This window comes from Jaculus jaculus, chromosome 21 (genome assembly GCF_020740685.1).
Source record: "Jaculus jaculus isolate mJacJac1 chromosome 21, mJacJac1.mat.Y.cur, whole genome shotgun sequence".
NCBI classification, from domain to species: Eukaryota; Metazoa; Chordata; class Mammalia; order Rodentia; family Dipodidae; genus Jaculus; species Jaculus jaculus.
In genome coordinates, this window is record NC_059122.1 from 5,225,952 (window position 1) to 5,283,449 (window position 57,498).

Sequence of the window (57,498 nt, forward strand, 5' to 3'; positions counted from 1 at the left end):
TGACTCCACCTGGGTCCTTAGGCTTTGCAGGCAGGTGCCTTAACAGCTAAGCCATGTCTCCAGACCAGGAGTGAAGTTTTGTCTGAACAGAGAAAGGAGAGAAAGGCTGAAGAAAGGCAGATGCATAGGTGGGAATTGTTTTCATCACCAACAGTAGTAAAATCTAAGCTCCTTAAGGAGGTGTTATGCACAGTTCTTGGCGCCCCCAGTGACCACCAAGGAGAACCAAACAGGTATGCAAAGGCAAGTTTATTTTGGGCTTAAGCTCGGACTCTTGTCTTCACCAACGCAGTGGATCCGTACAAGAGCCCCGAGCAGCAGGGGGCAGGTTTTTTACAGGGATTTGAACAAAGAAGTAGGGGAACGGTTCCATGATTGGTAGATTTAAGCAGTAACTGCACTTGTATTTTTCTGATAGGCTTAGGATGCTGGGGGGCAGAGTTGGTGGGCAGGGGGTAGGGGGATTTCAAGCAGATTAGGTAACCTTTATTGTGATTGGCTATGTGTGTTTGAGGAACTTAAACAACTTGTCTTATGACTATAGAAATGTATGGCATAAGCAATTTGTGATCTTTTTTCAGTAGCTGTTAAATTCTTATTTAATCCTTGCTGGGAAAACAGAAATTTAGGCCTACTGGTGACTCTGAAGCCTGTCATGGCATCCCTCTGGTTCCTGAGTCCTTCAGAAGTTAGGATAGAAAGTCAGTATGAGAACAGTGAAATGCAGTGCAGTTGCTTTTAGGTCCTGGGGGAGTTGAAGAGCTGGTACCAAATATTGAAGGGAGTAAACTAATAAGGTAGGATGCTGCTGGGCATGGTGACTCACGCCTTTAATCCCAGCCCTCTGGAGGCAGAGGTAGGAGGATCGCTGTGAGTTTGAGGCTACCCTGAGACTACCTAGTGAATTTCAAGTCAGCCTGGACTAGAGTGAAACCCTACCTCAAAAAAAAATAAATAAAAAATAAAAAAAATAAAAAAGAAAGGCATGTGCCACCACGGCTGGCTTAGAAAACAAACAAAAAGAAGTAAGTAAATAAATTTAGTGAATTCCAGGTCAGCCTGGGCAATACCCTATCTTGAAAAACCCAAATAAATAAATAAGTAAGTAAAAATACATGGAATGATCTGAGATTAGAAACTGAGATTAGAGCTGGATAGATAGCTCAGCCATTAAGGCACTCGCCTAGGAAGCCTAAAGATCCAGGTTTGATTACACAGGACCCATGTAAGCCAAATGCACAAGGTGACGCATGCATCTACAGTCTGTTTGCAGCGGCTAGAGACCCTGGTGCACCCATTCTCTTTCTCTGGTAAATAAAAACAATTAAGCCGGGTGTGGTGGTGCACACCTTCGATTCCAGCACTCGGGAGGCCGAGGTAGGAGGACTGCTGTGAGTTTGAGGGCACTCTGAGACTCCATAGTGAATTCCAGGTCAGCCTGGGCTAGAGTGAGACCCCTACCTCAACCCCCCCCCAAAAAAAAGCAATTAAAAAATAAAGCTGAGATTAAAGGGCTGTGGCACAGTGGCCGAGCAGTAGCCTAGCTTTTCCAATGCCCTGTGTTCCATCTCCAGGACCCTAGCAAGCCAGATGCAGAGGTGGCACATGTGTCTGGAGTTTGTTTGCCGTGTGTAGAGGCCCTGGCGCGCCTATTCTCTCTCTCTCATAAATAAATAAAAACAAATCTTTAAAAATACAACTTAAGGGCTGGAGAGATGGCTTAGCCGTTAAGCACTTGCCTGTGAAGCCTAAGGACCCCGGTTCGAGGCTCGATTCCCCAGGACCCACGTTAGCCAGATGCACCAGGGGGCGCATGCATCTGTAGTTCGTTTGCAGTGGCTGGAAGCCCTGGCGCGCCCATTCTCTCTCTCTGTCTCTCTCTCTCTCACTCTCAAATAAGTAAATAAAAAAAATTAAAAAAAATAAATAAAACTTAAGTTAACAATGAAAAAAATGTTTACAAATTGTGTGGTGGTGCACGCCTTTAATCCTAGCACTCAGGAGGCGGAGGTAGAGGTTCAAGGCCACCCTGAGACTTCATAGTAAATTCCAGGTCAACTTGGGTTAGGAGAAAAAAAAGAAAAAAACGAAATTTACAAACAGCAAAACATATGAGAGCCAGAGGCTGAAACAAAGGCGATCTCTCTAGAAGGGAGAAGCCAGAGAGAGCACACTGACATCACCGCCAGATCTATGACAATGAGGACCTGAATGACTAAAACCCTAAAAATGGCCAGGGTTTGGTGGCGCAAGCCTTTAATCCCAGCACTCGGGAGGCAGAGGTGGGTGGATCACCGAGAGTTCCAGGCCACCCTGCGACTCCATAGTGAATTCCAGGTCAGCCTGGGCTAGAGGGAGACCCTACCTCGAAAAACCAAAAAAAAAAAAAAAAATCAAAAACTCTAAAAAGAACGATGGTATGCTAGATGGCTTCGCGGGACCCAAGTTCGATTCCCCAGGACCCACATAAGCCAGATGCACAAGGAGGCGCATGCATCTGCAGTTCATTTGCAGCGGCTGCAGGCCCAGGAGCGCCCATTCTGTCTAGCTCTCCTCCTCTCCCTGTCTGTCAAACGACGGTGAGTGACAGGGCGGGACGGAACGATCTGCGCATGACCAGTCCGTTTCGGAGTGACGTAAGGCCGAAAGCTCCTCTGGTTAAAGGATCTAGGCGGATGTGAGCCGGGCGCTGCCCCTTTAAGGACCCCGCCTGGGTGGGGGCGGCCAGCGAGCAGTCGGAGGTCACGCTGGGTGGTTGGGCCGCGCCGGCGAAGACGGCAGCGAAGGGGGCGTGGCCAGCGCTACGGAGTAGGCGTGGCTTTTGCCCGGAGGGGGCGTGGCTATCGGGGAGGAGTGGGCGGAGCCTACGCTCTGGGGTCCCGCTGCGGCTGCGGCTCGGGCGCTGCGCTCCTCCCGGCTTGGGGGGGGGAAGGGGGTGGGAGGGGAGGGTGCGAGAAGGAGCTTTTGAGGCCTGCGGAGCCGCTGCTCCACGGAGCCTTGCTGGAGCCTCGGAGGCCGGCTGAGCCTGGGCGAGCGGGCTCAGGCCCGGCCCGCCGCCCTCACTCCAGACCGAGGCTGCAAACCCGAGGACCAGGCCGGAGCAGCCATGGTGAGCGAGCGAGGCCTGCCAGAGCCGCGTGTCGGGGTGGGGGTGGGAGTAGGGGGGCTTAGCCTTCTCCTGTTCCCTTCGGATGCCCAGCTCCTCCTCCTTCCCCGGGGGAAGCTCCCATCCCCGGGCTGGTTCGAGTCTCACCGTCTCCCCTTTCCCCTGTCCCTGGTGACAATCCTTTTGTCAGCTCTCCCGTGACATTCTCTCTGCGACCCCCCCCTCCACACTCGCTTGTCTTAACCTCCCTTTTCTTTCTCCCCATCTCTCTCTTTTGCACCCCATTCAGCATCTCGATCTCCAGCATCCCCTTCCCCTTCGCCCACCACCACCACTGCCACCACCATCCCTCCCATCTCCTCCACCTCTGGTCGTGATGTCCCCCCCCCCACCGTCGCTGTCCCTCCCCTCCTCCCCCATTTCCTTCTGGGAGCTGCTGGGGTTGTGGGGAAACGGGGAGGGGGTACGGGAAGAGGAGGGTCTGAGCAGGGTCAATGTGAAGGCGATTGCTGTTGGGGGGAGATCCCCTAGGCTTTCTTTCCTGTTCCCTGTTCTTCTTGGTTTGGAGGGCGAGGGGAGGAGGAAGGAGATTGGAGGTGTGGAAGTCTTTCGGCTGCCTAATGTCATTGCAAAACCTGAGTGATTTGGGGGGGGGAGATATTACGGAGTGCTTGGGCAGATGGCTGAGCGGTCAAAGGTGCTTGCTTGCTTGCAGAGTGGTGGGCCAGCATGCATGCATGCATACACACACACACACACACACACACACACACACACACGCTATACATACATATAGTTTGTATATGTGGACCACACACACGTTATACTTACGTACATACATACATATATATAGTGTTTTTGTATGTGTATACACACACATATATATTACATACATACCCACACACACACTATATATAGTGACCTTATGAGGTAACGGTGGCAGATACCTAACAATGTTTTGGAATTAAATCTTTTTTTAAAATTTTTTTAAAATTTTGAGTACATTTTAACGGTTTGGGAAATTAAAGCGCGCGCGCGCACACACACACACACACACACACACACAGATTTAATTTGCAGGTTTGACTGTGAATACTCAGAAACGAATGATTTGTTTTTTGCTGGGAGGCAGAGAGAGACTTAAGGGCATTTAAGGACTGAAAATCAGCTTGGCAGCCAGGCCTCACTGACAATGTTCTGAACAGCTTCCCTCCAAAGGGTTCATTTGGTTTTTTGCCCTTTCTCTCCTTTCTTTGGGGGGAGGGGGAGCGCAGAGGGGGAACGATGTCTATTTGCAAATTTTCTCCCTGCTTCTAAATAGGCTGCAACTATGGCTGCTTTTTTTTTTTTCTTCCAGTAATTAGGTTACATGTAATTTGCAGTAGAGTTATTGAAAACATTGTTCTATCATACCCAGTAAGGTAAAATGTTGATATCTGGAAAGTCAGGCTTTCTAGTCAAAACTAAGTCCTGATGATTGCATTCTAAGCTCTGACTTCCGTCCACGGATTTTCAGGAAAGAGTTTGCTGTCACATCATTGAATCTGTCAACGTCCCCTGACTCTGTGACTCCTGCACTCAGAGGTTGACATTCTCCCGTGTTGGACACTTTTTCATTTATCACACGGGCCAGTGTGTGCTGATCTGTCCCCCCCCCCCAGGAATGTGAGTTTCTAGAAGCAACTGTTCTTTACTTATGTCTGTGCCCAGTGTCCAGATCAAGTAGTTACTTTGAGACTTTATGGTTTCATTTCCCACCTTAACAAATAAGCGTCATCCTAAACTGAAATTTAGGCAACTTGTAGACTACTCTGGAAGAGTGAGTTTCAGCATCTTAATTTTTTTATTTTTTATATTTATTTATTTATTTTGCTTTTTCGACGTAGGGGCTCACTCTAGCCCAGGCTGACCTGGAATTCACTATGGAGTCTCAGGGTGGCCTTGAACTCACGGCGATCCTCCTACCTCTGCCTCCCGAATGCTGGGATGAAAGGTGTGCGCCACCACACCTGGCTTCATCTTAACTTTAAAAAAAAAAAAATCTATCTTTATTTATTTATTACAGAGAGAGGGAGAGAGAAGGAAAGAATGGGCACATGTGGGCCTCTAGCCACTGCAAACAAAATCCAGATGCATGTGCATCTGGCTTAGTTGGGACCTAGGGAATTGAACCTGGTTCCTTAGGCTTCAAAGGCAAGTGTCTTACTGCTAAGCCATCTCTCCAGCCCTAAGTATCTTAATTTTGATGCAAAAAGGAATATAGTGAGATGATGTCCTTTTCAGAATAAAGAGCGGTCTTACTGAAGATTCCAGACTGCTAGGATTCTGGAAGTGTAAGGTCCTTGCACTAGGGATGAATATATTTTAAAAATATTTTATTTTTTATTTTTTTGAGTTAGAGTCTTACTCTAGTCCAGGTTGACCTGGAATTCACTTTGTAGTCTCAGGGTGGCTTTGAACTCAGCAATCCTCCTACCTCTGCCTCCCGAGTGCTGGGATTAAAGGCTCGAGTGCTGGGATTAAAGGCTCACACCACCACACCTGGCTCAAATATTTTATTTTTATTTATTTATTTGAGAGAAGGAGAGAACAAAGAGGCAGATAAGGGAATGGGTACATCAGGGCTTCCAGCCACTGCAAAGAAACTCCAGACACATGGGCCACTGTGTGTATCTGGCTTACATGGGTCCTGGGGAATTGAACCTGGGACCTTTGGCTTTGCAGGCAAGTGCCTGAACCACTAAGCCATCTCTTCAGCCCTTGTTTTTTTTTTTATGATCTTTTTTGTTTGACAGAGAGAGAAAGAGGCAGATAGAGAGAGAGAGAATGGGGGCAACAGGGCCTCCAACCATTGCAAACGCACGCCAGACATGGGCGCCCCCTTGTGCATCTGGCTAATGTGGGTCCTTGGGAATCGAGTTTGAACCACGGTCCTTAGGCTTCACAGACAAGTGCTTAGCTGCTAAGCCATCTCTCCAGCCTTTTTTTTTTTTTTTTTTTTTTTTTAAGACAGTCTTGCTATGTAGCTCTGGCTGGGCTGGTAGTCACCAGACAATCCTCCTCAGCTTCCCAAGTGCTGGTGTGTACCACCGTGCCTAGTTTCTAGTGAGGGCTTGTCCCCTGACTCATAGAATGTCACTTTCTTCTTGTATCCTTGCGTGGTGGAAGGGGAAGACAGCTTCCTGGAGCGGCCTATGCAAGGCCACGCCTCCCATTCTTGAAAGGTCTGCCTAGGTTATTTAATCACCTTCTAAAGGCCCTGCCTTGCCTCCTAACACCACCTGGTGAGCTAGGAATTCAACATGTGAATTTGAGGCGAACACAGACATTCAGATTACAGTAGATATATTAGGCACTAGTGTGTTTAGATTTTATACCCAACTAACTTGACTTTTCTTTACTTGCTGAAACATGTACTCATAACAAAAGAGTGTGTATATGGGAGAAGGGAAGAGAGGGAAAAATATTTGCTTAAGAGCTGGACATTATTTGTAGAGACTTTTTTCTTTTTTGAATTAGGGTCTCTAGCCCAGGTTGACCTGGTTCTCCCTCTCCTACTTCTGCTTCCTGAGTGCTAGGATTTAAAGTGTGTGCCACCACCCCCAGCTATTTTACTTTTCTTTCTTTTTTAAATATTATATCTTATTTATTTATTTATTTATTTGAGAGAGAGAGCGACAGAGGAAGAGGCAGAGAGAGAATGGGATGCCAGGGCCTCTAGCCACTGCATACCAACTCCAGATGTATGTGCCTCCTTGTGGGTCTTGGGGAATCGAACCTGTGTCCTTAGGCTTCTCAGGCAAACACCTTAACCACTAAGCCATGTCCCAAGCCTACTTTTTTTTTTATTGCACAGTATGTTTAGTCCGCATTTGATGCATAGTTAAATGAATTTCATAAAGCTTTGTATCTTATATTTTTCAAGTGGTATTTTGTGTTTTGAATAGTTGAGATATGTAAGTCAGGGGTTCTCAAAGTTACTGTTGGTCAGAACTACCTGGAGGGCTTGCTGGACATCTTGCACCTAGAGTTTGATTTGGAGCTGGACTAAAAGTTTGCACTTCTTATAAGAACCCATGTAATAAAAGAAACAAACAAAACAACAACTGTACTGGAGTGATGGCTTAGTGGTTAAGGTGCTTGCCTGAGAAATGTAAGGACCAAGGTTCAATTCCCCAGGACCCACGTAAGCCAGACACGCATGGTGGCGCATGTGTCTGGAGTTCATTTGCAGTGACTAGGGGCCCTGGTGAGCCCATTCTGTCTTATTCTCTCAAATAAATAAGTTAATTAAATTAATGAATACAAAAAAAATAAAAAAAAGCCAAACCCGAACAGAGAGAGAGAATGAACGAGAAAGTATGCTCAAGGTCTAAGATACAGCTCTGCCTTTTCATATACCTAACAGTGTTTTAGGGAGTGCTGTTCACAGCGTTGGCATTGGAGGTAACGTAGTAGATATATGTGGTCTCTGTCTTTTATTATCTCTCCCCCCCACCCCCAGGTAAGGTCCCACTTTAGCCCAGGCTGAGTCTCAGGCTGGCCTGGAACTCAGAGTGTCCTCCTACCTCTGTCTCCCTAGTGCTGGGATTAAAGCCACTATGCTCAGCTGCCTTTTAATATCATCATGTATAAACACTTAATTTTATTTTATTTATTAGTATTGTTTTGTTTGGTCAGGTCTCACTCTAGCTCAGGCTGATCTGGAATTCACTTTGTAGTCTCAGGGTGGCCTCGAGCTCTCGGCGATCCTCCTACCTCTGCCTCCCGAGTGCTGGGATTAAAGGCGTGTGCCACCATGCCCAGCGGGAACAGTAATTTTATTTTATTTATTTATTTATTTTTAAAATTTTTTATTTATCTATTTGAGAGCGACAGACACAGAGAGAAAGACAGATAGAGGGAGAGAGAGAGAATGGGCGCGCCAGGGCTTCCAGCCTCTGCAAACGAACTCCAGATACATGTGCCCCCTTGTGCATCTGGCTAACGTGGGACCTGGGGAACCGAGCCTCAAACCAGGGTCCTTAGGCTTCACAGGCAAGCACTTAACTGCTAAGCCATCTCTCCAGCCCGGGAACAGTAATTTTAAATGTGAAGTGTTTTAGTATACTTCAGATGTGCTGAGGAAGATGTTGCGGCATTATGGAATGAAATTGCGGTGGCTTTGGAGAGGTTCCATCTTTAAAATAGAAAATTGCGGGACTGGAGAGATAGCTTAGTAATTAAGTCGTTTGCCTGCAAAACCAAAGGACCCAGGTTCAACTCCCCAGGACCCATGTAAGCCAGATGTACAAGGGGGCACATGCATCTGGAGTTTGTTTGCAGTGGCTGGAGGCCCTGGCACATCCATATTCGCTCTTTCCTCCTCTCTCTGTCTCTTTTTTTGTCTCAAATAAGTAAGTAAATAACATATTTAAAATAGAGGATTGGTCATACCTATCTCTAGTACATTTTTATTTTGATTTATTTATTTGAGAGAGGGAAAGAGGCAGAGAGAAAGAGAGAGAGAGAATGGGTGCACCAGGGCTTCCAGACACTGCAAATGAACTCCAGATGCATGCGTCACCTTGTGCATCTGGCTTACATGGGTCCTGGGGAATCGAACCTGGGTTCTTTGGGTTTTGCAAGGCTGATGCCTTAACTGCTAAGCCATCCCTCTAGTTCTCCTTTTCTTTCTTTCTTTTTTTTTTTTAGTTTTTCAAGGTAGGGTCTCACTCTAGCTTAGACTGACCTGGAATTCACTCTGTAAAAAAAAAAAAACATTCAAGAAGTTAAGAGTATTTTTACCTGGCCCATTGTCATGGCATGCACTTGTAGCCCTGGCACTTAGCACCAGCCTTGTCTGCTTAGTGTGTTCCAAGCCATCCAGGGTGATATATATATATATATATATATATATTATATATGATATATATATATATATATATATATTATATAGCAAGATCCTGTCTCAAACAAAATGGGGGCTGAAGAGATGGTTTAGCGGTTAAGGCGCTTGCCTGCAAAGCCAAAGGACCTAGGTTCAATTCCCCAGGACCCACATAAACCACATGCACAAGGGGTGCATGCATCTGGACTTCATTTGCAATGGCTAGAGTCCCTGACACGCCTCTCTCTCTCTCTCTCTCTCTCAAATAAATTTAAAAATATATGCATATTTTTTTTTTAAGAAAGCAAAGTGGGCTAGGGATAGAGCTCCATGGATAGAGTGCTTACCTAGCATAAATGAAGTTCTGTGTTTAATGGCCTGCATAAAACTGGAAGCATGCCGGCCGTTGTGGCACATCACCTTTAATCCCAGCACTTGGGAGGCAGAGTTAGGAGTTCGAGGCCACCCTGAGACCACAGAGTGAATTCCAGGTTAGCCTTGGCTAGAGCGAGACACTACCTTGAAAAAACTAAAAACCAAAACAAAACAAAACAAAAAATAGATGCATAAAACTGCACTGCATAAAACTGGGTGGAGTGGTGCCTGCCTGTACTCCCTGCACTTGGAAGGTAGATGTAAGAATATCAGGTGTTTTTTTTGTTTGTTTGTTTTTTTTGTTTTTTCGAGGTAGGGTCTGACTCTGGTCCAGGCTGACCTGGAATTCACTATGGAGTCTCAGGGTGGACTCTCGGCGATCCTCCTACCTCTGCCTCCTGAGTGCTGGGATTAAAGGCGTGCGCTACCACACCCGGCTGGAACATCAGGGGTTTTAAGGTCATCCTCAGCCACATAGTAAGTTTGAGTCCAGGCTAGATTACATGGAACCCTGTTTCAAAGAAATATTGTTTCCATTATAAAAGTGATGTTTGGGGCTGGTGAGATGGCTCAGTGGTTAAGGCGCTTGCCTGTGAAGCCTAACGACCCATGTTCGACTCTCCAAATCCCATGTAAGCCAGACACAGAAAGGTGAGGCAAGCGTAAGGTCGCACATACCCACTAGGTGGTGCAAGCTTCTGGAACTTGATTGCAGTTCTTTCTCTCTGAAATAAAATAAAAAAAAAAAATTAAATACAAATGATATTTTGGGCCGGGTATGGTGGTGCACATCTTTAATCCCAGCACTTGAGAGGCAGAGGTAGGAGGACCGCTTTGAGTTCAAGGCCACCCTAAGACTCCATAGTGAATTCCAGGTCAGCCTGGGCTAGAGCAAGACCCTACCTCAAAAAACCAAAGGGGGGGGGAAATATATATATATATGTGTGTGTGTGTGTGTGTGTGTGTGTGTGTTTTCATTATGAGAAAATTCCCTTCTCTCTCTCAGCTTTTCTTCTTCTTCTTCTTCTTTTTTTTTTTTGGCAGGGCCTCATGTAGTCCAGACTCTACTCAAACTTCTTTGTGTAGCTGAGGATGACCTTGAATTTCTGATTTCTCCTACCTGCATTGTGATTACAGGCATGCAGAACCACACTTAACAGGCTCTCAGTTTATCCTTTCCTCCCTCCCTCCCTCTTTTCTTTTGAGAAATAAGCTGTTACGTATTCTGGCTTTCACTTCCCTATATACACAAGGATGACCTTGAACTTCTGATCCCTCTGCCTCGGATTTCTAGGATTGCTGACATGTGCTACCTACCATGCCCGTTCCTGTACTCCTTCCCCACCCCCTCAACAAATGTGTTATTATTTATTTATTTACTTACTTTTGGCCCAGCAAGAGAGTAAGCCACAAAATAGGAGATAGGTGACAACATATTTGGGTCAAAAGAACTTTGAGTAAATATCCTATTTTGGACAAAATGAAGTAAGGAACTCCCAATGGATGTTATTTCCTCGCCCATGTGAGAATGTCTGATTACCCCAGTCAGCACCCTGTAATCTTAGCCATCGACCAGTTAAGGCAAGTGGGTCACTGAGAAGAGAAGTCTAGGCCAGCCTGGGCTAGTTAGAAAGGCCTTGTTTCAGAAAGTGGAGGTGACGGACTTCCACGGCCTAACACCGGTGAGCTGATAGCTGGCCTAGGGACTGCATCAGAGGTTGGATCTGAAGCTGCTGCCTGGGCTTGTTCTGTGATGCATCTGTGTGTGTCTCCAGGGCAGGGCTGGGGGCTCCTCTGCTGCACCTGGCACATGCTCATCCAGGATGCTCTGCTCATGGGTCATAGCTTTGTCCATTCCAGTCCTGACCCAGGGCTACAGAAGCTGACCCACAGTAGTGGGATGACCTCCGAAGGGGTCCATTGAGGGTCGAGAACAGAGGGACCTGGGCACAGCTCAGGCCACATCCGGTAAGAAGGTTGTGCTGTCCGAAGCAGCAGGGCCCAGCACTGGCCCCATGGCTAGCAGGATCACTGTGGGCTCCCCTGCAGCACATTCAGGATGATGATTCTAGATGAATCTCTTTTTATTTATTTATTTATTTTTATTTTAGAGACACGAGAGAGGCTAAGAGAATTGGTACACCAGGGCCTCAGCCACTGCAGCTGAACTCCAGACGCTAGCGCCATCTAGTGGGCAGGTGCGACCTTGCGCTTGCCTCACCTCTGTGTGGCTGCCTTAACATGGAATCTGGAGAATCAAATATCCGTCCTTAGGCTTCGCAGGCAAGTGCCTTAACCACTAGGTCATCTCTCCAGCCCGCCTTTTGAAAAAATTTATTTATTTTTCAAGGTAGAGTTTTACTCTGTCCCAGGCTGACCTGGAGCTCTGTAGTCTCGGTCTAGCCTCAAATTCACAGCAAACCTCTGCGTCCGGAATATTGGGATTAAAGGTGTGTGCCAACACACCCAGTTTTGGCCCTTATACTCTTTTTAAAAAAAAAATTAGTTAATTAGAGAATGCGTGTACTATACATATGTGCGTGTGTGTGTGTGTGTGTGTGTGAGAGAGAGAGAGAGAGAGAGAGAGAGAGAGAGAGAGGGAGAGGGGCAGACAGACAAAAAGATAAAGAGAAGCCGGGCATGGTGGCACACGCCTTTAATCCCAGCACTCGGGAGGCAGAGGTAGGAGGATCGCCATGAGTTCGAGGCCACCCTGAGACTCCATAGTGAATTCTAGGTCAGCCTGGGCTAGAGTGAGACCCTACCTCGGAAAAATCAAAAAACCAAAAAAAAAAAAGAAAGATAAAGAGAGAATGGGTGCAATTGAGAGTGACCCCATCATTGACCTCAAGTCTTTCTTTTTTAAAAATATTTATTTATTTGAGAGAGAGGAAGACGCAGAGAGAGAATGGGTGCATCATGGCCTCCAGCCACTGCAAATGAACTCCAGACGCGTGTGCCCCCTTGTGCATCTGGCTAACATGGGACCTGGGGAACCGAGCCTCGAACCGGGGTCCTTAGGCTTCACAGGCAAGCACTTAACCACTAAGCCATCTCTGCAGCCCAGCTCAAGTACTTTTGCTTGCCAACCCACTAGTACTTTGATGGAGGGCAAATGTTCTGGTTTAGAGGAAGAATTGGGGAGAACGCCAAGTGATTTTAGGATGAAATGCAAAGCAATATACCTTGTATAAATAATTGCAAACCTCTCGTGTATAATTTGTTGAGCTACCGGTACAGAAAAAATAAATAAAAACTTTAAAGTCTGATAGTAAAAAATCAATTTCCACTATATCTAGTGGATTAGTTACTTAATTTTTTTTTTTTTTTTTCAGTTAGCTCCATGTTAAGAGATACTGACTTTTTGTTTGTTTTTTTGAGGTAGGGTCTCACTCTAGCTCAAGCTGACCTGGAATTCACTCTGTAGTCTCAGGGTGGCTTTGAACTCATGGTGATTCTCCTACCTCTGCCTCCTGAGTGCTGGGATTAAAGGCGTGTACTACCATGCCCAGCCTTCGATTTTCTTTTTTTTTAAATGTTTATTATTATTATTATTAACAAGATGTTTTGTATGGATACTTCATGTGTTGATACTCTTTTCCCTCGTCCCTGCCCCCATTCTGCCCTCCTCAGTGGGGTTGCAGGTGTTCCCCATGGAGTTGTGGTTTATGCATTGTAGGAATAGCAGTCAGTTATTTTGTGGGGGACGGAATGCCTTTGGGCATGATGTCTCAACCTGTGGCTCTTAAAATCTTTCCACCCCTTCTTCTGCAAAATCCCCTGAGCCGTGGAGGGTGAGTTTTCAGTCTCCTTCAGTGATGAGCTCTTAGGAGCCTCTGGATCTCTGCTTTGGTGGGTGTTGAGTGTCCTCAGGGTCTGTCCCCTTCACCCTAAAAATACGGAACACTAAACATATTTGCAAGTCATCCTTGCACAGGGGCCATGCTAATCTCTGTATCATTTCCAATTTTTTTGTATATATGCTGCCTAAGTGAGCGCTCTTTTTTTATTTTTTCAAAAAGTTTTTATTGACAACTTCGTAATGATAGACAATAAACCATGGTAATTCCCGCCCTTCCCCCAGTTTCCCCTTCACAAATCCACCCTGTATCAACTCTCTCCCCCTCTCCATTACTCTCTCTTTTATTTTGATGTCATCATCTTTTCCTTCCTCTTATAATGGACCTGTGTAGGTAGTACGAGGCACTGGGAGAGGGTGACTTCATGGATATCTGGGCCACTTTGTGTCTGGAGGACTACATTGTGAGCAGTCCTCCCTCCTGTGGCTGTCACATTCTCTCTGCCACCTATTCTGCAGTGGATTCTGAGCCTTGGAAAGTGTGATAGAGACGTTTCAGTGCTGAGTGCTCCTGTCATATCTTCTCAGCACCATGGTGCCTTTCGAGTCATCCCAGAGGTCACCACCATCTGAAAAGAGAGGCTTCTCTAACCAGAAGTGAGAGTAGCACTAATACATGGGTACGAATGTGAAGAGAAGTGTTTACAGGGCTGTTTGGTGAGCACCATATATGCATTCAGCCAGACAGCAGCAGGTGTTCCATCCATAGGGCTCGTGACCTCCCTCATCATAGGCTTTTGTCTAGATTTTAAGTACCAGGCTTGTATTCCCTCCCATGGAGTGGGCCTCCAGTCCCATTAGAGAGTGGTTGGTTTCCCCAGTAACAGACATGCCACTGTTGCACCCTTTGCGTCACTTGGTCTGGCTGGCCAAACTTAAGACTTGCAGTGTCCACTGCTGTTTATCTCCACTGATGACCTTTCTCTCTCTCTCATGGGGCTGCATGCAGTGTAGCTTTTTCCAGCTTTGCGCCAGCTGTTCTACAGGGAGGAGGTTTTCAGCTCATCTCCAGCTTAATTTCTCACTGATCTTGCAGCCTAAGCATGTGGAGTCTTCAGCAGTAGGGTCTTACCATCTTTTTCTGGTGGGAAACCAAGAGCCTTAGCAATGACCTGTAATGTTTTGGGGGCATCAGGGACCTCCCTGGCCAACAACTCACTGAAAGGTGTCCTATCCCTGGCACTGAAAGTTTTCTACTTACAATCTATGGCTTCAGGATGCAATGTTATACAAAAAGGTAGGTTTCCTATGGCTTATTCATAACATCTTAATTTTTTTTTTTTTCAAGGCAGGATCTTGCTCTAGTCCAGGCTGACCTGGAATTCACTATGTATTCTCAGGGTGGCCTCAAAGTCATGGCGATCCTCTTGCCTCTGCCTCCCGACTGCTGGGATTAAAGGCGTGTGTACCACCACGCCTGGCAACATCTTAAATTTTGATTAACTCTTGAGCCAGGCGTGGTGGCGCACGCCTTTAATCCCAACACTTGGAAGGCAGAGGTAGGAGGATCGCCTGTGAGTTCGAGGCCACCCTGAGACTCCATGGTGAATTCCAGGTCAGCCTGGACCAGAGTCTCTACCTCAAAAGACAAAAAGAAAAAAGAAAAAATTTTGATTAACTCTTCTCCACCCTTCTTTTATTCAGTGTCTTTTCCTGACCTCACTTAGGCCATTCCACCCCCAGTACTCTGTTCATCTACTTACATATGTGCAGAACCATCTCCTTAAAGTCCTCCTGTCTCCTCCTTCCCTCATAGCCCCTTTGCAGCTTCCCGGCCTCTGCTCTTGATTTTATCTCCAATTCACTTACAAGTCTAAACATTCATAGCTAGGGTCCACCTATGAGAGAGACCATGCACTTGGCTTTCTGGGCCTGGGTTACCTCACTTAGTATAATCCTTTCCAGATCCATCCATTTTCCTGTAATTTTCATAACCTCATTTTTCTTGACCGCTGAGTAGAACTCCATTGTGTCAATGTGCCGCATCTTCATTATCCACTCATCAGTTGAGGGGCATCTAGGCTGGTTCCATTTCCCAGCTATTGTGAATAGAGTAGCAATAAACATGGTAGAGCAAGTAACTCTAAGGTAGTGAGACGAGTTCTTAGGATACATGTCTAGGAGTGCTATAGCCGGGTCATATGGTAGGTCTATTTTTAGCTGTCTTAGGAATCTTTACACTGATGTCCACCACAATGGCTGGATCAGATTGCATTCCCACCAACAGTGTAGAGGGGTTCCTCTTTTTCTGCATTCTCGCCAGCATTTATTGTCATTTGTTTTTCATGATGATAGCCATTCTAGCAGGAGTGAGATTTGATCTCAAAGTAGCTATAATTTGCATTTCCCTGATGGCTAAGGATGTAGAACATTTTTGTTTTTAGATGTTTATATGCCATCTGTATTTCTCCTTTTGAGAACTCTTTTTAGTTCCATGAGAATTGGCTTGTCAGAGCCTCCAGCTACTGCAGTCAAACTCCAGATGTTGTGTTGCTGCGTCTGGCTTATGTGGGACCTGGAGAGTTGAACGAGAGTCCTTAGGCTTCTCAGGCAAGTGCCTTAATTGCTAAGCCATCTATCTGTCTGGCCCCATAGCCTATTTTTGACTGGGTTGTTTCATGTCTTATTATTTAGTTTTTGAGTTCTTATTAGTCCTCTGTCAGATGTATAGCTGGCAAAGGTCTTCTCTCCCATTCTGTAGGTTGTCTGTTTGCTCTATGCACAGTGTCCTTTGCTGTACGAAAGCTTTGTAATTTCATGAGGTCCCAGTGGCTCATTAGTGGTTTTGTTTCCCAAGCCAGTAGGGTTGTATTCAGAAAGTCATTGCCTGTACTAGTATGTTGCAGGGTTTCCCCTACTTCTAGTAATTTCAGAGTCTCAGGTCTCATATTAAGGGCTTTGATCCATTTGAACATGATTGTTGTGCATGGGGAGAGATAAGGATCTATTTTCATCCTTCTACATATTGATACCCAATTTTCCCAGCACCACTTGTTAAAGAGGCTGTCTTTTCTCCAGTGAATATTTTTGGCATTTTTGTCTAAAATCAGATGACTGTAGCTGCCTGGATTTATATCTGGGTCCTCTATTCTTTTATTTAATTTTATTTATTTACTTATTGAGGAAGGGTCTCACTCTAGCCCAGGCTGACCTGGAATTGATTAGGTAATCTCATGTTGGCCTTGAACTCACAGTAATACTCCTACCTCTGCCTCACAAGTACTAGGTTAAAGGTGTGCGCCACCACGCCCAGCCTGGGGTCCTCTATTCTGTTCCATTGATATTTGTGTCTGTATTTGTGCCTGTACCATGCTGTTTTTGTTAGTATGGCTCTGTTATATAGGTTAAAAGCAGGCGTGGTGATACCACCAGCCTTATTTTATTTATTTATTTATTTGAGAGCGACAGACAGAGAGAGACTGAGGCAGATAGAGAGAGAGGGAATGGGCGCACTAGGGCCTCCAGCCACTGCAAACGAACTCCAGACGCGTGCGCCCCCTTGTGCATCTGGCTAATGTGGGTCCTGGGGAACTGAGCCTTGAACCGGGGTCCTTAGGTAGGCTTCACAGGTAAACACCATCTCTACAGCCAAGTTGTTTTGGCTATTCGAGGTGTTTTTTTTTTGTGCTTCCAAATGAATTTTAGGATGGTTATTTCTATCTCTGTGAAGAATGCCATTGAAATTTTGGTGGGGACTGTATTAAATGTGTGGATTAGTGATTAGCACTTCCGACGCAGGCTTATATACCAGGCTTGGGGGCAGGTATCGACCCCCTAGGGGCAAGTAGGCCATTACTCTGTAGGATAACTTTGGTCTCACCTAGGCTGCGTACCTGCTTGGGTCCCTCTTTACTGCGCTGTGGGCTCGGCTCGGCTGGCTGGGTCGGGGCGCCCTCTGCTCCGATTGCCTGTGCTGGGTGCTGTGTGGCTGGTGTCGCTTCCCCAGGTCTCCAGCGGTTGCCATTGCTGACGGTTGGGGAAGGGCTGTGGAGGGTAGGGTCTCCCTCTACCAGGCTCACCCGGAATTCACTCTGTAGTCTCAGGGTGGCTTCGAACTCACAGCGATCCTCCCACCTCTGCCTCCCGAGTGCTGGGATTAAAGGCGTGCACCACCACGCCCAGCCACCTTTAGGCTTTTGACTTTGCAAGGATCTTGGTGTGGGTAGAGAGTGCTTCCCTCCTTACATGCCTTCAGTTTTGGCAAGAGAGTGTATTGGGGTGTTTTTCTGCCTATTTTTCTCATAGGCTGCTTTGGCATGGGTACTACGATACCATCTTTTTTTTTTTTTTTTTTTTTTGGTTTCTCAAGGTAGGGTCTCACTCTAGCTCAGGTTGACCTGGAATTCACTATGTAGTCTCAGGGTGGCCTTGAACTCACAGTGATCCTCCTACCCCTGCCTCCCGAGTGCTGGGATTAAAGGTGTGTGTCACCGCGCCTGGCTTGACACCATCTTAACCAGAAGTCCCCCCGACTTTTTTTTACACGAACTCCAGATGCATGAGCCCCCTTGTGCATCTGGCTTACGCAGGTCCTGGGGAATCGAACCAGGATCCTTTTTGGCTTTGCAGGCAAACGCCTTAACCGCTGAACCCTCTCTCCAGGCCCCACTCCCTCCGCCAGGCTTGTTTTTGTAAAATAGCTTTATTACATTACTTAGGAAGGAAGAGAGAAAAGGGATTTATTTACCAATTGGGACTTTGATCATTTTCAGATAGAACTTCACCTCCCTGTCCTTTGGCACATAGTGTTGCATGCAGAAAACTTGCTTTACGTGCTTATTAATTTGGCATCTAGGAGTTTCTCAACAGTAATTAGTGATTTGTTTCAAAGAAATCTGCTGGGGATGTAAGTAAATGGTAGAGCCCTTGAGTCGCAGGGCAAGACCCTGGCTTCCAGCACTGCAAAATAAAAAACCTAGTCCACATAGTTCAGATGCCATCTGTGCCCTTGGTTTTATTGACTTGCTTATCTGTACCGTGATTGGCATTGAGGAAGGGATGGGAAATAATTCAGCAGATCTAGCGTCATCTTAGATGCTTAGTTTTGCAAGTCTGACTTGTTTGAATAAGTGGTTAATAAAAAAAAAAAATACTTGTTTAAAAGTGTGGGAAATGCCGGGCGTGGTGGCGCACACCTTTAATCCCAGCACTCGGGAGGCAGAGGTAGGAGGATCACCGTGAGTTCGAGGCTACCCTGAGAATACAGAGTGAATTCCAGGTCAGCCTGGGCTAGAGTGAGACCCTGCCTCGAAAAAAAAGCAAAAAACAAAACAAAAAAAAAGTGTGGGAAGTATGACCTGTGCAATTGGACCCACTTAATGCCATATGCACAAAGTGGTACATATGTGTGGAGTTTATTTGCAGCGGCTGGAGACCCCAGTGTGCCCATTTTCTGTCTTTAATATGTGGTGGCACATGCCTTTAATTCCAGGATTCAGGAGGTTGAGGTAGGAGGATCGCTGTGAGCTCAAGATCAGCCTGAGACTACATAGTGAGTTCCAGGTCCGCCTGGGCTGGAAAAACAGGGTTGGGGAGATGGCTTGGTTGCTAAGCGCTTGCCTATTAATCCTAAGGACCTGGGTTTGAGACTCCATTCCCTAATACCCATGTAAGCCAGATGCACAAGGTGGCATATATATATCTGGAGTTTGTTTACAGTGGCTGGAGGCCCTGGTGCACACATTCTCTCTCTCTCTCTCTCTCTCTGTCAAATAAATAATAAAAATTAAAAAGCAACCCCCCCCCCAATATATATTAAGCATAGCTGGGTGTGGTGGTGCACGCTTTTAATCCCAGCACTCAGATGGCAGAGGTGGGAGGATCTCCATGAGTTTGAGGCCAGCCTGGAATTACAGAGTTAGTTCCAGGTCAGCCTGGGCTAGAGTGAAACCCTGCCTAGAAAAAAAAAAAAAAAAAAAACCTTTAAAAAAATTAATGTATTGGCAAGCAGGGAGAGAGAGAGAGAAAAGAGACAGACACAGAGAGAATGGGCACACCAGGGCCTGTAGTCACTGCAAACGAACTCCAGACGCATGTGCCCTCTGTGCATCTGCCTTACGTGGGTCCTGGGGCATCGAACCTGGGTCCTTAGGCTTCACAGGCATGCGCCTTAACCGCTAAGCCATCTCTCCAGCCCCAAAACACCTTGACAGGTATTTTATTTATTTATTTATTTATTTTTGTTTTTCGAGGTAGGTTCTCACTCTAGCCCAGGCTGACCTGAATTCACTATGGAGTCTCAGGGTGGCCTTGAACTCACGGCGATCCTCCTACCTCTGCCTCCCGAGTGCTGGGATTAAAGGCGTGCGCCACCATGCCCGTCTATGACAGGTATTTTAGATCATGATCTTAATAATATTCTTCCCAAATGGCACACTTGTTTTGTGAAAGGGACTTGAGGTGTAAATAACTGTGTTTGTAAGAGTTGTGTAACCTCAAAAACTAAAGTATCATAAAATGTTTAAAAAAAAAAAAAGCTAAATAATTTCTCTCATAGTTAGGCATGGGGACTCATGCCCATAATCTTAGTTCTGGGGAGGCCTATGATTCTCATCGAACTAAAACCGCTGCTTAAAGCCGAGTTCTGGGCTTGAGAGATGGCTCAGTGGCTCAAACGCTTCCATGCAATCCCGAGGACCCGACTGCAGATCCCTAAAGCCCACGTAAAAAAAGTAGACAGTGGGGCTGGAGTGATGGCTTAGTGGTTGAGCGCTTGCCTGTGCAGCCTAAGGACCCCGGTTCGGTTCCCCAGTAAAGCAGGATGCCCAAAGCAGTGCGTGCATGTGGAGTTTGTTTGCAGCGTCTGGAGGCCCTGGCACATTCATTCTACCCCTCCATTCTACCCCTCTCCTTTCCTGCCTCTCCCCCTCTCTCCTTGCAGATAAATATATAAACTTTAAAAAAAAAATTAAGTGGATACAGCTGGGTGTGGTGGCACATGCTTTTCACCCCAGTACTCAGCTCTGAGTTTGAGGCCACCCCGAGACTCCATAGTGAATTCCAGGGCAGCCTTGGCTAGAGTGAGACCCTACCTCCAAAAAGCAAAACATAAAATAAGGTGCAAAGCAACGAAGGAAGACAACATTGCTGCAGAATACACATTCTTTCTTTTTTCTTTTTTTTTTTTTTTTTTGGTGGTGGTGAGGGGTTTGAGGTAGGGTCTCACTCTAGCCCAGGCTGACCTGGAATTCACTCTGTAGTCTCAGGGTAGCCTCGAACTCATGGCGCTCCTCCTACCCCTGCCTCCTCAGAGCTGGGATTAAAGGTGTGCGCCACCACGCCTGGCCACAAAGCAAATCTCAACAAATACAAGAAAATTGAAATAATTCCTTGTACTGTGTGTGATCACAATGGAACTAAACTACAAATCAAGAAAAACTATAGAGGCCGGGCGTGGTGGTGCACGCCTTTAATCCCAGCACTCTGGAGGCAGAGGTAGGAGGATCGCCATGAATTCGAGGCCACCCTGAGAGTACAGACTATATTCCAGCTCAGACTGGGCTAGAGAGAGACCCAACCTTGAAAAAAAAAAAACAAAAACAAACAAAACCAACAAACTATAGAGCATACACAAAATCATGGATGCTAAACTTTAAGGTTAGGTTTTAGAAGGGTTCTGATATAAAAATCTTAAGAATTTTAGGGCTGGGACGGTGGGTGAGTCATTAAAGGTGCTTTCTTTTAAAGCCTCCTAGCCCAGGTTCAGTGCCCCAGCCCCCACATAAAGCGAGGTCTAAGAAGTGGCTGGAGTTCATTTTGCAGTGGCAAGCGTCCCTGGCACCCACATACATGCACATGCCCGTACATTCAAGCAAATAACATTTTGTGTTAAGGCCCATGGGAGGGAGCTCACTGGAGATTTTGAGTAGAGGGTGTGATGAGTAGTAACCTAGGGAAATATACTATCCACCTGAGGCCTTTCCAGACCATTCCTGACTAGAACTCCTTATGCGACCTGCCACCCAAAATGTCTTCCGTCACAGGACTTAGGACTTTGTAGAAATGCTTATTTCATTGGTTCTCTTCATTTTTATTTACTTATTTATTTTTGTTTTTTCGAGGTAGGGTCTCACTCTAGCTCAGGCTGAGCTGGAATTCACTATGTATTCTCAGGGTGGCCTCGAACTCTCGGCGAACCCTCCCGAGTGCTGGGATTAAAGGCGTGCGCCACCACGCCCGGTGGTTCTCTTCATTAAAAAAAAAAAAAAAGATTCTCTTTATTTTATTTTTATTAACAACTTCCATGATTATAAACAATATCCCATGGTAATCCCCCCCCCCCCCGTTTTCCCTTTTGAAACTCCATTCTCCATCATATCCCCTCCCCATCTCAATCAGTCTCTCTTTTATTTTGTTGTCATCATCTTTTCCTCCTCTTATGATGGTCTTGTGTAGGTAGTGTCGGGCACTGTGAGGTCATGGATATCCAGGCCATTTTTGTCTGGAGGAGCACGTTGTAAGGAGTCCTGCCCTTCCTTTGGCTCTTACATTCTTTCTGCCACCTCTTCCGCAATGGACCCTGAGTCTTGGAAGATGTGTTTATCTCTTTTTTTTAAAAAAAAAAAAAATTAGTTATTTAAGAGCGAGAGCGAGAGAGAGAGAGAGAGAGAGACAGACAAGAAGAGACAGAGAGAGAGAATGGATGCCCAGGGCCTCCAGCTGCTGCAAACGAACTCCATATGCATGCGCCACCTTGTGCATCTGGCTTATGTGGACCCTGGGGCATTGAACCTGGGTTCTTAGGCTCTCAGGCAAGTGCCGTAACCACGAAGTCATCTCTCTATCTCGGTTCTCCTCATTTTGAGACATGGGTCACGTAGGGTATTCCTGCTTCCTAACATGGTATTTGTTACTTATTACAGTATTCAGTGTGCTTTTTTCTGGGGTGTGGGGGAAGCGTGTTTGATAAGGTCTAATGTAGGCAGGCTGGCCTTGAACTCCTGACCTTTTTGCCTTCACTTCCCAAGTTCTGAGAACATATCATTTTCACAGACACTGAATAAGTGATGTTTTTGTCCTGTGCTGTCCTGGAAACTAACGTGTTCCCTTTTATATTCCCTTCCTGTTCCTTCCTGGGCCCCAAGGAGGAGGCATCTCCTTATTCTTTACTTGATATCTGTTTGAGTTTCCTGACCACTCACCTGGAGAAGTTCTGCTCAGCGAGACAAGATGGAACCCTGTGTCTGCAGGAGCCTGGAGTGTTTCCTCAGGAGGTGGCTGACCGGCTGCTTCAGACCATGGCAGTTCATGGTAAATGAAAGACAGGGAAACAGAAATGAGCTTGACTAGCTTTGGATTTTCAAGCGCTGCTGTGGTCTTCGGTGTGGTATGTGTGTGTGCGTGTACACGCATGCTTTCTTTGCACACAAGAAGGCCTGAGTTCAATCCCGACAATCCCTGTAAAAATGGGCCACTCACCAGAGTTTGCATTCCTAATCCCAGCACTGGAGGCAGAGGCAGACAGGTTCTTGGGACTTCCTGGCCAGTCAGTCTAGCCTAATTAAGTGACAGGCCAGTGAGACACGCTGTCTCAATAAACAGATGGCACCTGAGAAACAGCACTCACGGTGGTCCTCCTGCCTCCACATGCACATGTGTACACACACACACACACACATGTAAATATACAAAATCTGCACATATAAAATACTCTACCTTTTCACTTTAACAATGGGAGAATCAGTACTATTAAGAAATACTAATTTCTCTTCCTAATTTTTTTGTTTTTGAGCTAGGGTCTCACTCTAGCCCAGGCTGACCTGGAATTCACTATGTAATCTCAGGGTGTCCTTAAACTCATGGCGATCCTTCTACCTCTGCCTCCCAAGTGCTGGGATCCAAGACATGTGCCATCATGCCTGACCCTGTTCTTGACTTAAAAAAATAAAAATCACTCATTCACTTGAGGAGAGTGAGAGGCAGATAGAGAAAGAGGGAGAGAATGGGCACATCAGGGCCTCCAGCCATTGTAAACGAACTCTGGATGCGTGCGCCCCCTTGTGCATCTGCCTTACATGGGTCCTGGGGAATGGAACCTGGTTCCTTAGGCTTTGCAGGCAAGTGCCCTAACTGCTAAGCCCTCTCTCCAGCCATATTTTTGACTTTTAAAATGAGAAACTACAGCTAATTTAATACTTGTATTCTACCATCACCCCCTTTTTTTGAGGTAGGGTCTCACTCTAGCTCAGGCTGACCTGGAATTCACTATGTAGTCTCAGGCTGGCTTCAAAGGCATGGCAATGCCCCTACCTCAGCCTCCTGAGTGCTGGATTAAAGGCGTGTGCCACTATGTCTGGCTTATTTTTCCCTTTTTTTATTTTAAAGAATTAGTTTTTATTTTATTTTATTATTTATTTGTTTATTAGAGAGAGTGGAGAAATAATGGGCACGTCAGGACTTCTAGCCACTGCAAACTCCAGATGTTTGCGCCATCATGTGCATCTGGCTTTATGTGGGTTTTGGAGAATCGAACCTGGATCCTTAGGCTTCGCAGGCAGGCGCCTTAACCGCTAAGCCATCCCTCCAGCCCATTTTTCCCATTTTTCCCTTTTTGTCTGTGGCAGTCTCATGTGTCTCAGGCTGACCTACGATTCAGTGTGTAGCTGACGATGCCCTCTTGCTTCCACATTGTGAGTGGTGGGATTACAGGTGTGTGCCACCTTGCCTCATGTATATGGTCCTGGTGATTAAACCCAGGGCTTTTCTTTTTTACTTATTTATTTATTTATTTGAGAGCGACAGACACAGAGAGAAAGACTGATAGAGGGAGAGAGAGAGAATGGGTGCGCCAGGGCTACCAGCCTCTGCAAACGAACTCCAGACGCGTGCGCCCCCTTGTGCATCTGGCTAACGTGGGACCTGGGGAACCGAGCCTCGAACCGGGGTCCTCAGGCTTCACAGGCAAGCGCTTAACCGCTAAGCCATCTCTCCAGCCCAACCCAGGGCTTTTCTATTTGTGCTAGGCAAACACTTTACCATCTGAACTACATTCTACCTCTAATAGGTTAAGATATCATTTGTGGAATTATAACTATATATATTAAGTATTTTTGTTACTTACATTTAAGATTGATGTGTTTTATTAAAATTGTTTTATATTTTATTTATTTATTTATTTGAGAGAGAGAGAAAGAGGCGGGGGGAGAGAGAATGGGCGCTCCAGGGCCTCCAGCTACTCCAATCGAACTCCAGATGCATGCGCCCCCTTGTACATCTGGTTAACTTGGGTCCTGGAGAATCGAACTGGGTTCCTTTGGCATTGCAGGCAAGCGCCTTAGCCACTAAGCCATCTCTCCAGTCCAAGATTGATTTATTTCTGTTTTTGTTTTTTGAGTCAGGGTAGTGCTGTAGCCGAGGCTGACCTAGAATTCACTATGTAGTCTCAGGCTGGCCTCAAACTTGGTGATCCTACTACCTCAGCCTCCTGAATGCTGGGATTAAGAATGTGCGTACCATGTCCAGCTATATTTAAGTTTTATTTATTTATTTAATTTACTTATTTTGTTTATTTGAGGTAAGATCTCACTCTGGTCCAGGCTGACCTGGAATTAACTATGTAGTCTCAGGGTGATCTCACACTTACAGTGATCCTTCTACTTCTGCCTCCCGAGTGCTGGGATTAAAGGCGTGCGCCACCATACCTGGGTTTTTTTTGTTTGTTTGTCTGGTTTTTTGAAGTAGGGTCTCACTGTAGTCCAGGCTGACCTAGAATTCACTCTGTATTCTCAAAGTGGCCTCAAAGTCACGGCGATCCTCCTACCTCTGCCTCCCGAGTGCTGGGATGCCTGGCTATTTTTATTCTTATTTTTTAATACTTATTTATCTGAGAGAAAGAGACAGGTAGAGAGATAGAGAGGGAATAGGCATGCCAGGACCTTCAGCCAGTGCAAATAAACTCCAGAAGCATGTGTCACTTTGTGCATCTGGCTTATGTGGATCCTGGGGAATTGAACCTGGGTCCGTAGGCTAGTGACTCTTAGCAGGGCTGCCAGGATGGCTCTGAAGTTCAGTGTGCCTCCTTTGTAAGCCTGGGGGCACTGAAACTGTCCTGGTTTCCATGTCTAGATTCCGTGTAAACAGCTGAGTGTAGCCCAGTGCAGCAAAGGGGAGTGAGCCAGAGAATCACCCTGGCTGGGAGGGGCGGGTCTGGAGAAGGGGGCCAGCAAGGTCCAGTGTCAGTAAGAGACTCAGCTCGAAATCAGAAGGGTGCAGGAGAAATGGATTGACTCCAGGCAAGCGCTCGGAGTGACACAGAGTCCGTATATACGCACACACCACGCACCCCCTATGTCACACACAGACCTGTATGTACAGACACCCAAAAAAGCACAGCCGTTTACATAGGGCTGGGGATATAGATCAGTGGGGCAGGGCTTGCCCCCAAAACCCTGGATCCCAACCCAACAAAAGCTGTAGAATAATGTGGTTCTGAACACATCAAACCCAGTCACACATGTTTGCCCAATGTGATAAATTTCAAAAAGATGTTTAGCTGCCTGATAATAATTAAGGGCAAAATCCATCACACAATAATGCTCCCTTAAAAATTACTGTGGTTGCGCTGGAGGAATGGCTTAGTGGTTAAGGCGTTTGCTTGTAAAGCCAAAGGACACAGGTTCGATTCCCCAGGTCCCACATTAGCCAATGCATAAGAGGGCGTACGTGTGTCTGGAGTTCATCTCCAGTGGCTAGAGGCTCTGGCACACCCATTCTCTCTCTTTTGCTTTCTTTTTCACTGCCAAATGAATAAAAATAAATATTTTTTTAAATTACTGTAGTTCTTAGAGTCTTCAATCCCAGCACTTAGGAAGCAAAGGTAGGAGGATCTGCCTCCTGAGTGCGGGGATTAAAGGCATGCACCACCATGCCCGGCTTTTTATTTATTTTATTTATTTTTTTATTTTTTGGTTTTTTGAGGTAGGGTCTCACTCTGGCTCAGGCTGACCTGGAATTCACTATGTAGTCTCAGGGTGGCCTTGAACTCTCGGCGATCCTCCTACCTCTGCCTCCCGAGTGCTGGGATTAAAGGCGTGCGCCACCACGCCCGGCATGCCCGGCTTTTTAAAATTTATTTCTTTTTCTTTTTTTTTTTTAAATCTTATTTTATTTTTTCTCAATTTTTTTTTTGATTTTGTAAAACATTTATTTTTTCAGTAGTCAGAGTTTAACAGTAGGAAATATAGGTATAGTTTAATTTAATTTTGATTTGAAACATGACATATAATAAAGTTATCAATTTACTATAAAGAGTAAAGTCTGAACTAGATGAACAATTAAGGTGAGAAAAAATATGGTGAATGAAAACTTTTAAGTTAACCCATTTGATTAAAGCAACCCAAACCTTCTTTAGTTTATATCCCATAATCTTTTCATATCATTTTTTATCCTTTTAAGTTATTAAAATATACCTTACAACAATCTTTTACCTTATAAAAAACCTTTCTGATCCAAAACATATCTCTTTTTATAGAAACAAGATTAGAATTTGGTATACAAATATGTCTATTATTGTAGTAAGCATGAACAAGCATGTTGTCAAAAACATAGAGGTTGATTAATTTAAATATATTGCTTTAATAACTTTAATTTATTAATTTAATAATGGTTTTAATGTTTAATGGTTTTAATAATTTAACATCATCTTAAAATATATGAACATCAGAACATTTAATGACCATAAACACTGGAACAATTAATAACCATAAGTGTAGTCATACATAAGGACAGACTACATGAAACATAGAACATATGACATTACATGGTTGGCAACATTAGATATGACAACATGAAATATGGCGAGATGTTCTTTTAAGATTTTAGTTATGTTTTAAATTGGTGAGGACTTAATAGGGTAACAGCCAATGGTTTGAATTTGAAGTTGACTTTTTTTTTTTTTTTGGTAGCTTATAATGAAAAGAAGGAGGAAAAGGAAAAGAAAGAAAAAAATCCTAAGAAGTTGTATAGTGATTTTAATTTTTAGCAAAGGAGAGAAAAATTTGATACCCATATGTAGAAGAAGTTAAAGAGGCTTAGTAAAGACAGAAGTTTCTTTAAGAGGGCAGAGTTTGTATTTGATTTAGTGAGATGGCTTGAATTTGGAGTGAGAGAGAGAATTTCCATTTTCCATGATTATAAAAAATATCCCGGGCTAGAGAGATGGCTTAGCAGTTAAGTGCTCGCCTGTGAAGCCTATGGACCCTGGTTCAAGGCTCGGTTCCCCAGGGCTCATGTTAGCCAGATGCACAAGGGAGCACACGTGTCTGGAGTTCATTTGCAGTGGCTGGAAGCCCTGGCGTGCCCATTCTCTCTCTCCCTCTGTCTGTCTATCTCTCTGTATCTGTCTCTCTCAAATAAAAAATGAACAACAACAAAAAATTTAAAAAAAAATTTTTTTAAATCCCATGGTAATACCCACCCTTCCCCGCTTTTCCCCTTTGAAATTCCATTCTCCATCATATCCCTTCCCCATCTCAATCAGTCTCTGTTTAATTTTGATGTCATGATCTTTTTCTCCTCTTATTTATTTTATTTATACATTTGCAAATAGAGAGAAAGAGAATGGGTGCTCCAGGGCCTCCAGTGGCTGTAAACGAACTCCAGATGCGTGCCCCACCATGCGCATTTGGTTTTATGTGGCTTCTGGGGAATCAAACTCAGGTTGCTGGGCTTCATAGGAAGACACTTTAGCCACTGAATCATCTCTCCAGCACCTTCTCCCCCACCCCCCCAAGTCCTCTTCTTTCTACCTTGTGTGAGGCTGGGCTTCTCTGTGGATCTCACTCTGGTGTGTTTTTTGTTTTTTATATTTTATATTTATTTACTTATTTGCAAGAGAGAAAGAAGCAGGGGGTGGGGAGAGACAGATCGAGATAGAATGAATGGGCGGGTCCAGGCCTCCAGCTACCGCAAATAAACTCCAGACACATGCGCCCCCTTGTGCATCTGGCTTACGTGGGTCCTGGGGAATCAAGCCTTGAACCGGGGGTCTTGGGCTTCACAGGCAAGCGCTTAACCACTAAGCCATCTCTCCAGCCCTCACTGCACACTTCTGAGAAGTTCTCCTGACTCTTGTCAGCGTGCTGGGGTTACAGAAGCCACACAACAGCTTTTGGCTTTTTTTTTTTACAGAGCCTAATTAGAACCATACACTACATATATTGTTTATAGATGTGTTTGTGTGCACAGCAGTGTAATTGAGAGGATACACTAGAAATATATTGATAACAAAAAACCGAGCTTGGTGGTGTATTCTTATAATCCCAGCACCCTGGGAGGTAGGGGGTAGGAGGATCAGAAATTCAAGGCCCTCCTTGGCTACAGCATAAATTTGAGGCTAGTCTGGGGTACATGAGACTCTGTCTCAAAAAACAAACACCACCACCAACAAAAATCTAAACAAATTGAATATCCTAACGCAAAGTTTAAACCTCACTCATACATGAACTCTGCAAGTCTGTTGAGCGTTCTCTTCCGTGGTCACCTTCATATCCAGATTGATAGAGAGAGGCTCAATTCGCATAAAGCTTCCCTCTCCAGAACTTGAAGCCTTCTTCTTGGCCACAGAAGACAGCATGCCAAATCGTGCCTTGGTGCTGAGGTACGTCGACATATATAGCATATGACCCCATCTCACAGGAAGGGAGCACCGGGAAGTGTGGGTGTCAGTAATGTCTACCAGGGTCCTAATTCTATTTCTTGCTAGCTCCATATTCTTTTTTTTTTTAAATAATGTTTCTAAAAATGTTTTTGTTTTATTTTTATTTATTTGAGAGCGACAGCGAGAGAAAGAGGCAGATAAATATATAGAGAGAATGAGTGCACCAGGGCCTCCAGCCACTGCAAACGAACTCCAGATACATGTGCCACCTTGTGCATCCGGCTTACGTGGGACCTGGAGAATCGAGCCTCGAACCGGAGTCCTTAGGCTTCCCAGGCAAGCGCTTAACCGCTAAGCCATCTCTCCAGCCCCTCCATATTCTTGGGAGGCTATTTTCCAGGCCCTTGTTTACTCATTTACTCACAGTCGACAACAAGATCCTCATTACTGAATTGCATCGAGTGAGACACTGTTGTTTGGGAGCATTTTAGAAATGTGCAGTACAGCCGGGTGTGGTGGCGCACGCCTTTAATCCCAGCACCCTGGAGGCAGAGGTAGGAGGATCGCTGTGAGTTCGAGGCCAGCCTGTGACTCTAGAGTGAATTCTAGGTCAGCCTGGACCAGAGTGAGACCATACCTCGAAAAACTAAGGAAAAAAAAAAGGTGTTTTGTTGTGGGGCCATAATCTGTTATCTTTTACTATTTTGAGGAGGGAAGTGGCAAAAAAGAGACAGATGAAAAGGCACAGGTTTAACGGGGCGTGGTGGCGCACACACCTTTAATCCCAGCACACGGGAGGCAGAGGTAGGTAGGATCGCCATGAGTTTGAGGCCACCCCAAGACTCCATAGTGAATTCCAGGGACGCCCTGCTGCATGCCAGCTATTTTTTTAATTTAAAAATTTTTATTAACATTTTCCATGATTATAAAAAAATATCCTATGGTAATTCCCTCCCTCCCCACCCCCACACTTTCCCATTTGAAATTCCATTCTCCATCATATTACCTCTCCCATATATACAATATCAGCCTATTAAGTATCCTCCTCCCTTCCTTTCTCTTCCCTTTATGTCTCCTTTTTAACTTACTGGCCTCTGCTACCAAGTATTTTCCTTCTCAGGCAAAAGCTCAATCATCTGTAGCTAGGATCCACAAATGAGAGAGAACATGTGGCGCTTGGCTTTCTGGGTCTGGGTTACCTCACTTAGTATAATCCTTTCCAGGTCCATCCATTTTTCTGCAAATTTCATAACTTCATTTTTCTTTACCGCGGAGTAGAACTCCATTGTATAAATGTGCCACATCTTCATTATCCACTCATCAGTTGAGGGACATCTAGGCTGGTTCCATTTCCCAGCTATTATAAATTGAGCAGCAATAAACATGGTTGAGCATGTACTTCTAAGGAAATGAGATGAGTCCTTTGGATATGTGCCTAGGAGTGCTATAGCTGGGTCATATGGTAGATCAATCTCTAGCTGTTTTAGGAACCTCCACACTGTTTTCCTCAATGGCTGGACCAGATTGCATTCCCACCAGCAGTGTAGAAGGGTTCCTCTTTTTCCACATCCCCGCCAACATTTATGATGATTTGTTTTCATGATGGTGGCCAATCTGACAGGAGTGAGATGGAATCTCAATGTAGTTTTAATCTGCATTTCCCTGATGACTAGTGACGTAGAACATTTTTTTTTTTTTAGATTCTTATATGCCATTCGTATTTCTTTCTTTGAGAATGCTCTATTTAGCTCCATAGCCCGTTTTTTGATTGGCTTGTTTGATTCCTTATTATTTAACTTTTTGAGTTCTTTGTATATCCTAGATATTAATCCTCTATCAGATATATAGCTGGAGAAGAGACGCCAGCTATTTTGAAGCTAAAGTGCTGCTCGTTTCGCCCGCAGGCCTCCTGAACGACGGAACCGTGGGCATTTTCAGGGGCAACCAGATGCGCCTCAAGAGAGCGTGCATCCGCAAAGCCAAGATCTCCGCCGTCGCCTTCCGGAAGGCCTTCTGCCACCACAAGCTGGTGGAACTGGACGCCACGGGCGTGAACGCCGACATCACCATCACGGACATCATCAGCGGGCTGGGCAGCAACAAGTGGATCCAGCAGAACCTGCAGTGCCTGGTGCTGAACTCGCTCACCCTGTCCCTGGAGGACCCGTACGAGCGCTGCTTCCGCCAGCTGTCGGGCCTCCGCGCGCTCAGCATCACCAACGTCCTCTTCTACAACGAGGACCTGGCCGAAGTGGCCTCGCTGCCGCGCCTGGAGAGCCTGGACATCTCCAACACCTCGGTCACCGACATCACGGCGCTGCTGGCCTGCAAGGAGCGCCTCAAGTCGCTCACCATGCACCACCTGAAATGCTTGAAGATGACCACCACGCAGATCCTGGACGTGGTGCGCGAACTGCGGCTCCTCAGCCACCTGGACATCTCGGACGACAAGCAGTTCACGTCCGACATCGCCCTGCGCCTGCTGGAGCAGCAGGACATCCTCCCGAACCTCGTGTCCCTCGACGTCTCCGGCCGCAAGCACGTCACCGACAAAGCCGTCGAGGCCTTCATCCAGCAGCGGCCCAGCATGCAGTTCGTGGGCCTGCTGGCCACCGACGCCGGCTACTCCGAGTTCCTCACGGGCGAGGGGCATCTGAAGGTTAGACCCGACCACGTGTTGTCCTTGTCTGGGTGGCAGACGCGCTCTTCCGGCTGAATGTTCTAGGGCTCAGTGGTGAAGGGGCCGAGAGACCCAGGTCGGACTCCCCAGGACCCAAGTAAGCCACAGATCCCCAAGGCAGCCCACGCGCCTGGAGTTGGTTGGCAGCGGCTGTTGCCCCGGCGTGCCCGTTCTTTCTCACTTACCTGTCTCTCTCAAATCAAGGTAAAAGCTGGACGTGGTGGCGCACGCCTCTAATCCCAGCAAATGGGGGAGCAGAGGTAGGAGGATCGCCTTGAGTTCAAGGCCACCCTGAGATGACGTATGAATTCCAGGTCAGCCTGGGCTAGAGTTAGACTTTACCTCAAAAAAACAGAAGTAATAATAATAATAAATAAAAAAGATGAGTGAGGGGCTGGAGAGATGGCTTAACAGTTAAGCACTTGCCTGTGAAGCCTAAGGACCCCAGTTGAAGGCTCAATTCTCCAGTGCCCACATAAGCCAGATGTACATGGTGGCACATGCATCTAGAATTCGTCTGCAGTGGCTGGAGGCCCTGGTGCGCCCATTCTCTCTCCCCCCTCTTTCTCTCTCTCTCTGCCTCTTTCCCTCTCTGTCGCTCTCAAATAAATAAAAATTAAAAATTTTTTTTAAATTTTTTTATTTTATTTAATTGAGAGCGACACACACAGAGAGAAAGACAGATAGAGGGAGAGAGAGAGAATGGGCGCACCAGGGCTTCCAGCCTCTGCAAACGAACTCCAGATGCGTGCGCCCCCTTGTGCATCTGGCTAACGTGGGACCTGGGGAACCAAGCCTCAAACCGGGGTCCTTAGGCTTCACAGGCAAGCGCTTAACCACTATGCCATCTCTCCAGCCCTAAAAACAATTTTAATGATGACTATCTAACATATGACACATCTTGAAGAGGGCATTATATAATGGAGAAGCTTGCTTTAGGGTAAGAGACCTATCAAAAACCAGTGGGGAGCCGGGCGTGGTGGTGCACACCTTTAATGCTAACACCTGGGAGGCAGAGGTAGGTAGGAGGATCGTCATGAGGTTGAGGCCACCCTGAGACTACATAGTGAATTCCAGGTCAGCCTGAGCTTGAATGAGACCTTACCTCAACAAACCAAACAGAAGAAAAAAGAAAAGGATAGCAAGAAAGAAACAGCAGAGGCTGGAGAGATGGCTCAGTGGTTAAGGCATTTGGCTGCAAAGCCTAATGGCCCGGGTTCATTTCCTCAGTACCCACGTAAAGCCAGATGCACAGAATTGTATGTGCATCTGGAGTTCATTAGCTGTGGCTGGAAGCCCTGGTGTGCCTATTCTCTCTCATTTCTATCTGCTTGCAAATAAATAATTAAAAAAAAAAACAACAGGTTGGAGAGAGGGCTTAGCAGTTAAAGCACTTGCTTGCAAAGCCTAAGGTCAGTGTTATGAGGGCTTATGTAATTTTAATGATTAACAATTCTGGGGGCTGGAGATACAGCTCAGTAGGTCAAGGTGCTTGCTAGCAAAACCTAGTGGACCAGATTCGATTCCCCAGTACCCACATAAAGGCAGATGGCACAAAGTTGCACATGGATCTGGAGTTCATTTGCAGCAGCTAAAGGCCCTGGCGCACCCATTCTCTCTCTTCTTGTTGCTTGTAAGAAAATAAGTAAATAATGAAGCCAGGCATGGTGCATACCTTTAATCCCAGCACTTGGGGGGCAGAGGTGGAGGACCTTAGGCTTTGTAGGTAAGCGCCTTAACACCAAGACATTTCTCCAGCCCACAGCCTCACTTTTGGTTAGGTTTTCAGTACCAGGCATAAATTCCCTCCCATAAGAGTGGGTCTAAAGGCCAATCAGAAGGCAGTTGGTTTTCCCGCATAACAGACATGCCATCCTTGCACAGTTTGGTACATTTCCCCTGGCCGGCCAGCTATTCTACTTGAAGAGCCCACTGCTGGTTAAGACCTTTGATGACTTTTCTTGTCCCACAGGCCTCACAGCATCCTGACAGCTAGTCAACAGGGAAGGAGGCTTCCAGCTCAGCTCCAGCTTGATTTCATATAGCCTTCAGAAATAAGCTCTTACTATCTAGTTCTGGTGGGCAGCCAAGAGCCTGAAATGTTCTGGGAGCATCAGGGGCCTTCCTGACCAACAAACTCATTCTGGAAGGTATCCCACCCCTGGCACTGGAATGTTCTTGTAACCATCTGTGGCTTCTGGGTACAGCATTATCCACCTCCACAGGGTACTACTGACCCCCAAACTTTCTCTCTCTCTATCTCTCTTTTTTCAAGTTAGGGTCTCACTCTAGCTCAGGCTGATCTGGAATTCACAATGTAGTCTCAGGGTGGTCTTGAACTCGTGGTGATCCGCCTACCTCTGCCTCCTGAATGCTGGGATTAAAGGTGTGTGCCACCATGCTTGGCTTCTCTCATTTTTTTTATGGCCTAGGGAGATTTTATTAGTTTAAGAGAAGGAAAGAGGAGATAGTATGAAGAGGTCCTGCCCGTGAGAAGGAAAGAGGGTATAAAGCTACCGAAACACCCTCACACTCAAACACACACTCTCTCCCTCTCTCTTTCTATGTGTGTTTGTGTATACTTTTTTTTTTTCCAAGATAGGGTCTCATTCTAGCCCAGGCTGACCTTGAACTCACAGCATTCTACCTACTACTTCCTCCCAGCCACCACCATGCCAATGACCAGCCTTCAAATACTTTTTTTCTTGTGGTTTTTCAAGGTAGGGTTCTCTCTCTAGGCCACACTGACCTGGGACTCACTCTGTGGTCTGAGGCTGGTGAGTTTTGAGTCTTCACAGTGGTCTCTGCCATCTGAAAAGAGAGTGCTTCTAAAACAAAATGTGATAATTGTATTAATATATGGGCATAAACATAAGTATCTAGAGAGTTTTTTGTTTTGTTTTGGGTTTTTGATGTACAGTTTCACTGTAGCCCAGGCTGACCTGGAATTCGCTATATTGTCTCAGGGTGGCCTCAAACTCATGGCGATCCTCCTACTTCTGCCTCCCGAGTGCTGGGATTAAAGGTGTACGCCACCACACCTGGCAAAATATTTATTTATTTATTTGTTTGTTTGTTTATTAGAGAGAGAGATTGAATAGGCACGCCAGGGCTTCCAGCCACTGCATACAAACTCTAGACGCACGGGCCACCTTGTGCATCTGGCTTACATGGGTCCCGGGGAATTGAACCGAGTTCCTTTGGCTTTACAGGCAAGAACCTTAACCGCTAAGCCATTTCCCCAGTCCCACTGGGAGGTGTATGACGCCCAGAGCTTCTGTGGTGTCAGGTATTGGGCTCAGTGCCTGGTTATGCTTTTATTCAGGGTCGCTCAATCTATTCATTCCCTGAGAGTTACTGGGATGTTATAGTCCTTTTTGTCCTTACTTACTAGTTTGCTAGCTTTTCTAAAGAGCTGCTAACCATTATTTATATTTGGTCACCCACTGGTGCCTGAGCCACAGTTTAACATAAAAGTATTAGCCTTCCAGGCGTGGTGGTGCACGCCTCTAATCCCAGCACTCGGGGGGCCAGAGGTGGAAGGATCGCCCTGAGTTCAAGGCCACCCTGAGACTCCATGGTGAATCCCAGGTCAGCCTGGGCTAGAGGGAGACCCTACCTCAGAAAACCAAGAAAACAAACAAACAGAAAAGTGTACTAACCTGTATAAATGGACAATTCCCAGTTACACTTTTGAACTGAGTCTGTGAAGAAGCTCGAGAAATTAGCAAACGTATTTGGTGACTGTTCACTAAGTACTTAGTCTGAGCTAAGCACCATGCTAAGTCGATGTACAGCGGTGGATGGGTCAGTACAGTAGACTTGTGATAATAACTAGGAAGCTCTAGAGGGGCCTGGCTTAGATTGTGGGTCAGCTGAAGGTCTCTCTAAAGAAGTATTTCACTTGAGTTAGGAAGGGTAAGTGCATGCTAGCTAAGCAGGAGGGGGGGGAGTCTCAGAGTGAACATTGTGTGTCATGGCCTTGTGCTGAGAAAGAGTTTGGCTTATTTTATTTTATTATTATTATTATTATTATTATTATTTGTTTTGTTTTTTTCAAGGTAGGGTCTCACTCTAGTGCAGGCTATTTTGGTTTTTCGAGGTAGAGTCTCACTCTAGCCCAGGCTGACCTGAAATTCACTATGGAGTCTCAGGGTGGCCTCGAACTCATAGCGATCCTCCTATCTCCACCTCCCAAGTGCTGGGCTTAAAGGCGTGCGCCACCACGCCGGCTCTTTTTGGGTTTGTTGAGGTAGGGTCTCAGTGTAGCTCAGGCTGACCCGGATGGAATTCACTGTGTAGTCTCCGGGTGGCCTCGAAGTCACAGGGATCCTCCCACCTCTGCCCCCCTCTCCCCCCACCCCCGAGTTCTGGGATTAAAGGCAGCCATGAGCTTGGTTTAGCGACTCAGAAACAACAGCAACAACAAAAGACCTGTAATCCGTATAACATGTAGGTGAAAGGGTTGCCTTAAGAGGCAGAGAAGAGCTTAGACGTCCTAGTAAGGCTTTCCAAGCAAAGTCTTGTGACTTACTTAAGTAGAGTGGAGGGACTTGTCCTGACAGGTGCACGGTGGCTTCTGAGTCAATGGCGGGCCAGGTTGGAGGACGCTTCAGGCCTGACGTGACTCTGCTGGATGCAGATGTCAAGCTAGAGGGAGGGAGAGGGTGCAGGCACCCTGGAGGCTAACGCTGTGGCCCTGTCCAAAGGTGTCTGGGGAAGCCAACGAGACACAGATCGCGGAGGCGCTGAAGCGGTACAGCGAGAGGGCGTTCTTCGTTCGAGAAGCTCTGTTTCACCTTTTCAGCCTCACTCACGTGATGGAGAAGACAAAGCCAGAAATTTTAAAGGTAAGAAAGCGAAACTCGAGAGGAAAAATTTGAAATCGTCTCCCCGGTGGTTCACTATTTTGTAAGAGTTTTTTTATTTTATTTTATTTTTATTCTGTTTTTTTTTAAATTTTATTTATTTATTTGAGAGAGACAGACACAGAGAGAAAGACAGATAGAGGGAGAGAGAGAGAGAATGGGCGCGCCAGGGCCTCCAGCCACTGCAAACGAACTCCAGACGCGTGCGCCCCCTTGTGCATCTGGCTAACGTGGGTCCTGGGCAACCGAGCCTCGAACCGGGGTCCTTAGGCTTCACAGGCAAACGCTTAACCGCTAAGCCATCTCTCCAGCCCTATTCTGGTTTTTTGAGGTAGGGTCTCGCTGTAGCCCAGGCTGACCTGGAATTCACTGGGTAGTCTCAGGTTGGTTTGGAACTCATGGCGATCCTCCTACCTCTGTCTCCCCAGTGCTGGGATTAAAGGCGTGTGCCAGCATGCCCAGCTTTTATTTCGTTTCCTTTTAATGTTAAATTGAATTGATGATACCGAGTTTCAGTGATTAGGTATAAATGAGAGAAATCAGTTGCACAATGTAATTGGAGCTTTATAGTAGTCTAATCAAATAACATAAGGGCAGTTGTCCAGGCCAGGGAGAAGTGAGATGGATTCTACTGCATGCCAGCATTGCAGTGTTTTCAGGGAAGGGAAGGTTGGGACTTGAAGGCGCAGTTTGCCACTGACTTCCCGTCAGGTCAGTGCAAACGTATTCTTTCTTTTCTCTGTATCAAGCACTGTGCTGGATCTTAGAAATAAAGCAATGAACACTCGTGTAGAAAAGTTTCATTGGGGATGGAGAGACGGCTTAGCAGTTAAAGCACATGCCTCTGAAGCCTAAGGACCCAGGTTTGATTCTCCAGGTTCCACGTAAGCCAGAGGCTCATGGTGGCACACGCGTCTGGAGTTCGTTTGCAGTGGCTGGAGGCCCTGGCGCTCCCATTCTCCCTCCGACTCTAATAAATAAAACTAAAAATCTTAAAAAAAAATAATTGAATGGCCGGGTGTGGTGACGCACATCTTTCATCCCAGCACTTGGGAGGCAGAAGTAGGAGGATCACCATGAGTTCGAAGCCACCCTGAGACTGCATAGTGAATTCCAAGTCAGCCTGAAAAAAAAAAAAAAAATCCCTTGGCTTCACTGGAAACTGCAGGTAAAAACAACTGGACACTGGCCAGGAGGACAGGAACTTCTTTGTGATGGCTGGGGTCCTTAGGCTCTTGGTGTATGAGAATGGAGAAGAGACGCCAGAAGGTCTCTCCGACACTATGCAGAGCAACACACTCGTGTTCTCTGAAGAGGGCTTGTGTTTGCCAGATGAATTTGCAAGAGACTGGTTTCCTTTTCAGCTGGTGGTTACTGGGATGAGAAACCACCCCATGAACTTGCCAGTGCAGCTGGCCGCCAGCGCTTGTGTGTTCAACCTCACCAAGCAGGACCTTGCCGCGGGGATGCCCGTCCGGCTCCTGGCTGACGTCACCCACCTGCTGCTCAAGGCCATGGAGCACTTTCCAAATCACCAGCAGGTAGGCACACATGAATCTCCTTCCCAGCAGCCTCTGGTTTGCTTTTTACCCCTCACCTACCTCCGTATTCACTTTTTTAGTTTTAAAATGTTTTTTGGTTTTTCGAGGTAGGGTCTTACTCCAGCCTAGGCTGACCTGGAATTCACTGTGGAGTTTCAGGGCCGCCTCGAACTCACGGCAAACCTCCTACCTCTGCCTTCCGAGTGCTGGGATTAAAGGTGTGCGCCACCACGCCTGGCTCTGCATATTCACTTTTGTAGACCATTAACCTCTCTCTCTTTCTCTCACTACTTTTTATGTTGTTGTTTTTTTGAGGTAGGGTCTCACTCTATCCCAGGATGACCTGGAATTCACTATGGAGTCTTAGGCTGGCCTCGACCTCTCAGCTATCCTCCTTCCTCTGCCTCCCAAGTACTGGGATTATTATTATTAACAAGATGTTTCTTATGGATACGTCACATGTCGTTGCCCTCTTTTCCCTCCTCTGCCCCCATTGCACTGGGGATGCTCCTCTGTGGGGTTGCGAGTATTCCCCATGGGGGTGTGGTTTGCATGTTATGGGAGCAGCAGTCAGTTATTTTTGGCAGACAATGCCTCTGGGCATGATGTCTCAGCCTGCGGCTCTTACAATCTTTCCGCCCCCTCTTCCGCAAAATTCCCTGAGCCGTGGTGGGTGAGTTTTGATTCTACTTCAATGATGAGTTCTTAGGAGCCTCTGGATCTCTGCTTCGGTAGGTGTCGGGTGTCCTCAGGATCTGTCTCCTAAACCCTGGTGCTGATTATCAGGAACAGCATGGAAGCAGCTCTCTTGCTCGTGTCCACAATTCCTCTGTGGACTCAGCTGTGGTTTGGCTGAAGTGCCAACGTGGTTTATCTCCCCTGGTCTTGCTGCATACCGTCCTGCCCAGGGGATCCCGGACCCAGGGGCACGTCGGTCAGGAAGACCTCTTTTTATTTTTTGTAGGGTAGAGTCTAGCTATTGCTCAGGCTGACCTGGAATTCAATGTGTAGTCTCAGGGTGGCCAGGAATTTATTTTTTTGTTTTTATTTTTTTATTTTTATATTTTTATTTTTATTAGCATTTTCCATGATTATAAAAAAAATCCCATGTTAATTCCCTCCCTCTCTCCCTCCCCCACACTTTCCCCTTTGAAATTCCATTCTCCATCATATTACCTCCCCATCACAATCATTATACTTGCATATATACAATATCAACCTATTAAGTACCCTCCTCCCTTCCTTTCTCTTCCCTTTATGTCTCCTTTTTAACTTACTGGCCTCTGCTACTAAGTATTTTCCTTCTCATGCAGAAGCCCAGTCATCTGTAGCTAGGATCCACATATGAGAGAGAACATGTGGCACTTGGCTTTCTGGGCCTGGGTTACCTCACTTAGCATAATCCTTTCCAGGTCCGTCCATTTCTCTGCAAATTTCATAACTTCATTTTTCTTTACCGCTGAGTAGAACTCCATTGTATAAATGTGCCACATCTTCATTATCCACTCATCTGTTGAGGGACATCTAGGCTGGTTCCATTTCCCAGCTATTATAAATTGAGCAGCAATAAACATGGTTGAGCACGTACTTCTAAGGAAATGAGATGATTCCTTCAGATATATGCCTAGGAGTGCTATAGCTGGGTCATATGGTAGATCAATCTTTAGCTATTTTAGGAACCTCCACACTGATTTCCACAATGGCTGGACCAGATTGCATTCCCACCAGCAGTGTAGAAGGGTTCCTCTTTTTCCACAGCCCCGCCAACATTTATGATCATTTGTTTTCATGATGGTTGGCCTGGAATTTATGGCGATCCTCCTACCTCTGCCTCCCGAGTGCCAGGATTAAAGGCGTGCGCCAGCATGCCCTGCAATATTTTAATTTTATTTATTATTTATTAGACACAGAGAACGGGAGATAGAGAGTGAATGAGAATGGGCGCGCCAGGGCTTCTGGCCACTGCAAACGAAGTCCAGACACATGCGCCCCCTTGTGCATCTGGCTAACATGGGTCCTGGGGAAACAAGCCTTGAACCGGGGTCCTTAGGCTTCACAGGCAAGTGCTTAATTGCTAAGCCATTTCTCCAGTACCCATGGAAAGCCAGATACACAAAGGGACCCACGCGTCTGGAGTTCATCTACAGTGGCACACATCTTCAGTCTCAGCATTTGGGAGGCAGAAGTAGGAGGATCACTGTGAGCCCAGGTCAGCTGTGGCTAGAGCGAGACTCTAACAACCCCCACTTCCCACCCTCAAAAATGAGAATAAAAATGCGAGGCAAGAAATGGTATAAAAAGGGAATTTAGCCTGGTATAGTGGTGCACGCCTTTAATCCCAGCATGCAGCAGGCAGAGGTGGGAGGATTCCTGTGAGTTCGAGGCCACCCTGAGACTACATGGTGAATTCCTGGTCAGCCTGGGCTAGAGTGAGTCCCTACCTCAAAAAACCAAACCAAGGGCTGGAGAGATGGCTTAGCTGTTAAGCGCTTGCCTATGAAGCCTAAGGACCCCGGTTCGAGGCTCGATTCCCCAGGACCCACGTTAGCCAGATGCACAAGGGGCCGCATGCATCTGGAGTTCGTTTGCAGTGGCTGGAGGCCCTGGTATACCCATTCTTTCTCTCTTTCTCTCTATCGGCTGCTTACTCTCTCTGTCTGTCACTTTCAAATAAATAAATAAAACAAAAAAATTATTTAAAAAACCAAAACAAAAAAGAGGGAATTATATTAGATTCCAGACTGATGACCCTGAACAAAGTGTTAAGTAAGAGGGTTTCCCACCGGGCGTGGTGGCACATGTCTTTAATCCCAGCACTCCTGAGTCCGAGGTAGGAGGATCGCTTTGAGTTCGAAGGCCAGTCTGAGACTACCAAGTGAGTTCCAAGTCAGCCAGGGCTAGAGTGAGTCCCTACCTTGAAAAACAAAAAACAAAACAGAAAAAAGATTTTATATTGTTTCACGATTTAAGAATACTAACTGGTGTTTCATTAGTCTTTTTAAAAAGACTATTTCTGGCTAAAAGATTTAAAAAAATGATTTCAGAGTTTTATTCAAATTTTTTTCTTCTTTCCTTTCGTCAGTTGCAGAAGAATTGCCTCCTTTCACTCTGCAGTGACCGGATCCTTCAAGATGTTCCATTTAACAGGCAAGTTATAGCTCTAAAACTTAACATTTAGAACTCCAGGGATGGAGACATGGCTTAGTGATTAATATGCTTGCCAGCAAAGCCAAAGGACCCAGGTTCGATTCCCCAGGACCTACGTACAGCCAGATGCACAAGGGTGCGCATGCGTCTGGAGTTCGTTTGCAGTGGCTGGAGGCCCTGGCACTCCCATTCTCTCTATCTGCCTGTCTCTCAAATAAATAAAATATATTTTTTAAACAAAACAACTTAGAAATCTATCTTGGATCATTTCTTACCAGCTAGAACATTTTTAGTGTAAGATTAAGTAGATGGGCTTGTGGGCTGCTTTAATGAGTACCGAATCTGGGCTGGAATGATGACTTAGTGGTTAAGGCACTTGTCTGCAAAGCGTAAGGACCCATGATTGATTCCCCCGTACCCACACAATCCAGATGCACAAGGTGGTGTATGCATTTGAAATTCCTTTGCAGCTAGAGGCCCTGGCATTCCCATATTTTCCCTACCCCCCATAAAGAAATAAATAAACTAACCTTTTTTTTTTTTTTTTTTTGAGGTAGGGTCTCACTCTAGCTTAGGCTGACTTGGAATTCACTATGTAGTCTCAGGGTGGCCTCAGACTCACAGTGATCCTCCTACCTCTGCCTCCCGAGTGCTGAGATTAAAGGTGTGCGCCACCTCGCCCGGCTAAACTAGCTTTTAATGAATATTGAATCTACTTTCCCAAATTTATTGCTTTGACATTCACAATAGCAAATTGGCCCTTGCTTTTTTAGCCCTTGGCATAAAATTTATTTTGGTTATCTGGGCGTGGTGACACATACCTTTAATCCCAGCACTCAGGAGGCAGAAGTAGGAGGATCACAGTAAGTTTGAGGCCACCTTGGAAGACAGCCTAGGTGCCAGGTAAGCCTGTGCTAGAGTGAGACCCTACCTCAAAAAAAAAAAAGCCAAAAAATTAAAATTAAAATTAAATGGGCTGGAGAAATGGGTTAGAGGTTAAAGCACTTGCCTACGAAGCCTAAAGACCCAGGATCAGTTCCCCAGGACCCATGTAAACCAGATATACAAAGGTGGCTCATGTATTTGGAGTTTGTTTGCAGCTGCTGGAGGCCCTGGTGTGGCCAATCTCTGTGTGTGTGTGTGTGTCTCTCTCTCTGTTTTTGGTTGTTGTTTTTTTTCCTCTTTCTCAATGCTTGAAAATAATTTTTAAAAAGAACATGGCCAGGTGTGGTGGCGCACATCTTTAATCTCAGAGATCAGGAGGCAGAGGTAGGAGGATCACTGTGAGTTTGAGGCCACCCTGAGACTACGTAGTGAATTCTAGGTCAGCCTGTAGTAGAGTGAAATACTACCTCAAAAAACAAAAACAATTTTTTTTTTAAATGTCTAAAATAAATAAAAATTGTTTTTGGCAAGCCAGGCATGGTAGTTCATGTGGTAATCCCAGCACTCAGAAGGCAAGGCAGTAGGATTGCCATGAGTTCAAGACCAGCCTGAGCTATACAGTGAGGTCCAGGTCAGCCAGAGCTACAGTGAGACCCAACTTTAAAAAAACAAATTTAAAGCTGGATGTGGTGGCACATGCCTTTAATCTCAGCACTCAGGAGGCAGAAGTAGAAGGATTACCATGAGTTTGAGGCCACCCTGAGACTACATAGTGAATTCCAGGTCAGTCTGGGCTAGAGTGAGACCTTACCTCGAAAAACCAAAAAAAAAAAAAAAAAAAAAAATCAGGGCTGGAGGGATGGCTTAGTGGTTAAGGCGTTTGCCTACAAAGCTAAAAGACCCAGGTTCGATTCCCAATACCCACGTTAGCCAGATGCACAAGGTGGCACATGCTTGTGGTGTTCGTTTGCAGTGGCTGAAGACCCTGGTGCACCATTCTCTTTGTGTCTGCCTCTTTCTCTCTCAAATATAAATAAAATATTTAAAAAAAATTATTGTAGTCGGGCATGGTATCACACACCTTTAATCCCAGAATTTTGGAGGCTGAGGTAGGAGAGTGACCATGAGTTCAAGGCGAGCCTGGAAGTCCAGATCAGCTTGGGCTAGAGTGAGACCCTGCCTTGAAAAAAACAAACCAAAAAATTAAAATTACATATGAGGCTGGAATGATGACTTGCCAGTTAAAAGTACTTGCTTGCAAAAAAAAAAAAAATGCCAGCCCAGGTTCATTTCCCATGTCATTCATGTTAAGTCACACACAAAAAGTGGTCCAAGCATCTAGTGTTCATTTATGATAGCAAGGTGTCCTGGCCTGTCCACATACATGTGCATGCAAACAACTATTTTAAAATGTACACCATATATATATATAAATATATATATTTGGGGGGGGTTTCAAAGTAGGGTCTCACTCTAGCCCAGGCTGACCCTGAATTCACCATGTCGTCTCAGGCTAGCCCCAAACTCACAGCAATTCTCCTACCTCTGCCTCCTGAGTGCTGGAATTAAAGGCGTGCACCACCATGCCCACCCAGCTCGGAAAAGTATATTTCTCAAGCAGCCATTTTTTTTATTTTTCTTTTCTTTTCAGGGCTGATTTGGAATTCACTATGGAGTCTCAGGGTGGCCTTGAACTCATGGTGAGCCTCCTGAGTGCTGAGATCAAAGGCATGCGCCACCACACCAAGGCTTATTTTACTTTTCTTTGAGTAACAGAGTATAATGTTATTTGTTAACAGTTAAGAAATGAGTTGTGGGCTGGAGAGATGGCGTAGCGGTTAAGTGCTTGCCTGTGAAGCCTAAGGACCCCGGTTCGAGGCTCGGTTCCCCAGGTCCCACGTTAGCCAGATGCACAAGGGGGTGCACGCATCTGGAGTTCGTTTGCAGAGGCTGGAAGCCCTGGCGCGCCCATTCTGTCTCTCTCCCTCTACCTGTCTTTCTCTCTGTGTCTGTTGCTCTCAAATAAATAAGTAAAAAATTAAAAAAAAAAAAAAAGATGACTTCACTTAAAAAAAAAAAAAAAAGAAATGAGTTGTGCCAGGCTTGGTGGCGCCCACCTTTAATTCCAGCACTCAGGAGGCAGAGGTAGGAGGATCCCTGTGAGTCTGAGGTCAGCCTGGGCTATTGTGAGGCCCTACCTTGAAAAACCAAAAGAAAGAAAGGAAGGAAGGAAGGAAAGTTGTTTAGTTTATTATTTGAAGTTAATATTTGATTACAGTTCAGCAAAAAAAATAAGTTAACTACCTATCTGATATAGGTTGCTACTTTTATTTTAAAAATCTTAACATCTTCAGGTCTTAGGCCAGACATATGACACAGGCCTATAATCCCAGCACTGGGGAGGCAGAGGCAGGAGGATTGCCGCTTGTGAGGGCAGCCTGATCTACCTACCCAGTGGCTTCAGAGCCAGCCATGCCTACATAGCTAGACACTTGTTTCAGCCAAACAAAACAATGAACATTGAATAGTGGAGAGATCAGAGACTTTCTCCTGAAGATTATCTTCAGCCCAGGGTGTGGCAAACACTGTCTTGGGCTAGGTCATAAGTGTTTCAGACCTATGCTCGTTAAAGACTCCATGTTCCTCCATGACACTTGAGATAAGATAACCAGGTGCCCGTGACACATTTAATTTGCTGAGCGTGATCCTGTATACCGGCAGTGCTGGAATAGGAGAGGCTGGGCCAGGAGGATCATGGGTTTGAAGTTGGCATGTCCTTGATAGTAATCTTTAGGCCAGCCTGGAGAAACCGTCTCCCAAAACCAGCTACGAAACACATGCTGGCTGCTGTGTTAGTTAATTTAGTGCAGTAGTTTCTCTCACAGTCTCAGTAACATGGTAGCTCAGGCTAATGACTGGAATAAGATAACAGTCAATGTTGAAAATCACGGACTTTGGAGCTTACACTCTTTTTTTTTTTTTTTGATCAAAAGTTCAAGATCAGGCTGGAGAAGATGGTGTAATGGGGTAAGGCATTTGCCTGCAAAGCCAAAGAGCCCCTGTTTAATTCCCCAGGACCCACATAAGCCAGATGCACAGGGGGGTGCACACGTCTGGAGTTCATTTGCAGTGGCTAGGGGCCCTGGCGTGGCTTCCCTTGCTCACTCTCTCTCTTTCAAATAAATAAATAAAATATATTTAAAAAAGAAAAGGCTGGATATGTAGCTTACTTGTGCACAAGGCCCTGGGACCAAATCCTTGCGACAGACATGGGAGGCGTGTTCTCTTCAAAACACTAACGGTGGCTGGAGATATAGCTCAGCTCTTAAGGCGCTTGTCTGCGAAGCCTAAGGACCCATGTTCGACCCTCCAGATCCTACGTTAGCCAGACGCGCAAAGGTGAGACAAGCGCAAGGCCACACACGCCCACTAGGTGGCGCTTCGAGCCTCTGGAGTTTGCTTGTAGTAGCCGAGGCCCTGGAGCACCAATTTACTCTCCTCCTCTCTCTCTAAAATAAAAAAGTGTTAGGGGCAATTGTTCTCTGTCAATGAAGAAAAAATAGCCCTTTGCTCCCCACACCCTTCAGTTTTAGCATCACCCGGCACCTGGATGTCTGAGAGCGTGCCCGGACCGCCGCGATTAACTCGGGAAACCCTCTGTTTCCAGGTTCGAAGCAGCCAAGCTTGTCATGCAGTGGCTCTGCAACCACGAAGATCAAAACATGCAAAGGATGGCCGTTGCCATCATCTCCATCCTGGCCGCCAAGGTACCCGACTCCTCCTGAACGGTTTTCTTTGCTTCTTTAAGATATATTTTACTGATCTGATTTGAAAGAAAGAGGCACCGCAGACGAACTCCAGACACATGTGCCCCCCCCTCCCCCCCCCCCCCCCCCCGCGCATCTGGCTTACGCGGGTCCTGGGGAGTCGAACCGGGGTCCTTTGGCTTGGCAGGCAAACGCCTTAACCGCCAAGCCATCTCTGCAGCTCGCTGAACGGTTTTCCGTAGGCAGTTGTTTGTCTGCAAGCCGTAAGTTTACAATTCCTACGCCCCTCCCCTCAGTCTGTGCGCCAGCCAGCCTCTTCAAGGTGCCTTATAAATACTAAGAATGCCAGATGTTTTCGTTGGGCCCAGCAATCGGCTACGATGAATTTCTTTTATTTTGTTTTTGAAGGTAAGGTTTCACTGTAGCCCAGGCTGACCTGGAATTCACTCTGTTGTCTCAGGGTGGCCTTGAACTCATGACGATCCTCCTACCTTTGCCTCCCGAGTGCTTGGAATAAAGGCATGTGCCACCATGCCTCATTTAACGATGAATGTCTTATGCTCACTTCCAGCTTTCCACGGAGCAGACAGCACAGCTTGGTGCCGAGCTCTTCATTGTCAGGGTAAGCTCCGTATTCCTCCTCCCAAGCCATTAGATCACCATTTTTTTTTAAATTAATTTATTTATTTGAGAGCGACAGACACAGAGAGAAAGACAGATAGAGGGAGAGAGAGAGAATGGGCGCGCCAGGGCTTCCAGCCTCTGCAAACGAACTCCAGACGCGTGCACCCCCTTGTGCATCTGGCTAACGTGGGACCTGGGGAACCGAGCCTCGAACCAGGGTCCTTAGGCTTCACAGGCAAGCGCTTAACCGCTAAGCCATCTCTCCAGCCCTAGATCACCTTTTTACTTATTTATTTATTTTAATTTTTTTAACAACTTAGATGATTATAAAAAATACCCCATGGTAATACCCTCCCTCCTCCCACTCACCCCTTTGAAACTCCATTCTCCATCATACCCCTCCCCATCTCAATCAGTCTCTCTTTTACTTTTGATGTCTTGATCTTTTCCTCCTCTTATGATGGTCTTGTGTAGGTAGTGTCAGGCACTGTGAGGTCATGGATATCCAGGCCATTTTATGTCTGGAGGGAACACGTTGTAAGGAGTCCTATCCTTCCTTTGGCTCTTAACATTCTTTCCGCCACCTCTTCCGCATTAGAACCTGAGCCTTGGAGGGTGTGATCGAGATGTTACTCAGTACTCCAGTCTCTTCTTTCCAGCACTATGATACCTTCTGAGTCATCCCAGGGTCACTGCCATCTGAAAAGAGAAGATTCTCTACCCAAAGTGAGAGTAGCATTAATATAAGGGTATAAATATTAAGAGAAGTGCTTACTGGGCAGTTTGATAAGCATAGTATATATATTTCTCAGACATCAGCAGATGTTACACCCCTAGGGCTCATGACTACCCCTGTGTTAAGTTTTCAGTATCAGGGATATATTCCCTCCCATGGAGCAGGCCTCCAGTCCAGTTGGAGGGCAGTTGGTTTCCACCATGACAGATGTGCCACTATTGTACCCTTTGGCTCATTTGGCCTGGCTGGCCAATTATAAGGCTTGCAATGTCCACTGTTGAATATCTTCACTGGTGGTATCTCTTTCTCCCATTGAACTACATGTAGAATGGCTTCTTCCAGCTTTTTGTCACCTGGTCTACATGGGGGAGGTTATCAGCTCAGTTTCATCAAGATTTCTCTGTGGCCTTGAAGCCCAAGTATGTGAAGTCTTCAGCAATAGGGTCTTACCATCTATTCCTGGTGGGAAACCAAGGATCATTTTTGTTTATTTATTTATTTGAGAGTGGTAGAGAGAATGGGTGTGCCAAGGCTTCCAGCCACTGCAAACGAACTCCAGACACGTGCGCCCCCATGTGCATCTGGCTAATGTGGGTCCTGGGGAACCGAGCCTTGAACCAGGGTCCTTAGGCTTCATAGGCAAGCGCTTAACCGCTAAGCCATCTCTCCAGCCCTATTTATTGTTTTTATAAGGTAGAGTCTCACCCTAGCCGAGGCTGACCTGGAATTCATTCTGTAGTCTCAAGGGTATTCTAACCTCCACCTCCTGAGTGCTGTGATTAAAGACGTGCGCCATCACACCCAGCTTTTTAAAAATATTTTTATTTATTTGAGAGAGAGAGATAGAGGTAGAGAGAGAGAGACTCTACCATGAAAAACAAACAAACAAAATAATTGAAATGTAAGAATGTGTAAAATTTGTTTTTGAACTATGTAGTATCTTTTTTTTTTTTTTTTTTTTTTGCGTACTTAACACATTACTGAATGTGTCTTTAGATAAGCCTGCCCTGGTGGCATTTTCAATAGCCACTAACCCTGCCTGGTACAGTATGGGGATTGTAAAGCAGTGTGGAATTCTAAAGCAAATTCTTGTTAGTTCACAGCACTAATTAGTTATATATGTGGAATCTAGTTTTTTTTCCATATAAATTTGTCTCTGATGCAGGTTATATGAAACAATTGTTGTCCTGTTAACTGAATATCACTCTAATTGCAAAACAAACAACAAAAAAAAAGCAGCTGTTCTGTTGACATTCTGAATGCTCCTAAGTGAATACAATTTTTTAATTAAATAGTTTATTTATTTGAGAGACAGAAAGAGATAGACAGAATGGGTGCGCCAGGGCCTCCAGCTACTGCAAACCAACTCAAGACACAGGCACCACCTTGTGCAGCTGGCTCACATAGGTCCTGGGGAGTCGAACCTGGGTCCTTCAGCCCAAAATTACGCTGGTGAAATGGCTTAGCGGTTAAGGAACTTGCCTGCAAATCCTAAGGACCCAGGTTCAATTCTCCAGGGGCATGCACCTGATGTCTGTTTTCTCATTCTCTCTCTCTTTCTTGCTCTCTCTCAAGTAAATAAAAGGAAAATAAAATACTAAAAAAAACCACAGCAAGGACCAAGGGGCAGCTAGAAGCAGAGGTCCGCCAGAGCTCAGACTGCCCCGCATGCCTTCGGGCTGAAAATCAGATCTGCTCCAAGTCAGTACTTAGGGCTGGACACCAAGGTCAGCCTCCAGTGACACATCCTTCAGCCAGGCAGTTGGAAACTCAAGTTGCAAGGTTGACTTTTTGGGGAGGGGGCGGGCGCAGATTTCGAGGTAGGGGCTTGCTGCAGCCCAGGCTGACCTGGAATTCACTATGCAGTCTCAGGTTGCCCTTGAACTCATGGTGGTCCACCAACCTCTGCCTCCTCTGAGTGCTGGGATTAAAGACTTGTGTCACAATGCTTTGCCCAAGGTACAAGTTTGTTTTTTTTTTAATTTTATTTATTTATTTTATTTTGAGAGAGAAAGAACCAGTTGTGGTGGTGCCCACTGGTAGGAAATTGCTGAAGAGGCAGAGGCAGGAGGATTAGGAGAGAGAAAGAAGCAGAGAGACAGTTCTTCAGTTCTAGGGTTTGAAGCATTGTCTCTTAATGTTTAGAAGATATCAATAACCTTGTTTCGGTATGTTGTTGGTAAATGTTTCAGTTCTGTTCATAATTTCATGAAGTGGCCCCTTGAGCATTCTACTTAGTGATTAGGCTTTTTGTGTTTGTCTGTGTTGACAGTTTGCTTAAGCAATAAAAGGTATAATAAAAAAATAATAATTAAATTAAAGAAAGAAAATGGAAGCTATATCAGGGTCAAACACTTACACCACCTTGTGTATCTAGCTTACATGGGTTCTGGGGTAATTGAACCTTGTTCCTCAGGCTTCACAGGTAAGCACCTTGACTGCTAAGCCATCTCTTCAGCCCCAAGTTACAAGTTTTAATGAAATACTTGAATCTGCTGGGCATGGTGGCACATGCCTTTAATCCCAACGCTTGGGAGGCAGAGGTAGGAGGATCATCATGAGTTCAAGGCCACCCTGAGACTACAGAGTGAATTCCAGGTCAGCCTGGGCTACAGTGAAATCTCACCTTGAAAAACCAAAAAGAAAAAAACATACATTCAAACTACCACAACCCAGATACCACAGAAACTGAGTGTGGTATTGTATTACTGCATGCTTTAATCCCAGCACTTGAGAGGTTAGGTGCTTAAGAGTTTTAAGATCAAAATAAAATACAAATTTTAAAGAAAGAGTTGTGTGGGCTGGATAGATTGCGTAGTGGCTAAGGTGCTTACCTGCAAAGCCTAAGGACCCAGGTTCGATTCTTCAATACCCATGTAAGCCAGATGCATGAGGTGGCACATGTGTCTGGAGTTCATTTGCAATGGCTAGAGGCCTTGGTACACCCATTCTTTCTCTTTCTCTCCCTCCCCCTCCCTTCCCCCCCATCTTTCTCTCTCTCTAATATATATATTCATACATACATACACATACAAGTATATCTCTGCCTCTTTCCCTCTCTGTCAAATAAATAAGATGTTTATACAAAAGGGGGGGGGCAGGAGAGATGGTTTAGTGTTTAAGGCACTTGCCTGTGAAGCCTAAGAACTCATGTTCAAATCTCAAAGAAAGGAAAGAAAGAAAGAACAAAAGAAAAAAGGAAGGGAAGAAGAGAAAGAATAAAATCTAGGCATGGTGTAGCACGCCTTTATTCCCAGCACACGGGAGGCAGAGGTAGGATCGCTGTGAGTTCAAGGCCAGCTTGAGACTACATCGTGAATTCCAAGCCAGTCTGGGCTAGAGTGAGACCCTGTTTCGAAACCTCCCCACAAAAAATAAGGTGGAAGAGATGGCTTAGTGGTTAAGGCACTTGCTTGTGAAGCTGAAGGACCCAGGTTCAACTCCCCAGATTCCACATAGGCCAGATGCGCACAGTGACACAAGTGTAAAGCCATACGTGCGTGCAAGGTGGCTCCTACCTCTGGAGCACGATTGCAGTGGCTGGAGGCTCTGGTGTGCCCATTCTCTCTCTCATTAAAGAAAAAGGGGGGGTCCAGTCTGTTGCGCTTGCCTCAAAATAAACAAAGAAAGAAAACGACCTGTACAGAAACTGCTTTGAGCTATGAGGCTAGTCCCCCCTGGACCTGAGATTTTTTTTGTAGGACTCTTACGTGAAAACAGCTCCATAACGAAACCTTCATTCCGGCTCCTTCCCTTCAGCAACTCCTTCAAATAGTGAAGCAGAAAACCAACCAGAACTCGGTGGACACCACGCTGAAGTTTACCCTGAGCGCCCTCTGGAATCTCACGGACGAATCCCCCACGACCTGCAGGCACTTTATTGAAAACCAAGGGCTGGAGCTCTTCATGAGGGTGCTCGAGGTCAGGATGGGTGTCTCACGTACATCCAGACACGGATGTCCTTAGGCATGGAGTTACCGGTGTTTGGATTCTTCAGACAGTGACAGGTTTCTCCTTCTTTCTTTCTTACAGTCTTTCCCCACTGAGTCATCCATTCAACAGAAAGTTCTAGGACTTTTGGTAAGTTACCAAATATTCCCTGCAAAATTCCAAGTTCTTATGAGGGCATACATTGAAAGTTGCTGCCATGTTATTTGTGTACAGACAATGACATTGGAAAATACTTTAAAAAAAAAATTAAGGGCTGGAGAGATGGCTTAGCGGTTAAGCGCTTGCCTGTGAAGCCTATGGACCTCGGTTCGAGGCTTGATTCCCCAGGACCCACGTTAGCCAGATGCACAAGGGGGCGCACGCGTCTGGAGTTCGTTTGCACTGGCTGGAAGCCCTGGTGCGCCCATTCTCTCTCTCTCTCTCTCTCTCTCTCTCTCTCTGCCTCTTTGTCTGTCTGTCACTTTCAAATAAATAAATAAACATAAAACAAAAAAAAATTAAGATTTAGCCAGTGATTGTGCCGCATGCCCTTAATCCCAGTACTCCAGAGGCAAAGGTAGGAGGATCCCCGTGTGAGTTTGAGATCAGCCTGTGCATCCGGTTCAAGCGGGATCTGGAGAGTCGAACATGGGTCCTCAGGCCTCGCAGGCAAGCGCCTTGACCGCTAAGCCATCCCTCCAGCCCTGTGTATGTATGTATGTATGCATACTGTCTTTCTGTCCTTCTCTGACTCTCTTTGGAGCTCTTCCCTCTTCAGTCTCTGTTGCAGGGTTCTAGTATTTGTCCACCCAGACCTATGAGCAAGACACCCGCTCAGTGCATCAGAGCCTCAGGGCGCGTACCACAAAGAAAACTGCCCTGTTTGCGTACTTCCCCTCCAAGGCCACCGGGTGCCTCTTGGTGTCCAGTGTCCAAAATGGAGAAATTGTTCTCTCGGCCATTTCCTATACGTGCCACTTCGCCTCCCACACCTTTTCTTTCTTTCTTTTTTTTTGGTTTGTCGAGGTAGGGTCTCACTCTAGCCCAGGCTGACCTGGGATTCACTCTGTAGTCTCAGGGTGGCCTCGAACTCACGGCGATCCTCGTACCTTTGCCTCCCGAGCGCTGGAACGAAAGGCGTGCGCCCCCACGCCCGGCTCTGCCACTCCTTTTCTTCCTCCCCCCAGAATAACATAGCCGAGGTGCAAGAGCTGCACTCGGAGCTCATGTGGAAGGACTTTATAGACCACATCAGCAGCCTCCTGCACAGCGTGGAGGTGGAGGTCAGCTACTTCGCAGCCGGCATCATCGCCCACCTCATATCCAGAGGCGAACAAGCGTGGACGCTGAGCCGGAGCCAGAGGAACTCCCTTCTTGATGACTTGGTAGCATCGTTTGATCATTTCCCGGAAGAATGCGCTTATAATAAAAACATAAATAAATATTGTAACCTCTTCCATTTTGTCTTTTTTTTTTTTCTTCTTCCAGCACTCAGCTATTTTGAAATGGCCAACTCCAGAGTGTGAGATGGTGGCATACAGGTAATTGTTTTTTTTTAATTGTTCATTTTTATTTATTTGAGAGTGGCAGAGAGACAGAGAGAGAGAGAGAAGGGGAGAATAGGCACGCCAGGGCCTCCAGCCACTGTAAACGAACTTCAGATGCGTACACCACCTTGTGCATCTGGCTAACGTGGGTCCTGGGGAATTGAGCCTCGAGCCAGGGTCCTTAGGCTTCACAGGCAAGCGCTTAACCGCTAAGCCATCTCTCCAGCCCCATACAGGTAATTTTTAACACAAATTTCTTTTTTTTTTTTTTCCTAAGGTTGGGTCTCGCTCTAGCCCCTCTGGTCCCAGGCTGGCCTCAGACTCACAGTGATCCTCCTACCTCTGCCTCCTGAGTGCTGGGATTAAAGGCATGCACTACCACGCCCGCTTCATAATTGTCCACAGCAAACCAGCGAGCTGGTCATTTTTTCTTGCCTCAGTGGTCTCCTGTGAGATGTATCATCTTTCCTTCATACTTTCTGTCATAGTTCTGGCTTTGATACTAGATGCCTATAACCCCAGCGTGATAAGGCTAAAGCAGGAAGAATGCAAGTTCAAGGCTAGCCTGGGATGCAGGCCAAGCAAGACCTTATCCCTGGGGGCGGGGGGAGTATTTTTTTTTAAATTTTTATTTATTTATTTGCAAGCAGAGAGAGAAAAGACAGAAGAGAGATTCAGAGAGAGAATGGCCACGTCAGGGCCTCCAGCCACTGCAAATGAACTCCAGAGGCATGTGCCCCTTGCGCATCTAGCTTACGTTGGTCCCAGGGAATTGAACCTAGGTCCTTTGGCTTCTCAGGCAAACACCTTAACCACTAAGCCATCCCTCTAGCCTGGGGTAAAAAAAAAGTGTTTTGTTGTTGTTGTTTGAGGTAAAGTATTTTAACTTAATTTTCTGCCATCCATCATTTATTCATCATTCCTCCCTTTATTACATTTACTGAAGTCCCAAGGATTTGTTCTAGTCTCTTGAAATTTAAATACGGCCTTGAGGGCTGGCATTATAGCTCATTTAATACACTGCTTGCTGTCTGCAGAGCCACCTTCTTTTTTTATTCCTTTTTTTCAAGGTAGAGTGTCTCTGGCCAGGGCTGACTTGGAATTCACTATGTAGTCTCAGGGGTTCCTTGAACTCACAGTGATCTTCCTACCTCTGCCTCCTGAGTGCTGGGATTAAAGGCATGCACCATAATACCCTTTGTGTGCCTTTTAAGTCCCCCCCCCCCCTCAATAATTGGCCAGTCTGGTTGGGTCTAGAGTGATGACCTTGCTTTGAATAAACAAAAACAAAACAAAGACTTTTTTCTTTTTTTTTTACATTGTTCTAATCACCTTAAAAAATATATTTTATTTACTTATTAGAAAGAGAGAGAGAATGAGTGCGCCAGGGTCTCCAGCCACTGCAAACGAACTCCAGACACATGCATCACCTTGTGCATCTGGCTTACATAGGTCCTGGGGAATTGAACCAGAGCCCTTTGGCTTTGCAGGCAAAGGCCTTAACTGCTAAGCCATCTTCTCCAGCCCTTTTATGTACCAAGCCATGTCTCAACAGGACTTTTCTAAAATAGCTATAAGAATAAGATGTTCTATTGCTCATTTGTATTAATCTAGAAAAAGCATGAATTTTCTTAAATGAGGGATTTAAGAATCACTGCTTAGAGCCAGGCATGGTGGCACTTGCCTTTAATCCCAGCACTTGCGAGGCAGAGGTAGGAGGATCGCCGTGAGTTCGAGGTCACCCTGAGACGACAGAGTGAATTCCAGGTCAGCCAGAGCTAGAGTGAGGCCCTACCTCAATACAAACGAACAAACAAAAGGGCTGGAGAGACGGCTTAGTGGTTAACTCATTTGCCTGCAAAGCCAAAGGACCTAAGTTCAGTTCTCCAGGATCCACATGAGCCAGAGGTACAAGTTGGCGCATGGATCTGGAGTTCGTCTGCAGTGGCTGAAGGCCCTGGCACGTCCATTCTCTCTCTCTCTCTGCCTCATTCTTTTTTTTTTTTTTTTTTTTTTTTTTATTGTTTGAAAAATAGTTTGTAGACCATTTTATTTAAATATATGAACAACCAATGGGCTACTGCAATCCAAGTAAACTCTTCACATTTAAGAACCTTTGTGAAGTGTAGTAAGATAAAGTAAGACTGTTGGTCTTTGTCTGCCTCATTCTTTATCTCTGAAATAAAAAAAAAAAAAAAAAGAGAAAAAGAATCACCGCTTAGTAGGAAAAGATGATGACATCAAAATAAAAGAGACTAATTGAGACGGGGAGGGGATATGATGGAGAGTGGATTTGTGAAGGGGAAGGCAGGGGATGGAGGGAATTATCATTTATTGTCTGTAATTATGGAAGTTGTCAATAAGAAAAGAGTCACTGCTTAAAACAATGATGCTATGAATAAAATGTAAATTTGTTTCTTTTCTTTTGAACATTTAGGTCCTTCAATCCGTTTTTCCCACTACTTGGCTGTTTTACAACCCCCGGAGTCCAGCTGTGGGCAGTTTGGGCCATGCAACATGTCTGCAGTAAGAATCGTATGTGTCAAAACTAGAGCTGTGGGTTTGTCTAAAAATTAAATCGCAGCCAGGCGTGGTGGCACACACCTTTAATCCCAGCCCTTGGGGGCAGAGGTAGGAGGATCACCATGAGAAAAAGAGTGAAGTCAGGGGCTAGAGAGAAACATGGAAAATGTGCTCTCAGAAAACCTGAGGATTTCCAGGTACAGTGGCGCACGCCTTTAGTCCCAGCACTCGGGAGGCAGAGGTAGGAGGATCTCCGTGAGTTCGAGGCCACCCTGAGACTCCATGGTGAGTTCCAGGTCAGCCTGGGCTAGAGCGAGACCCTACCTCGAAAAACAAAAACAAACCAAAATACTTACAATTGGTCTCACGAAAGGAGGAATTCTTCAAAGCTTTGCAGATTAACGTTTTTACCTGTTTTCATACTGACCAGCAAGTGACATGATACTACTTGATAAATGCCACTATAATGATATTACGTCTATAGTACAAGGCCCATATGGAAATAATATATAACTGGTAAACAAATACAGCTGGCTATGTGGACAAGAAAGTAAAAGAAATCAAGACCACAAGGGTCTTATTTGGAAGGGGAGGGATTGAGGTAGGGTCTCACTCTGGCCCAGGCTGACCTGGAATTCACTACGGAGTCTCAGGGTGGCCTCGAACTCACACTGATCCTCCTCCCTCTGCTTCCCGAGTGCTGGGATGAAAGGTGTGCGCCCCCACGCCCGGCTGCACCCCTGCCTCCCCTAAGAGCGTCTCTCTCCTGGTCTCTTTCAGCGTCACGGTACTGCAGCATGCTGATCGAGGAAGGGGGGCTTCAGCACCTCTACAACATCAAGGAGCACCAGCAGACCGACCCCCACGTGCAGCAGATTGCCGTGGCCATCCTGGACAGTCTAGAAAAACACATCGTGCGCCATGGGAGGCCGCCTCCCTGCACAAAGCACGCCCAGGCCAGACTCAACTGATAGCCACGGGTGATGGGATGAGTGAACAGAAATCTCCTCTGTGGTCGATTTGTCCGTCCGGGGCTATCTTAACGTTCTGCGGCGTTTTGTTTTGTGGGGTGGGGGTGGGCGGGGGGCTTCCTATGGTAAAGAGTCATATGATCAGGTGCGGCTTGATCTCTACAGTACTGCCCATGTGAACAGTCTCTTTAATTGTCTTGTGATTTTGATTTTTATTCTTTTTTTTTTTTTTTTTTTTTTTTTTTTAAATAAGGCAAGAAAGGTCTCTCCTTCATTTATTGCCTTTTAGGAAATTTCCCACATCTTTCAGTGTTTTGCAACTCCACCTGTACTTGACACTCTACAATTTTATGATAACTTTGATAACGAACCTTCAAGGCCAGACTCCTCTGGTATCCGAGAGTCCCCCCCACCACCCCTACCCCCGCCCCTTCCCATTGATCTGCAGCCTCAGATGAGCTGTTGATTGCGAGTTGTGAATTTGACCCCGCTTCTCTATAAAGCGCCCTAATGGGAAGATGGTGCACTGGAAGACAGACGATTTAGGGGAACAGAACTTAAAGACCTGCAAGCTGCTTCCGTGGTGTATAGTTTTCCATCGCAACCGCGGACTGTTACTACAGCCTCCCTAATTCTCTACCCGTCCTATAATTGTACAAATGTGAATTTAAAAGAACAAACCATGCCTTCGGTTACCACTGGCTCTTCTTTTCCCTTTATCACCAGACGATTTCGTTCAGTGGAATAGATACCGTCCACGGTGTTGCCTGCTTTAGTTGAAATGCATCAGCAAGTTTTGGCATGAAAAGTTAACTTTGGGCTAGGTTGTAGCTCAGTGACTTAAGTATTTGTGAGGCCCTGGGTTCAGACTTCAGCACTAAAAACAGAAAAAGATGTTAAATTTCCGTCTGTTGATATATGTGTTATCTGCTGGGTATAGCGGCTCATGCTGTAAACCCAGTGCTCAGGAGGCTGAGACAGGAGGATTACCATGAGTTTGAGGCCAGCTTGGCTACATATTGAGTTCCCCGGCCAGCCTGGCCTACAGAGCACAATCTTGTCTCAAAAAAAAAAAAAAAAACCAGAAAAAAAAATAGTGTGTATCTTCACTGTGTGTCCGTGTTAGAAAAAGTAGTTCACCTGTCACTGCCAAAAACCGCAAAGAATTAAGACTATAGTGACTTTTTAAAATGTAATCTAGTTGAGTGGGTTTAGGGAAAAGAGTTTTTTTTTTTTTAATATTTTATTATTTATTTATTTGCAAGCAGAGAAAGAGAATGAAAGAGCGGGAAATGTCACGGCCAGGGCAAACCCACCTCCAGATACAATTGCCCTATTTGTGCATCTGTCATTATGCGGGGACCAGGCAGGCTAAACCCAGGCCAGCAGGCTTTGTAAGCAAGCTGAGCCATCTCTCCAGTCACGGAAAAATATTCTCAGTAGATTATTGTTCCAAATATCTGCAGTTCCTTTAA

General features: G+C 45.8%; 1 protein-coding gene and 1 pseudogene across 1 annotated transcript; one reads left to right on the forward strand and one right to left on the reverse strand.

Moving 5' to 3' along the window:
• The first annotated feature begins 2,965 nt into the window (after nucleotides 1-2,965).
• Nucleotides 2,966-56,113, forward strand: LOC101614664 (protein zyg-11 homolog B). The gene is made up of 14 exons (XM_045139236.1): nucleotides 2,966-3,109; nucleotides 22,293-22,458; nucleotides 30,709-31,463; nucleotides 36,194-36,334; nucleotides 37,717-37,893; nucleotides 40,976-41,040; nucleotides 45,593-45,692; nucleotides 46,264-46,314; nucleotides 50,812-50,973; nucleotides 51,085-51,132; nucleotides 52,170-52,367; nucleotides 52,471-52,523; nucleotides 54,967-55,064; nucleotides 55,833-56,113. Exons 1-14 carry the CDS (start codon nucleotides 3,107-3,109, stop codon nucleotides 56,021-56,023), a joined length of 2,208 nt encoding a protein of 735 aa, XP_044995171.1. The 5' UTR covers nucleotides 2,966-3,106; the 3' UTR covers nucleotides 56,024-56,113.
• LOC123456405 lies at nucleotides 13,243-13,341 on the reverse strand (annotated as a pseudogene).
• Nucleotides 56,114-57,498: the final 1,385 nt, after the last annotated feature.

Bases quoted from the DNA above. Each gene is read 5' to 3' on its own strand.
- LOC101614664 (XM_045139236.1), top strand. The intron at 22,459-30,708 runs GTAAATGAAAGA...TTTCGCCCGCAG, and splicing joins TCAGACCATGGCAGTTCATG to GCCTCCTGAACGACGGAACC. The intron at 46,315-50,811 runs GTAAGCTCCGTA...CCTTCCCTTCAG, and splicing joins CCGAGCTCTTCATTGTCAGG to CAACTCCTTCAAATAGTGAA.